We start from the raw sequence: 71,260 nt of genomic DNA, 5'->3' as shown, positions 1-71,260 counted from the left end.
GCCATCAAGAACACTATCCCCGATAATGTCACGGCTAACCTGGTGGCTGAACTTTGTGACTTTGTCCTTACCCATAACTATTTTACATTTGGGGACAATGTATACCTTCAGATCAGCGGCACTGCTATGGGTACCCGCATGGCCCCACAGTATGCCAACATTTTTATGGCTGATTTAGAACAACGCTTCCTCAGCTCTCGTCCCCTAACGCCCCTACTTTACTTGCGCTATATTGATGACATCTTCATCATCTGGACCCATGGAAAAGAAGCCCTTGAGGAATTCCACCATGATTTCAACAATTTCCATCCCACCATCAACCTCAGCCTAGTCCAGTCCACACAAGAGATCCACTTCCTGGACACTACAGTGCTAATAAACGATGGTCACATCAACACCACCCTATACCGGAAACCTACTGACCGCTATTCCTACCTACATGCCTCCAGCTTTCACCCTGACCACACCACACGATCCATCGTCTACAGCCAAGCTCTGCGATACAACCGCATTTGCTCCAACCCCTCAGACAGAGACAAACACCTACAAGATCTCTATCAAGCATTCTTACAACTACAATACCCACCTGCGGAAGTGAAGAAACAGATTGATAGAGCCAGAAGAGTTCCCAGAAGTCACCTACTACAGGACAGGCCTAACAAAGAAAATAACAGAACGCCACTAGCCGTCACCTTCAGCCCCCAACTAAAACCCCTCCAACGCATTATTAAGGATCTACAACCTATCCTGAAGGATGACCCAACACTCTCACAAATCTTGGGAGAAAGGCCAGTCCTTGCCTACAGACAGCCCCCCAACCTGAAGCGAATACTCACCAACAACCACATACCACACAACAGAACCACTAACCCAGGAACCTATCCTTGCAACAAAGCCCGTTGCCAACTGTGCCCACATATCTATTCAGGGAACACCATCACAGGGCCTAACAACATCAGCCACACTATGAGAGGCTCGTTCACCTGCACATCCACCAATGTGATATATGCCATCATGTGCCAGCAATGCCCCTCTGCCATGTACATTGGTCAAACTGGACAGTCTCTACGTAAAAGAATAAATGGACACAAATCAGATGTTAAGAATTATAACATTCATAAACCAGTTGGAGAACACTTCAATCTCTCTGGTCACACAATCACAGACATGAGGGTCGCTATCTTAAAGCAAAAAAACTTCAAATCCAGACTCCAGCGAGAAACTGCTGAATTGGAATTCATTTGCAAATTGGATACTATTAATTTGGGCTTGAATAGAGACTGGGAGTGGCTAAGTCATTATGCAAGGTAGCCTATCTCCCCTTGTTTTTTTCCTACAAACCCCCCCCCCCCCAAGACGTTCTGGTTAAACTTGGATTATTGCTGTGCACATTGTAAGATGAGCTATTGCCAGCAGGAGAGTGAGTTTGTGTGTGTGGTTTTTGGAGGGGTGTGTGTGTGGGGGGGGGGGGTGGCGGTGGTGAGAAAACCTGGATTAGTGCTGGAAATGACCCACCTTGATTATCATGCGCATTATAAAGAGAGGTTTCAAAGAGGGATGGGCTATTACCAGCAGGAGAGTGAGTTTGTATGTGTGTCTGGGGGGGGGGGAAGGGTGAGAAAACCTGGATTTGTGCTGGAAATGGCCCTCCTTGATGATCACTTTAGATAAGCTGTTACGAGCAGGACAGTGGGTGGGAGGAAGTTTTGTTTCATGGTCTCTGTGTGTATATAATGTCTTCTGCAGTTTCCACAATATGCTATGCATCCGATGAAGTGAGCTGTAGCTCACGAAAGCTCATGCTCAAATAAACTGGTTAGTCTCTAAGGTGCCACAAGTACTCCTTTTCTTTTTTCTTTTTTCTTTTTTCTTTTTATAATAAGTCAGTATGTGGTTTCTCGTACCTTGTTTCAAAGACAGTGGGCTAGATGGACCTCGGAGCTGATCTGGTCTGGCCAATCCTAAAACGGGAAAGTATCCTAAGATTAAAAGTACAGAATGACTCACCAAATCCCTCAGCTCCCCAGTACAGAGCGACTGGAGAACAGATAATGTGTGCAGCCCCAGCTGGTAATTGGAAATCTCTCGATGTCGACATTGCAGAGTTTTTTAAGTGCATTTCTTGACACTTTTTGTTGCTCTATACATGCTTTATAATGTCTGTCTGTCTCTGACTCTTCGATAAGCCCACAGTGCTCTATAGGCTACATTGCACCTCTTTGCCAACTGCTGCTCTGCATGGCTCAACACTGCTACTGAGGCAGGCTGCTCTGTTCTGATGGCTAAGCCCGACGGCAGGAAGCGCGGAATACAAGCGGCTCGATCCCGCTTCGGATCACAAAGCAGGGCAGAATTATCTCCGTGGTTATCAAATTAAAATCACTTGCAAGAACTGAATATCTGCAATTCTATGTTTACAGGTGGGACACATTTTAACAAGGGCTTTTAGATAATTTCACTCAAAATAAAGTATTTCTAGGAAAAGAGAGATCCCTAGAATTTAAAAATACCTTTTCGCTCCCTTTATTAAACCTCCACAGAGGCTTGAAATGAAAAAGCCTGGCAGTTTTGTCTCTTGCTATTTGCCAGATATTGGTTCGCTTCTTGTATTTCCAGCAGTGATCCTTTTCTTTTTCTCCGATTAAAAATGTTTTCACTCATCTAGCCCAAAGCACCAGCAGCATGACACCCAGCAGCCATTGCTCAGTGTATGTACATCGAGTAGGTCCAAGAAAAGTGGTCTCTGCTTATAAGAACCGTTCTGCAAATGGTACAACAGAGGGGCAGTTGTTCTGAAGTCTCGCCCGTGTTCATCTGGTATAGATTACAGCTGTGAAGCGGCACAGGCCAGGCTGCCTGCATACATGTGAGAAAAGTATCCTCAGTACAAAGGAGATCCAAAGTGTAGCCAAGTGAGCATGCCTTTTAGGTAACCGGATCATGAGCCCAGCCCTGCTGAGGTTTTTGTTGAATTGTGTGTAATGCCATTCTGTTAACTTAGGGCCTATGGTAAATAAATATACTAATCGCGCTTCTCTGGGTGCTAACTGCAGGCTCACCCAATACTAAATTTTATGCCTCATCTACATTACTCGCTCAGATTATATAAAGACGAGGTGCCATTCACAATGGGCTTGATCCTGCAAAGTGCTCCTGAATGCTGCGATCTGATCCAGCGAAGCCTGTTAAGGACACATTGTCTTTGAGCATATGAGTCATCCCATTGGCTTTAATGGGCACTGCTGGGGGCTCAGCCTGTTTGAAAATCAGGCCAATTATCTAGGTTTCAGCAACAAACATGAGGTATCGTTTTTTAAATCTTGGCCTTGGTTTCTGGGGAAGCACAATGCTCTGTCAAGATCTGATTTCCTTTTAAGTCACTGATATGCATTTACTGCTAACCCCGTCTTAACAAAGTATGGATTTTTTAAACTGGGAATGCTCTTCGGGCTTTTTTAGAGACTCAGTGACAGGTGAGAGTAAACACTAACACAATGCAGAACAAAGCCATGTCCTTCTGCAGGGGCATGCTGCATGCGTTCTGCCGGGGGTGCGGAAAACACTCTAGAGGGATGCACCATGAAGGGATGTACTGCACAGGCTCTGAAGGGATGCTCTGCGTGCACTCTGAAAGGACATGGGCTACCAGGGTGCTCCTTTCTTCTACTTCTTTTTAGATCTTGCCCAAGTGTTCACAGGGGAATTCCACCTCCAGGCCAGATTGACAATCCTCTGTGCAATCCCCTTCCTAGGTCTTTTCCGCTCACTGGATATGCTGGGACAATGAAACCTCCCTTCTGTTGTGAAGATGCCCCAAGACAAGGGGAGACTGTCTGGGCTTGGGGTTCACATTGTGACTTCTTCTGGTTGGGGAACGGGCAGAGAGCAGCAGTTGTACTGAAGGCGGCTTTGTTACCTCCAGGTTTTTAGTCTGATGGTTTCTAAGTTACACAACGTGCTCCCCACCATGAGTCTCCACTGGCTCCTGTCATGGATGGATTGGCTTCCATTAATCTGGAATCAGGGAGATACCAAGCATTATTCGCTTAGCCAGGCAACTGGCAAATGCCTTTTGCCTGAATGAGAAATTCAAGTTCTTTTTTTTAAAAAAGGTATTTATTTGTTTGTGGTCTCAGTGGTCTCCAGTTGTGTTTGTTTTAGTCTGGAGCTAAATGAGTTGCTGTTAGGATATCTACAGCCCACACATACCCACAAACCACCAGCACTGTAAATCTGGATGCATCCAACTATGCAATGTTTTAAGGCCAAATTCTGCTCTGTTTCACAAGTACGACCCCTTGCACATCAACGGAGTTGCTCCAAATGATCTGAGAGCAGAATTTGCCCCATTGTGTGTGAAGGCAATGGGACAACTCATGTGACATCAAGCGATTGCTTTACCTTAATTTTGCGTTGGCAGGGTCCAGGTAACCAGATCACTAACCTAAGGGCCACACCTTCCAAGCAGTGAAGAGAGAATTCATGAGTTTAAAAAGAATGGAAACTAGGGGAAAGAAGGAAGAGCAGCGTCTCAGGAAAAGACAGGAGAGCAGCAAAATCCATTTTCATTTATTCTGCTATTTTGTGGTTGCCAGAATCAAAAACAGCAAGAATAAGGCAAATTCAAAATTCAAATTCAGTTTATAGGTATTAGAATACATTGGATTCACCTCTCTCTCTCTTTGAAAACTTCTGCTCCTGCTTTTAGGTGGATATTTTTTGGACCCAAGGCAAGTAAACTGATGGAAACAAAGGATTAACATGGAAGCCCTACTCCTCAGTAAGCACCAGAGAGAGATTTCTCAATGGAAAAAGTACATGAGAGGGTTTCTAGCCAAGAAAGTGATCGTTTGTTGTGTGGTCTTCAGAGAGAGCCTCAAAATAGCAAAACAACATAATTAAAAAGCACAGCATGCCTGTTACCTCTAATGATCCCCCTGTCCCATTAGAGAAGGCATTCTACATTGGGGTGGGGGTTGTGCCACTCTCCACTCCTTCATTACAATACTGTATTCAGATATTTTCTGCAAAAGGCCAGCAGTTAGAAAAAGAGAGGTTGTACATTGCCATGGTGCTGCCCTTTGTCTTTGCTGTAAATAGATCTGCAATGAGTAAAGAACATAGGACAATATTTTCCAGAGTGACTAGTGATTTCAGGTGCCTCAATCTGGGGAGGAAGGAGATGAGATGCCTTAAAGGGGCCACATTTTCAGAGCGCCTGCTCCCTAAAAATCAGGCCTTTAAGATGTCTCGAGCTGGGCCCCCAAAAATTGAAGCCCCAGATTCTTCTCCTGCAGTAACCACTCTGCTATCTTCTGCAAAGAGAAGGAAAACTGGTTATTACGAGCCAGTGTTTCCCACAAAGAAATAGGGCCTCAGTTCCATCCTGGAGGAATTATTTGCCTTTCGGTTGTGAGGGAAATGTGCCTTTATTCACATTTCACTGATGGAGTTTGAGGGACCAACCCATGCTGGGAAAGAATTCATCCTCTTCGTTCCAGGTTTTTCCACACTGAGCTATTCATGCACATCAGCAGCTGGGGGAAGCTCTCCTGCAGTGGAAGGCAGGAGATGGGCATTTTCTACTGTCCTTATTAGTTTGATCAGTAAATAGAATTAGAGCTGTACTGGCAAAGGAAAGCTCCGTGAGCCAACACAGGACCACGTAGGCAGTGAGGAAGGATTGTCCAGTGTTAGTGAGCTGCACTGTGTCTCTTGCAAATCTCTCCTTGATGGGCCAGAAGATTTTTCATGCAGTCACCTCACTACTCTATTCTTGCCTTTAATACTGGGTCATTTTCATCTGATTCCCAGTTCCCACCCCACCGACTTGCCGAGGCCTTTCACCAAACGCTCTTGCTTTGTCTTTCTCTCTCCGAGTCTGTTCCCTTTTCCTCTCAGTTTTGCGGTTCAGCATTTTTTGAAAGGATTGTAAATGGAACTTCATCTGTGCACTCGAACCGACGCACTTCCCACAAAGACAAAACATTCGAAACAACTCAAACATATTAAAGCTAACTTTGTTTTTAGTCCAACTCCTGAAAATTAAATTTGGTGGTGGTATAAACAGGATATAAAGTGCTGCAAAAAAAGGGCTTGGAGAGGAATATTTTTCTCCCTCTCTCGCCCTGAAAGAGAGGAAGCAACCTGTGGGGATCACATCACATGGCATTCCTATACAATATTAAAAACCCAACAGCTAATCAAAACCAGATCCGCTTCCCTTTGCTCCATTCTTTTTAAATATTGTATGAGAAAATTGACATCCATTCAGTTTCATCTAAGTGCCACTAGCAAGCTGATCAGAACGTTGTGCATTGTGGGAAAATAACAGGCCAATGAGAATGTTTCCTCAGGATCAGATGTTTTGTTTAATTTTCACATGGATGGATAAAGATGGGGGGAGAAATGATGGGGGTGAGGGGCGAAGGGATATCGCTTGAAAACAGGAGACAGAATGTGGGATGGGAAAGAGACAGGACTGTGAAATGAAACCTCTGAAAACACTGCAGCCAGAACAGCTCTGATGGGAGCTAAAGCCTGCTATCCTAAAAGGGGATGCATGATTTAAAGCTGCTTGATTCAGCAGTACCATTCAATGGCCCTTGACAACTGCTTCCATTAAAGGAGGCTTGCAAAGGTTTCTTTTAAAAAAACTCTTATCATCATATTGCTTTTTCATGAAACCTTTATTGTCTGATTGTTTCATTTCTTAATTGGATGTATTTCTGTAATTAGAAAAAATCTTTTTGTGAGGCCCCAAAACAAAACGCGATAAAATAAAACAGAGTGAGTGAAACCAGACTGACGAGTCTGTTTTTAACACACACTCTGAGAAGTTTAGATAAGCTATTACCAACAGGAGAGTGGGTTTGTTGGGGAGGGTGGGGAGAAAACCTGGATTTGTGCTGGAAATGGCCCACCTTGATTATCATACACATTGTAAGGAGAGTGATCACTTTAGATAAGCTATTACCAGCAGGAGAGTGGGGTGGGAGGAGAGAAAACCTTTTGTAGTGGTAAACACCCATTTTTTCATTGTTTGTGTGTATAAAAACATCTTCTGTATTTTCCACAGTATGCATCCGATGAAGTGAGCTGTATGTAGCTCAAGAAAGCGTATGCTCAAATAAATTGGTTAGTCTCTAAGGTGCCACAAGTCCTCCTGTTCTTTTTGCGAATACAGACTAACACGGGTATTACTCTGAACTCTGAGAAGATTGTCTGCTCCTTTAATTATGGCCGGAGTCTGAGCGGAACTAGGGTGTTCTTTGTTCCCTGGGCCTGAGAGAGCAAGTTCATAAACTCCCAAACCCTAGAGTGGGAACAGCTGGACAATGCAGCTAACAGAGCATAAACCATTGTGGAGATATTATTTATGAAGGACAATTACTCACATTTCTAATAGCACCTTTCATCAGAGGATCTCAAAGCACATTCACAAACATTCAGTAACTGAATCTATCAGCTTGTGGTAGTTCAGGAATAGCAGTGGCACCTGGAGAGTGGGATGCAGCTGCTCTTTAGCCCCTTTGGAACAGTGGGAGGCAGGAAGCGAAGAAGGTGATCACATCTGGACGAGAAAGTCATGACTTCAGACAGCATTTGGTAAAACTGCCAGGGAGAGCTCCACGCCTCTACTAGAAATGAGTTCTTTAATGACCACAATTCATTAATATTCATGCTCTGTATTATAGTTGTATCTAGAGGCCCCCAGATCAAAACCCCATTATGCAAAGCACGGCACAGACCTAATCAAGATCAGGGGCCCCATTGTGCTGGGCACAGACCCCCTTGTGTCGTCACTTTGGCTAGGCTCCTTGCTCCCATCTCCTGATCCTCACCATGGTGTCTGGGCTCTGCACTCCCCACTCCTTTGTGGTGGCTGGAGCTTCTGATTCAAGAGTCCCCCCGAGGTTAATTTAAATCATAAACCTGAGTGTTCAACTTCAGCTTCTATTTATGCTTCAGTTTCACTAGGACTTAAAGGCACCTAGGTGCCCAATACAACTACTTCTTTTCATTAGAGCTGATGGAAAATGTTTGAATGTAGAATTTTTCTGATGACACCAGGAACACATTCTTTGCAACCAATGTTTCTGTTTTTCAACCACCTCTAACTTGACTGACTTTTACAGCTTGCCTGGCATTTTGGCAGAATGACCGACGCCACAGTGGGGGATCAGGAGAAGAAAATAAAAACAACCTTTAATTACAAATAAAAACACATCACATGCAAACAAAGGAATGCACAGTCGTCAACTAATCACACAGTCGTTGCGTCATTTGAGTAAAATCCCCTGATTTCTGGACCACCAGCCTTAGCCCATTTGTGGTAGGACTTCAGTTTTCTGTCTCGGTTTTATGGCACCTCCAGCACACAATGCCGGATAAAATCATGTTGATGAATTGGTTCGATCCTGACTTGAGAGCCCCTAACACCTAAGAGGGTCAATGATGTAATTAAAGGTTTGAACCAAAAGTCACCTTTCTCCAAAGGGACTGGATGGCAAGCTGCTTAGCTCCACCGCGCGGTGAAAAGGGAGCCAATGGGAATGATTCTCATTTGCACAAAGGCCATTTTATACCTCTGCCAGAGTGGTGAGAATCAGTCTGGAGTGTAAATGAGAATCGGGCCCTGTATGTTTACAACCAGGAGATTCTGTTACACACTCTCACAGAGAAGTTTGCCCACATGGCTCTGTCTTGGCTGGTTTGTAGAGGAGCCCCCAGGGGCTGACGCTCGTTAAGACCATGATCCCACAAAGACTTACCCGTGTGCTTAACTTTAGGCACCTGTATGTCAGCAAGGGCCACTCACATAGGCGGAGTTACACATGTGTGAATCTTTGCGTGACTGGGGCCTTGCCTGGTAGGACACTAATCCACCATCTGGTGATAGTCGTTGGTGTTTGTTATAATCCAAGGTTTTATATCTCTAGATATTAGTAAGTAAGATCTGTGCGGCTGCTGAATCATTGAATATTTCACGCCGTGAACAGCAAATTCCTCAGAGGAACTGAGGAATTTGCTGTTCACAGTGTGAACTATTCAATGATTCAACAGCCGCATGATGCTAGCCTACTAATAAAAACCACCAGGTCCTCCTGAGGTCCATTACTTGTTGGGGGCAGGGAAGAGGAGGGACAGAGTGAGCCAGAGCTGAGAGTGAGGCTGCGTTTGGGTCCCACGTTTCACGCTGGTGGCACTCGCAGCCTCTCTTTGGGGTGGGGCTTACGTGAGCTGTGGGGCCGCCCTGGCTGCCGCGGAGAAGATTGAAATCTCCAGGTGCCGTGCAGCAGCGCGGCCCCAGCACGTGGGCTGCTGGCAACTTCATGTAGGCGGCCCCATGGCTGGTGAGGGTTAATATGCCCATTTTAAAGGTAGAGAAAGTGAGATGAGATGCAGCTAACTGATTTTAGGCCACCCCAGGAATCAGAGGCAGAGCTGGGGCTTGGAGATGAGCCCACCCCAGGATCATAGAATAGAATCATCGAATATCAGGGTTGGAAGGGACCTCAGGAGGTCATCGAGTCCAACCCCCTGCTCAAAGCAGGGCCAATCCCCCCAATTTTTGCCCCAGATCCCTAAATGGCCCCCTCAAGGATTGAACTCACAACCCTGGGTTTAGCAGGCCAATGCTCAAACCTCCCTCGCAGCCACGCCGCTGCGCTGCCAGGGCTCTGGCCCGCTGCTCCTGCGGGGCAGTGCCGTGGTGTGGCTGGCTCCGGCATGGGAAGGGAGCGGGGAGTCCCCTGGGGCAGTCAGGGGACAGGGAGCAGTTGGATGGGGCAGAGGTTCTGGGCAGGGCGGTCAGGGAATGGGGAGCAGGGGAGGTTGGATGGGGGTGAGGTCCCGGGGGGGCAGTTAGGGGGTGGGGGTGTGGATAGGGGGTGGGGCAGTCAGGGGACAGGGAGCAGGAGTAGTTGGATAGGGCCTGGGAGTCCCAAGGGGCCTGTCGGAAGTCAGGGAGTGGACAGGGATCAGGGTAGTCAGGCGACAGGGAGAAGAGGAGGATGGATAGGGGGTGAGGTAGCTTCCCTTTAGAGCAGGGGCGGGCAAACTTTTTGGCCCGAGGGCCACATCGGGGTTGCAAAACTGTATGGAGGGCCAGGTAGGGAAGGCTGTGCCTTCCCAAACAGCCTGGTCCCCACCCCCTATCCGTCCCCTCCCACTTCCCGCCCCCTGACTGCCCATCTCAGACCCCCCGACCCATCCAACCCCCCTCCCCCCCGCTCCTTGTCCCCTGACCATCTCCTCCCGGGACCCCCCGGCCCTAACCGCCCCCCAGGACCTCACCCCCTATCCAACCTCCCCTGCTCCCTGTCCCCTGACTGCCCCGACCCCTATCCACATCCTGCCCCCTAACCACCCCCTGGGACCTCACCCCCTATCCATCCTCCTCTTCTCCCTGTCGCCTGACTGCCCTGATCCCTGTCCACTCCCTGACTTCCAACAGGCCCCTTGGGACTCCCAGGCCCTATCCAACTACTCCTGCTCCCTGTCCCCTGACTGCCCCACCCCCTATCCACACCCCCACCCCCTAACTGCCCCCCCGGGACCTCACCCCCATCCAACCTCCCCTGCTCCCCATTCCCTGACCGCCCTGCCCAGAACCTCTGCCCCATCCAACTGCTCCCTGTCCCCTGACTGCCCTAGGGGACTCCCCGCTCCCTTCCCATGCCGGAGCCAGCCACACCACGGCACTGCCCCGCAGGAGCAGCGGGCCAGAGCCCTGGCAGCACAGCGGTGTGGCTGCGAGGGAGGTTTGAGCATTGGCCTGCTAAACCCAGGGTTGTGAGTTCAATCCTTGAGGGGGCCATTTAGGGATCTGGGGCAAAAATTGGGGGGATGCTACTCTCATGCATCTCTCATCGCTGGCCCTCCGTCCTGCAACCTCCAAAGCGACCGGCGGCAGGTTTTGCTAGCATGGTGTACCCTGCCAGGGAAGATTTCCCGGGAAAGCTTTCTTGTTAGGGTTGCAATTGTGAAAACGTGTGAGCCAAGCCCCAAGATGCTGAGCGGGGTGTTCAGAAGCAGCCTGCCCCGGCAGGGTAGCTCTACTAAGCCCTGTGGTCCCAGCCATTCCTGTCATTTAAAATGAAAAATAAATCAGTCAAATAAAGAAAAGTCCTGTGATTTGGCAGGTTGTTTGAACTGGCTCCTTCCAGTTCCTGCCATTAGAGTTATTACCAGTTATTTTTTTATTAGAGCAAGCATCTTCCCCTCACAATTTCCACTTTTTATTTTTTGCCAGATTTTCTCCACTGCTTTACCAAGAATCTTACTCAGACACTTCAAAGAGCTGATGTCCGACTGGTGAAGATCTGTTCCCCAGCTATGGTCTGCTTAGCACTCACAAGCTAGGAAGGGCAAAATCCAATTAGCGCTTAGGCAGGAGATCTCCAAGGTGAATAGGGCCCTAGATGGAGAGGAGAGGCTGAGAAACCAAAGATCTCTTGTGGTCCTAGTAGAACAGATAGGATAGCTGGCGAGATAGACGCACCAGCAGTGACTTATTTGTTTGTGAAGGGCAGAATTTATTGGGGAAGGGAACTGATTGGAAGGCAGAATCTATTGATTTGATTGGGGGCCAAGTTGATTATTCAGGGAGAGGTGGAATGGAATTTTGGGAGGTGGGGCAGACTTCCCCATAGGAAACCTACATGATGTACTAGCCCCCAGCACACCAAGCTGAAAAACCAAAGTTCCTTCTGAGAACTACAGCCCATGAGCTATCTTGTGGTGTGTGTGTCATCCTGATCAGGCTATTAGGAAAATACGATTTGCGATGGGTAAGCAGACAGATAAGGATGACCCTCAAAGGCCTATTCCCTAGGGGACATGTCCATTTCCCTCAAATCTAGAACCTACAAGATGCAACAGATTGTAGTTCCCGTCATCTGGCAGTTGCTGCAGATTACTGGACTAGGACAGGCCGCCGTTGGGTACCACACAGCTGAGCTGGTGTTGTATGGTCTCAGGGGTGGATTGTTTTCTGACTTCCATAAAAATTGGAACTGAAAAAACAACAAATGGAAAAAACCCAACCAAGCAAAGTCAGGGCTAGGGGAAGGAGATATGATGGGAGTGATTTTATTGTCAGTCTGTCTTTCTGTTTTACCAGTGCACCAGAGTCGCGGCTGTGCAAATGGAAACAGGGAGACAACATCATAGTACTCAACCTTCGCAGTAGAACTGGAGCTTCCCAGTGAAAGCAACACATGCAGGAGAGAACTGGGCAGCCCCCTGCAGAGGCTCCAGATGTGGAGACATGAACTTTTAATTAATAATAAAATGCAATGAATGAAAAAAGGCCCTGTCCGCTTGAGCTGGCTGGAAAGGGTTTGCATGACTGGGCCCTCGTCGAGTTAGAAAGGAACAATATGTTTTCAGGTCCTTAAGACATTAAATCAAAGCCCATGTTGTGAGCACCAGCATACCCCGTCGTGAAGGGACATGTGTCCAATTAAAAGTCGAGCAATAAAAAAGAAGTTTTGCCAGTTGCCGCGTCTGCGGAGTCCCTCCATTTTAGAAGGCTGGCCCGGTGTGGTCGTTCTGTCTGGCAATGGATCATTGCTTCGGTGTATGGACCCTGGGACACATTTTCTGAGGTGTGGCCCCCCCCTTCCGGCGATTCCTCACCAGTGTTTGCATCACGTGTGCATGTAACTACCCACACAAATCAGGCTGACATAGGTGCACATTTGATGGGAGCAAAGGGGCTGGTGGGCCTCACCTCAGTTGAAAATATAGGCCTATAGGCCTATAGGTCTTGTAAGTGTGCAGTCTGTTCACAGCTCACGCAATATGGTCCATCCATTGGCTTTGTGCTTCATAACAGGCATCGGGGTGGAGGGTGGCCTAACAGATACTGTTGACATGGGCCTGTTTTCTGCATTTTGGCCTCCACTTGTGCATGCTCTACAGGGGGCAAATACTAGTGCATGCAGGGGCGAAGTTCTGCTACCTGGAGACAGGTGTTTTGTGGGAGAGAATTCCATCCCCTGCACCTGCGGTGTTAGAATCTTCTAAGTGCACATGCAGGCATTGGCAGAATGAAATGTGTGCAAATTGCACATATGGAAGCTGGGTTTAAGCCACAAAAGAAATCAGGGGCTTTGAGATCCGTGGAGGAAAAGTGCCTGGTGCCAAAAATAAGGTTCTGTCTAGAGGTAAAATAGATGTAAAACTATTAGGGGGAAACAAATGATCCGGATATAAAATAACTGTTGCAATTGGTCCCTTGTTGGGTTGGTCTCAGCTGTGATATCAAGGACTGCATGGAAATGCAGGCTCACCTAGCCTTCACTCATAGGCATCATCCTGCTAGCCTGCTTAGGAAGTTAAGTGTGCAGCACCTAGCAGGTTTGAGCCCTCAGGCCCTGACCTGCCAGTGATCTGTGTGGGCAAACCCTTTGGACCATGCATAGCCTTCCTGCCTGGGGTGGGATTGTGTGTGGGTGAAAAGGCCTTCACTGGTGGGTCACATTGCAGAACTGGGGGCTTAGGCTCACACCCAGGCTCATTCACTACAACAGCCCTAGAGGCTAGCCTGAGCCCCCAGCTCTGCAAAGCACTTCAGCAGGTGTCAGTGGAGTTAGGCACATGCTTCAGCCCTTGGCTGGAAAGGGGCCTCATCAGGAGCTCTGGATCGGGGGCTAACTTTGAAATAGGCTTGGAAGGATTAGCTTGGTATTGGTCCATGCCAGTAAATGTGGATTCACTGTACACACAAACTGATGTAAAAATATTACTGGTCTATAACACTAGAAACGTACAGATAGGCTGTGTGAGACTAACACCTCTTGAGAACTTCTTCTAAGGATATTGACTGTGTATATTTTGGCACACCATGTTGACAACTGGTGTTTTAATGGTTACAAAGCTTTAACTTTTTGAATCTCAACGTCTACTGGCATTAAATCTTTTCTGACCTCCCTTTTTGTCTGACCCTCCTCCAAAATTTCCTGTGACTGAAAATTTAAATCAATACAAATAAAATGCTTACAAATAAACACAGGTCTTAGCCATTGAAATGATTAAAAAAAAACCCAATGTCTCCCAAGCCTTCTTTGAAACAAGTTGAGAGAGCCACCCCAGGAAATGCACATCCATTTCTTCAACCAACGTGCTTAAGCATCTTCTTGTTCTTCATATGGCTGATGTAAATGTAGAGCAACAACTGTAATTTTACATTTACATGGTTAAGCTTGATAATTGCGTCTGGAGTAGCAGAGCGTATTGCTGTGAAGTCTCCTTCGTATTGGTGAATCGGGCATTGAGATGCTATATTTTCCATGGTCTGTTCTGGGTGAACAGTCGCTCTCTGGAGAGTCTTTAATTTTCCATTTGTGCAGCAAGTATCGACATCTGCCTTGGTTTGTGTGGATACGGTTTAGGGTTGCCCATGAGCTTCATGGGAGATGGTAGAAAGGATCTTCTGCATCGGGTCTTTCGCGAGGTGTTTATTTGTGACTTCTTGTGAACTCCATTCGGCTTTCCAAGCTTCATCAGGGTTGAAGTTGCGTTGTTGAAGGTTAAATGCATGGGTCCAAAAGGGCTTATGCAACTTCAAGCGGTGGTGAGGGATGTTGTTATGGTCCTGGTGGATGGGAAGACGTTCATTTTCCACTATCCACTGGAATTCCTGAAGGGTTGCAGCATTGCGGCCAATGGATGGGGGAGCAATGTACGACAGCACTGGCAGCCAAGGTGTTGGGGTCAACTTGAGGGTTCCAGTGATGCATAAGAATAAGGCCATGGGTTTAGAATGGTAGGAAAGCTGACGGATTTCATGATCTTTAAGCTATATCGACTCATACCATGTGTATTCACTATACTGAAAACTGGTTAGCTATATTATAAGCCTTTCCAGTAGACCCTAGGTGTTGTAACGTATGGTTCACATCTTCATGTTTATAAAATACATTTGGCCAAAGATCTTACATATAGCTGGCCAGTGAGTACATATTCTTTTTCCTTATGACTTGCTGTACAAAACCTGGGTAAGCTGTTTAGCTTCTGGTCAGGGAGTTCAACTTGACAGGAGATTACAAAGCACGAGCTGTATTGGTTGGGCAGGCTGGATAATACCATATTTACAGCAGGGATCTGTAACGGACTGTGTTTACTGTTAATGCAGCCATTCAGCCACCCGATTTCAAATGTATCTATATGGTAGGGGAATGCATACAAGGAAATAAACATCCTCTGTGGATCCGGAAAGTGCTGGCTGCAGAATGAAACGTGATCTTTGTAAGTAGTTTTTTTGCTGGGGACTTGCTCTTTTGTCTGGCCATTATTGTTCTGTTACTTTTTCACACACATGACCCCGAAGAGGACAGTGGAAATGATTTGGTGGAACAGCCTGAATCCATTCTTGCTGGGTGCAAAGATCCACTCCATGACCAACACTAGTGGTAAGCGTTGGGTGTCAGCAGGTAATGGATTCGCAAGCGGCTGGACACAAAATTGTCTTCTCTTGTCTCACAGGGCTAGAGGACTCACTAAGGCTAGGAGAATCAGATGGCTCAAAAGGCTTGGTAATGGGATGAGGGACTTTCCTCTCCACATTACTGGTTCAACTCCAATCCAGGTTGATAGGGACAAAAGGTCATAACAGACTGATGGACGTCCTGGGCCCGTTTGACTAATTTGGTGAGTCTCAATCCATTACCCAGTGGTGTCCATCTCACAAGTGCCCCCGTTCCAATTGGCAACTAGAAGTGGCACTTCCAGACCAGGGCTGAGGTATGGCATCAGGCCATAGGACTCTGCCTGCGCCCTCTGCCTTCTATTCTGGGGTGGAGAGAGGATTCCACTCCCCATGGCTCTGAGCACGGCCCCTTTCTCACAGGAACAGTTCATACTCATGAGCTTCCTCCCGTTGGATCCACAGGGTTTATTCACTTGCAGGATCGCACCATCGACCCACATTGAACTACGTGAACAGGACTAGAACTCCTGGGTCTGCGGATTCATGTGGAGTCAGGAGCTGACACTGGTCTGGATCTGTCAATTGATGCGCGCATCAGTCCTCCCAAACAGTTTCTTTCCTTAGTAAAAATGATTAATTCCACATGCTATGGTGAGTCTGGGTATACTGGATTCTGAAGAGACTAAGGGAATTCTGGCTACAAAAATACCCTCGATTCACTGAGATCAATAATAAACACACGAGGTGCATGGCAAGAAAACCCAGAGACAGCTCATGGCTACAGATGGACGGCAAGAGAGGAGAGAGAGAGGTTCAGTCCGGGGTGCATTAGCACCCAGCGGGGAGCCCATTCAGAGGCAAGTAACCTGCCGTGTGCAGCTTAGAGCCCTAGCGTATCTTTCTTTCATTGGAGATGGATGAGTCATTGGAGACCACGCACTCTGGACCAAGTTCTGTCTGGCCCCTGAGCAGGTGAAAGAGCCTTCCCTCCCCATCTCCCACAGAGCACACCTACCCAAGGGGCAGCCGGAGCATAGTGACAGGGAGCTGGGGAATGCTGGGTAGGAAGTGCTAGCCCGGCTGACAGCGCTAGTGACTCCAGGGGGTGGGGGTCTGGGAGGGTCAGGGGGTCCAGTGGTTAGGGCACATCCTTCCTGTGTGACCTGGGGCATGTCACTGAGGCACTGTGCCTCAGTTCTCCAGCAGTGAAGTGGGAATAATAGCAGTTCTCTACTTCACAGGTATTTGTGAGGACAAATAAAAGTTAAAAGAGGATTAAAAACATTGTGAGGTGTTCAGATATTTTGGTTAGGGGGCCACAGAAGTACCTAAGCCAGACAGACCATGGCCTGCCCCAATGCCACACATCAGCAGGGGTGCATTGGCTGCCCCTTGTGTGAAGAAGAACACAAGCTCCGTCCCAGTACCCAGGAGACGTGCTTTGCATTTCCAAGAGCCTTCCAACCTGCCACTGTCTTGCACATCCTTTTACCCAGCATGCTTAGCTCTTGCCAGGGCTTGCAAAGCTGCCTTCTCGCAGCAAATATTCTGCTCCAGTTCGAGCATTTATACTTGTGTCCCACGGCAACAAAGTTCAAAGCGTAGCATCTTTGCCAGTCTGTCGTCTTCATTTCAGAACTGGCTCTTAATCTAGCCAGAGAAGTGGCTCAGGGGCTTGGAAAAGCTGTGTATTTTTTCTTGGAAAAATGGGGGGGTTTTGCAATTGTTTTGGCTGTGGCATTTCGGATTTTCAAAGAACACGCAGCAGGGCTGGCTGTCATCTTTCCCATTAAGGGTGATAGAGATACTTGGAAATTTGGAACATACTCAGCGTTTCAAAAGAAAGTCTGCCAGGGCTTCCAGGGACCACAGCTCTGGGATAGCCCTGCCATGTGGTCTGCCCCAAAGCCAGGGACCCCAGGGCTTCCAGATTCCTGGGCTGGCTTGTTCCCAGCGCTGCCCAGCGCCCGTAGCCTGGGATGGTAGGGCATGTTGGATGTGGGGCCAAAGCACACAGCGCTGCAGAGATTCCAGGCAGTTTTACAGCCCAGGGTCTGCTGTAATCCCCAAGGGCTGTCTCAGTTATTCCAGGAGCCTCCTCAGGTCAGGATCAGGGGTGTGCAAAGTTGGTTCAAATCCACCTTGGCTTCCCCTCTCCCCAGGCTGCACGTCACCCATGAACTATATCAATTGACACCATTTCTGACTCCTAAATTTAGATTTTGTAAAACCAATTGATTTCCAAGCCCTAAAGGCTGAGTGGAATGTTTATGCTGATTTTCCTACATAATTTCTAATGGAAAATGTTGTTTGTAAACAAATTAGCCATTCCCCAGCTAAACTGGCAACCCAAGTTAGTCAGCGCCTCGAACTGGATCTTGAAAGTGGCTGTCAGCACAGGGTGAAATGGAGGATTTTTCGCTGTCTGGAGGAATGTAAATTAACTCAAATGAGCAGTGAAAAGAAACTAGAAATCGAGTGGGCAATACAGGTTAAAAAAATACACACATGTTGTAAGACCCTAATCCTGCAAACCTTTCCACACACGCTGAAGCATGTGTCCTGCTAAAGCCCATGGGATGATCACATGCAGAAGTGTTTGCAGGGTCAGGATGTACGCGGTTGTTACGTGGGCTGTGTTCCTGGAGACTTTGGAATGAATAAAAATGCCTAAATACTATGAAATGGGCACCGAAAGTTCATTGACATCACAGCAGCTCCCCTGAGCCAGGGCCAGGTCATTGCAAGAAGATCTGAGCTACTGCCTGAAGGTGTTTTTTAAATTTTCTTTTGGCGGTGGGGAGCTACTGAAAGATAAACACATACTTTCCTTTCCACAAAGGTACGTGGCCTGGCCTCGACTCAGCTTTGCTAGGGGCATCAATCTCTCTTCTGCCAGACTTTCTGTCAATGGGAAGAGATAACCACTGACCTCATTCTGCCGCGCTCCCTGGGGAGCTGCCAGCACTGGCCATGGGGGTGAGGTTCTCCTGGTTCTGATTAGGATGACGGAGGTGTGATCCCTCCCATGATTCCCAGCCACATGGGCCAGATTCCAGGAAGGGGGGAGAGATTCCTCATCTCTCGGAGGCTTCATTCAGAGCTCTCTCTCTTATCACCTAATCCCACTGGCAGCTGGGTCTGAAACACTCACAGACAAGTACAGAGCAGAAAGGACCTGGCTTTCCTTTGTCTGCTCCCATCCCCATTTTTGCTGGCGCTTGCTCTGATCCAAGGTGCAGAAGCACCAGTCCTGGGTGCCAATGGGAGCTGCCTCAGAACCCACCCCGTCTTGTTCTGTCCCGTTTCCCTCCCACCTTCCCAGCCTCATGCTCATGGACACAGCCCTGCTTCTGTCTCCCCAGCAGCCAGGCCTCTGAGGAGTGAGCAAAGGATGGGGGAGTTTATCTCGTCTGGCGGAGATAAAAAAGGAAGCTCTGCTAATGGGAGAGCAGCTTTTGTGGCACAAAGATGGTGCCCTGGCCAGAGCCTGAGGCCTCCAGCCTGTATCTACCCTCCTGCAGGGGAGGTGATCAGGAAATGGGGATGGGAGGCTGCTCCCCAGTCCTCGCCTCCTTCTCAGTGCGGTTTCTCACAGCCCCTCATAATGCCATTGGATGGACAAGGGGCTGGATTGCATCAAGTCCAGTCTAGGAACAGGGTCTGGTCTGGGTGGGATTAACACGGGCTATGAGCACACCCTGCCCCTGTTTGGGATGGCAGCAGGTTTCAGAGTTAGGATGAACAGGGCAGGCCACAGCCCTTGGAGTGATTATTTCAGGCTGGCTGCAGATTCAGGCAGGCAACAGTTCCACTCCGGTCACAGTTCCAAGCTTTGCTTGGCCTCCAGAAGGGCTGGTAACTTTTTCCTTTTGAAGTGAAAGGTGAGATTCTGATCTCACCATGGGACTTCAGGAGCTGGGGGCTCTGGGACTCTGCCTTAGTCTGGTGCTGGATATGGCCTAACATGCCTGACTGCAGCTGGCCCCACATATTTTGCTGAGATTCTGTCTGCCTAGCTACCGTATTTATCTGACCCCATTACGTCTGAGAGCCTCACAAGTGTTAACTGATTTTCAAACATCCCATGCAGCACGGCTGGGCTGTTTTCTCCATTTGACAGTTGGGAACTGAGGCCCAGAGAGAGTAAGTGACTTACCCAAGTCACACAGGAAGTCTGTAGCTGAGGAGGAAACTGAACTCAGGTCTCTCAAGGCCTAGGTTAGCCCCCACCTCCCAACCACTAGGCCATCCTTCCTTCCCCTTCTATGCTCTCTGGAGAGCACCTTGACCCCGGGGCTCAATGCCCGAGCCAGCTCCAGCCCCTGAAGTCTCTCTCCCCAATGGCAATGGAAGTGGGGTCTCTTTGCCGGCATGCAGCTTTGCACAGGTGGCGTTGTATGCCAAGCAGATTGAACATGGTCCAGTGCCACCCAGACGTGGAGTCCTGGCCTCCGGGAGCTGCTGCCCTGTGTTCTATTTTGACAGCTATAAGAAACTTGGAAGATGCTGTCTACATGTGTCAACAATAACCAGTGAGCTAGTGCCAAGGGTGGTTTCTGTCCTGGCCACCTATAGGAGTCAGGCCTCTGCTGGCTGCAATCATGGCAAGTAGCGGCTGTAAAATAAAAGCATTATTTATATTATTTCCATTGTATAAAGTCATGCTACTTAATACATTCTACCTCAAAGGGACGAAAGTAACGAGATAAAATAAACCCTGGGAATTTGCTCAGTTTGCAGGAAGGAGGAATGCCAGTTCAACACCAAACCTTCCTTCCCATCTCCCTTTCCCTCTCTTCTCCCCACCTGTTCCTCTTCTCCTCCCCTACCTCCTTTCCTCTGTCACTGCTCAATACATATTTCATTTTTCATATTTGCTTCTGTTCTGGCATCAAAACTCCCCCGCGATCCTGCAGAACTTCGACAGCCGGGCTCACAGCACAGCTGGATCCAGCCAGCACTCTGGGTGAGGGAGAACGAAAATTCCAAACGGAGCTCTTGGGGCCACAGGATTTCCTTTTAAGACATTCAGGTTCTGTCCATGCTCAATATCCAGCGACATCTTTGGGCCACATCCAGGAAGTGGGGTCCCACAAGCATCAGAAACTTGGCTCTGCCTTCTTGGTGGGGAGCAAAGTAGAGGCAAGCCCCTCCTGAAAGCTCTGATTTAAGCTTCTTGCCTCGCCTCATCTTCTGTGTGAAGAGAGAAGCCAAAGCTGGGCTACTGGAAGCAAAGGAGCTGCACTGGTCTGTTTGGCTGGGCGATGGAATGATAGTTACAGTGTCAGTTTCACCACATCCTTTCTGACCCGGGAGGGTGTCCGTACCCAGATACAGAAAAGCTGCCTGGCTTCTGCTGTAGCTTGTTTTGCAAAATCATGTGAGATGGGGAGGGGCGGGCATCCCTTCCAGCCGAAAGAATCCGTTGCAATGAGAGGAATTAATCTGTGCCTACGTCTGAAGCCCAGGTGTGGCTGCAAATAGGATCTGCTTCTGATTACCCTCGAATTCCGCTGAGCCACAGCCAGGGGGCTGGATCAGCGTCTTCTAAGCTGCTCACGTCAATGGCAGACAACTCGGGCTGCTCTTGCTTGAGAAGGGGAGGTGGGGACTTGCTCCAATTTACGGTGCTGTGAGCCACACCCGTGGAGTTAACCCAACAGCGCAGCCCTTTCCTGGGGTTTCTTCCTCTCAGGCACTTCTGCTGGGTTCCAGACCCTCGCTGGAGATCCAGTCATCAAACCCAAGCAGAGCTTGCCCTGTCTCGGGGGAGGACGAGACTAGTTCCATCCAGAGTCGCCCCAGCGGTGCGGGAAGGAGGCTGTTTATAGCCTGACCCCTTTCCCAGCATGTCCAACTGGGAAGGCTCACAGATCCCAGCCACCCTGGGTCTGCACTTGCCCGGGTTCCCTCTGGCTGGCTGAGGGAGGGGAGAACCGGGCCTCACCCACATTTCAAAGTGCCAGTCCCACACCCCAGACAGGGTTAGCAGCCTGGGTTCTGCCACCGGGACCACTTCCTCTCTCTCTCAGCCCTGGGTCTCCGCAGAGAAACCCCTGCCATGGGGTAGCATGGCCCTGGAGACCACCCTCGTCGGTGTTAAAGGGCCAGTGTACCCCATTAGACACTGGCTCGGAGGTTCAAGCCAGATTAAAAACAGCAAAAATCCCTGAATGGAGAGGGCAATTTCAGTGCCCTGGTGCAAAGTACTCTGGGTAATATTATGCAAATAAAATGAATGGGCAGCGGTGTGAGGCTTCAGGTTTGGGCCGAGGGAGCGTGGGTGGGTCAGACGTGAAGCGTCAGCCAGGACCGGACTTTTCCTCAGTGTTGCTCTTTTTCAGCAGAAGCCTGACTGTCCCGACGCTGGCTCTTGGACGGGGGAGCCCAGTGCCTCCCTAGGAGTGGCTCACAGTTGCCTTATTCCAGGTCTGCCCACGCCAGAGAATGGTGCCAGGGTGGGGGCTTCCGGCTGGGAGCACTGCTTTTTCTGAATAGGATGTACCGTCCAGGGCTTGTGGGGTGAAGATCCTGACCCCACAGTGGGTTCTTGTTCCTGTCTCTCTGCCCTGTTTAAAGTGTATAAAGGAAGCAGCTGAACTGTTATAGGGCTCAAGTCAGGAGTAACTGGCTGAAATTCGTTAACTTGTGTTACATAGGAGGTCAGCCTAGATTATTACAGTGAGACCTTCTAGCCTTAAAAATCTATGACTCTGTGAATGGCGGCTAAGGACAAATGCGATGTTTTGGAAGCATGGACTCAACAGAGACGATTATACTGAGCTGGGACAATTGCCAGGGACATATGGACTATTCTGAGGCTATTGTATCTACTTCCAAAATGTTCTGTTTATTCTTATGGGCTGGCCAGTGACTGTGTTCCTGGCTCAATAGGGCAGCTAAACGATGTTTCTGCAGGAACTGACGTCACGGGGGAGGGTAATTAATGCAAATCCCTAATGCAGGGAACAAGTCTGGGGAAGTTACAGCCCTTGGGGAAATAACATGGATTGGTCTGACCTGGTTCAAGAGGCCTGGCAGGCAAGGAACAAAACACTGTATATAGAGACAGCCCTGATCTCTCACTCGCTCCAGGAGCTGACATGAAACCATGACCAGGAGAGACAGGTGCTGTGTGAAGGCCCTGAAGTGGTTTAGTCCTATCAGGGCTCTGTGTGGAAGAAGGGGAAGTGCCTGGCACGCTGGACGTGCATATAAGCCGCGGATTGTTTTCATTATGTTTTCTCTGCTCTGCTTTTGTTTCGAATAACTAGAACCTTGCTGCGTGAGAACTGGCTGCTTGCTGTCTTTGCCTGAGAACAGGACTGCAGGTGCTGAACTCAAGTCAGACCTGCTAAGATAGTCCCAGCAAACTGCAGGAGTATACAGTCCAGGCATGGAGGGAGAGAATCTTGGGTCTCCTCTCAGAAAAAGGGGATGGCTAGGGGCCTGCGTGAGAGGGGACGTCACCTCAGGAACTGGGACTAACAGTAGATGGAGTTCACTTAACCAGACTAAGGACTTGATTCTCCTCTCACTTGCATCAGAGGAATTCATTGGCTCAGCTCCCCAGCAGCAGTGAGGAGGCAAGACAAAGTGGCTCACCGTCTACTCAAATAAGCTTTCATGACACAAAGCTCAGTGTCACGAAGGAAGGTGGCACTCTTTGAAGAAGCCAAAGTTGCCATGCTATTCGATGAATCAGCTGCAGGGCTGAGAAGCGGAGGGAGAGAGCTCCAGTATTTCCTTTGAAATGTGGTGTATCCACACACACTTGCTAGAGAAACTGCTTTTGAAACACTGGTATGCGAGCTGCTGTGAATTTCCATTCTTGTGGGGAATGGGCTGCTACCATCCCACCATCTGGGGTTGTTATGATGAAAGAAGAATGCCGACTATTTTTCATCCTTATCCACGGCCATCCATTCAAATCCTTCACTGATCGAACCCATATTCATTGTTTTGGATGCTCTTGAGTTTCTCCTTTTGGAAATCTCTCTTCCAATGTTTACTCCAACACAAATACGTCCATAAAAATGTCAAGCATATCTAGGGTGAAACTGTCTGTTTTATTCTTGGTGGAGCCATCAGAATTTCTCCTTCTTCTTTTCTTCCATCATTACATTCATCCCTCTGTTTTCAACAAGCTCCAAAAATCTCTTTCTCTCATTTCACTGCACTGTCCTAAGCCAAATACCCCACTGGATGCATTTCTTCTCTGTTTTCTAACCAAGTTTGGCACTGAACAATTCCATAATAATATCAAATGGTCCTTCCTTTTGAACAGATCCTGAAATCTTTTGATTTATTATTAATTATTATTATTATTATTGTTGCTGGTTTTTAAAATTATTTTCTCTGGAGTCTGGATCTTGATTGTACCTTAACCAATAAATTTGGACTTTGACAAAAAATAATGGACTCCCCTCCCGCCCAGTGACATATGTTAGACAGGACTGTTGTTCGGGTGTCTTCGACCATTAATTATTTTGGAGGGCCACAAACCTCTTCCAAAAATTTAAGTGAAAAAATGGCAGTGTTCCTTTCCCTTCTGAGCTGCTGTGATGAGGAGAGATGATGGAATTACTCACTGGGAATAATACTCAGGTATATTTAGCCCTTTGTTCTGTTTGCAAATCACTCCTGAACTTCTTCAGTGCAATCCTTACTCATGCCTATTTGCCGGATGGTTTATGCAAACACATTTCAGCCTATGGAATGTTCATGAACAGGTCACTTGGTATATGAGGTGTGTGACTGTTTGCCTATGTCACATGGTGTCATTTGCATTCCCTGGCAGGAGATCTAAAACTTTTGAAACAGAAGAACCAAAACTGAGTGACCGCTTCAATAGCAAATCACAAATCGTTCATTCCCAGTACAAGTTTTCAGGGGAGTAGTCACACACACTGTCAGTATTCATCAACATTTTCACCAGTACTTAGAACCCACCTGAATACTCACTAGTAACCAGTGCTCTACATCACCCATAGCAGCAAACTTAACTCTCTGCTTTTATTTGCAAAGCTCTCCTTGTACTATTCGACCAGCTCAAGTGAGGAGATGAATGACTTGCTGAGTGTTATTACCCGAGGGTAGAATGCTAATGAAACCCAGCTGATCAGGGGGCTTTCCTGAAGTGGACCATCTTCTGTGAGTAAGTGGCTAGGACTTGGGCCACAATCTTTGTGTCCGATGAGTGACATTGGCTTACAGTAAGAACATGAGGAAGATGGTCTTGTGGGTTGAAACACAGGACTGGAGTTCTGGGTTCCGTTCCTGGCTCTACCATAGGTAATAATCCTGCCTTTTATTTAGTTTATTTCAATTGTGAACTTTGGGGCGGAGACTATGTGTTTGTACCGCACCTAGCACAATCGGGCCCTGATCTCAGTCACAGATAACACCGTAGCTCAGGATCATTGCTAAAGAATTCCCTCTATTTCCACTAAACACCAAATGTTTCTGTGTGAGAAGCAAGCAGCTGGCCATCAAAGAGAAGATAATGGAAGCTGATGGTATTCATTCTGTAATGTGTGTTCCTTACTATATAGGGAAATCTTGCCAACAAATTGAGTGCAGGACATAGATTCTGCTCTAGGGCTTCTACTCATCTTAGAAAACAGCACATGTCTGATAATTGAAAAAACCCAGCTCTGAGACTCATGAAATTTCATCTCACCCTATTAATAGATCTGACTTTGGGGTTGTTTTTCAGGAATTTGTTGTCAGTTTCAATTAAAGATACAAAAGACATAGATCTGGGGAAAAGTCTGTGAAGATAAAGTCTGGGGTTTTGGAGGAGGATTTTTCTGAGCTTAAGTATGTCAGTTGTATGTTATGTACCAAATAACTTTATGGCCCGTCAGAGAAGCACTGCTTCAGTGTCTCACAAATGGTTTGATTTAGAAGGGGGCTTCATCTCAGTACTAGCCAGGCACGAGGGAAGTTTTAATAAGGGAGACGCAGCTTGCCTGAGATTTAATTCACTTGGGCCAATGTTGGGACAATGGGCAGGGAGGGGGCACCTCTATGCCCCCTTCCTGTTGTTTTATGGCCAGTCCCCAGGACAGCACATTAGATTTCCATTTACTCAAACTGTTTCCATTAGGAGCCGAGGAAACGAAACTACAAATGTGACCGATACTAATGTGAGAATCAGCTCCTCAGAAGCTGCTGCTTAAAGACCTGAGATGATGAGATGATGTGAGCGTCAGCAGGATGGTACTAAAATGAATGACTGGTGCTGGGATTACTCTACTGACTGTAATGGGTTTACATCAGCGACAAATTGTCCCATTGTGTGCATCAGACATCACACACATGTACTGGCTCGACTGTCTGCAACAGCTCTTTGGAGGATAATCATATTTCTGTTGCCCCTAGCACCCACCTTAATCAGCTTCTACAGACAGAGGGTTAGGCGTACAGTTTTGTGTGCAAACTGCATGTACAATTTGTGTGTACACCAACCAGCATTGCTCACACCACTTGGGTTACTCCTTGCACAAATGGCCAATTTACCGTGGAATTGCCTGAGGTGTGAATGCTGTCATGGCAGTGGGATGGTACGCACCAGATAGGCATGCAATTTTGCATTCATTTTACACACAAAACTGCGGGAGCATTTTGTGCATGCAACTGCACAACTAAACATCATGGAAATCTGGCCAAAAGTGCATCCTGATATCCATCCCACACTTGAGCATGACCCAAAGGTGGATCAAAATAAGCTCGGTTTAGCATTCTCAGCCTTTCCCTCTCGGGTGATGAACTCTCTGAATGACGCTAGAAAGGAAGGTTTATTCATACCAGTACTCCACACGCACAGACGGGGACAAAGACATGGACACGTCATACAAGCAAATCTTCAAAAACCTCAATAACAAGTTTGCATTTTCCAGGAGCCGCAACCCTGAATACTGAAAAGAGTAAAACTTTTCTTTAACGAACATGCTCAGTAACTTCCTCCCCCAGCACTAGATGAGACACTAGACCCTTCCGAAGTGACCTGCTGCAGTACAATTGGGCGCCAGAGGGCCTCTTGGGCAGCCCAGGGTCACCTAGTCTTCATTCATTCATTGAGCAGGTTCTGAGCAGTTGCAGAGACACTGACCCATTTTGCACCAAGCTCTTCATCAACTCACACTTTAAACATTCCCTATCCTAGATCCCCGCCACCTCCAGATAAAGAGGGTGCATGCTGGGCAGTTGCCATGGTGACAGCTGATGTCACCTCCAGAAAGTTTTCCATGTTTCAGAGACCAGCCCTAGCAGCTCCTCTCATTACCGCACTGTATAACTCTGGTCCCTCTGTCCTGCAGGGGGGGCAAAGGGACAATTATGCGGGGCACCATCTAAAAAGTATTTGTTCTTAACAAGTAGAGCAAGTGTTTTTCTGCCCTGATCTGGGTTATCATTCTTACCATCACACAGTAGCCTCTCTCCTTAACACTAACCAGCTGTCTGACCTACTGTACTTTGTGCTTAACCTGGAGAGCAACTGAGAGCTCTTCTTTTGCCTGTCTAGGGCTAGATTTTCAGCAGGCCTTCTTAACTGTACCCGTGAATTTGCACGAGTACATCCATTTCACATGTACACCACATGCAGTCACGCAAGCAAAATGGGGCTCTGCACCCACGGGTCCCCATTGGTTTTTGTGTGTTGTGTGCATATAAATTAGATGAGCTCAGAAAGATACAACTAAGCTGGCTGAATAGTTGGCCATGAAGGTCTCTTTGTTTTGATGTTTCAATAAATCTGGAGGGTACCGAATCTAGACAGCTGTGGGGTTGGGGCATGCCATATGTCTGGAAAGGATTTTCCACAGCATAGCAAAAGCAACATCAGCAGACATACATTTCCAGCAGCAGCTGTGTATTGAGGCATAACCCCCACGAACATGCATACTCACAACCGTCTCTGCTCACTCAGCTCCATCCGGTGAACGCAGACACGCATTGTCACACACTCACACGTGGAACGTCCCGCTTCACCCTCACACATATACACAGAGAAGCTGACACACTCATGGAATGATCTGCTCCTTCCCTAACACGTACACATACACACTGGGAGATGCTCACACTCTGAGTGCCCTCTCTCGCAACACACACACACATTCTCAAGCGATCTGGGAATTGAAACACTTTAAGGCATTACTTTCAGCTTGTTTGTTTATGGAAAGAAAATCGGAGCCAGCTGCTGAAAACCTGCGTTTCATGGGTAATTTTTCAATTTATTTCACACTGGCATTAAAAAAAAAAATCCCAACCATTATTACTTTTGCTTTCCGATGGCAAGGGCCGCAGGTTCTTAAATGGTCTCTTTGTCATCTGAATCTTTAACTCTTTGGGAAAGGATTTGTTTGTGTCTGATGAGCGAGGTAGGGCTGGGGCAGAGGGAATGACTGTAAGGGGAGGGCAGTTGTAGGAAGGGGGGAGCAGGGGAGAAAACCAAGAGAAGGAACGAAGACAGGAGAGCGGGAGATTCTGCCCTCACACACATCCCGTGGATTTCATTGGCAGCTGACTGCATGTGTCCGGAGGGTGAAATTTTGCCCAGAGACAGTGGAATGGATGGGAAGAAAGGCAGGAATTAAAGTGGATGGACATCTTAGTCTGCTTATTCAAAGCCCCTGATCATGCTGGGATTCCTTTTAAATCAGCTTCGTTAGAGCAGCGAGCCCAGTGATGAGCCGGAAACCCCTGCCTGCAAACTAAGAGCTCTCCGAACTCACCAGTCTAAAGGGAGCGTAACCAGAGTGACAGGCTAACTTGTGTGCCAGCGGGCCACACGCTAGCACATTCGAGAGAGAGGAGCAGCCATTGTGGCTCAGGCTGGAGCCTGGGCTCTGAAGCCCACCCCTCACCGCAGTGTTCAGAGCCCAGCCTCCAGCCTGAGATGCCAGGTCAACACAGTGTCTGCAGAGCTATGTGACCACCCGAGCGCAAGCCCCACCGACACCAGGCTGTGAAGCCTGGCTGGGAGACTCGTGCCTGGCTGCAGTGTAGACACACCCCTAGATGCCGGGCGCCTAGCCGCTTGGGGTCACTGAGCCACGGAGCTGATCCCCCCTGCGCTTGCAGAGGGGGCCAGGTGTGGACCCGGGTCTGTTTCCAAATCGTCCTAGTTGTCGCATTTCCCACCCTTTACGTTTTCGTCGTGCAGTGAAGGCAGGCAGGGCTCGCTCTCCAGCACCAAACTGGCACTGCTGGAGAAGGGAGTGAGTCCCTGTTGCTCCGGCACAGGCTGCAGAGAACTGAAGCTAATAACTGCTATTGGCAACAAGCACCTGGCTTAGCCTTTGAAGAGCCTTGTTTTCTGGAGCAACACCCAGCCCCGCATCTTGAACAGGGACTGGGGTGGGGGCACTTCCTTACAGATTCCTTGCAACACTGAAAGCTACTTCTTTAAAGCCAGTGGTCCGCCCATAGGTGATGGGGAGGGGGGGATAGAACAACCCTTTGCCTGGCCAGAGAGCCCCAGATTAGTATTTATGGTTTGTATTGTGGCCCCACCTGGCAGTAGCACCTGTCAGCGGTAAGCACTCGCATAGAAGGAAGTGATGGTTCCTATCCTCAGTTGCTTACAGCGTGAGCTGAAGCATGGATTTCGCCGGATGCCTGCATCCAGAACAATGCTCCTCCTGAGTTACGGGCCACACACAAAAGGGCTCCCCTAGGGCAAGGTTAGGATGAACTCTTCTCTCACCCCCCTGATACAGAGCAGTGCAAAGGAGAGGAAATCAGGCCGACAGAATCACACCCAGCTGACCTGAGAGTCCATAGGGGCTGCAGGGGCGAGGGGCGGGGCAGGTTTGTCTGGGGACTTGAAGCTGGAGTGGTGCATTTGGGAGAGTTTTAACATTTGCGAGCTGGAAGCATTGCCATCATAATTCCAGCTTGAGAGTCAATGCTTGTGCATCAAATAGACCCAGAATATTCTTTCCCATGGACTGTCCATTCCTGTCTGTTCCAATGAAGAATTAACCTGCTCCAGATGCCCTGTGCTTCCCTTGCAGGATATGAGTAACTTCCATTAAACTCATTGTATTCAGTGAGGGAGTGGACAAGGCCAACATCTCCTTCCATTGACTGGAAGCCAATATAAAGGGCAAAGTGTGTCTGTATCTAGGCTCCAAGCCAGCAGCCTCCTCCTGAGCACCGGCTGGAAAGGACATCGCTACTGAGAAAAAGAGACGTGGGGCACAGGACGCCAGTCTGTATAGAGACGCAGGCCCAGGATCTCTGTTCCTAGTATTCCGATGCCCGTGTGGCTCTGGAGACAGCTGTGAGCTGTCGGGGAATGCTGGGTATACTGGCGTGCAAACCAGCTGCATGGCGCACAACCCACTTTGCATCTCGAGTTCTCCTGTGCAACCACAGCCAGAGCCCACATTCAGGCTGCTAGTTCTGCATACACATATGAGGAAATGAAGTGGAGAAGTGTCCCCCAGGCCCATGCTGTTCACGCCCCACAGCCCTTCCGCAGCATGGGCTGGGGCATCCGCAGCGGTGGAACACTGGCTCCTTTACATGTCTGATAACCCTGCCTGCGCGGGACACAGCCGCCCTTTTCTTCTCAGAATTGCTGCTGCCTACTGCAGAGGAGTTGCCCCCCGGTGCCCTCTCCAGTGGAGACTCTGCTATTGTTCTTTCTTGTTTCATTGTTTTCCCTTAATCTGATACAAAAGGAAGTGAGACTGGAGGATTTGCTTTGTTCTTTGTGTATGGGGGGCACCCGGGGCAGGATTTGAGATCAGGAGCTTGGTCACTGAGCAGTTAGAGAGCATGTGACCTAAACCAGCCAAATTCCAGGTGGAATTTGGGGACGCAGAACATGGCTGCTCATGCTGGAATTTTGCCAGGCCCGGAGGTTAACACTCTTACTCCTCTGTAGAGTACCATGGGTTCTTTAGTCCTCACAAGGGTACATCTCTTGCAAAAGAGGCACCTTCAGCCATTCAGCGCTGCTAGCCATATACTGGAGCACTGGGTCTGGACTAAATCATGGTCCCAGTTGAATCACCAGTCCCGCTTCCCAAAGCATGCATGGTAGATATTCCCCAGTGCTCTCCCCTCGAAGGACTAGACAAGCCCAAATCCGCTTAGTTCGAAAGAACTGACAGGATGACAGCATAAGGTGGCATAACCATAGATTCTCCATCAGCCATCAGGAAAAGCATAAGAGGCTACATCGGTTTATGTAGGTGCTGGACTTTGTTCTTTCAGGAAGTATCAGAGGATTTTTAGCATATGGGCCAATGTATTTTAAAGTGTAACAGGAGCTAAAAGCCTACGTCAATGTGAGCGCAGAATGGAAATGTATTTAAGGACTTATCCCAACTTATCCCTTTTGAGAGATGGTTGTATTTTCCCCTCTGATGGGGGATTCTTGGTCCTTCTCAATCTATTCTGAATTTTCCGTGTGTCTGGTTTTTTAGGTTTCACAGAATTGTGGAGGACTGGCCCAAAGAAAAATTAGAGCATCTTGAAACAGAACCCGCTAGGGTAAGAAATGAGACAGTGGATGGCAAGCTCAGTTAGTCCACTGACTCACACACCGTGCTGGATGGGATGGACTTACTCAATGAAGAGAGGCGTTTTCCTATTTGTTGAATTTCATTCATGGCTGCAGTTGAGTTCCACTTTCTCTTTCCCAAGAGCCATGGGGACTGCTGCTATTAAACATCCTGGCTCCAGTTTCAGGCTGGCTTCAACTCTCTTGCTCTGTAACACAACATTACCCTTTCCTGAATCACTTTGAAGACTGACCGGAAAATGCCAGACAATTTCAAGACCCAGGCTTCTTTGGGCCACCTGAAGAACAGAGAATGGGGAAGTGCAGCAAGCCCCAGCCACTGCCCTTTTGGGTTTGGGTTCTGTGGTGATAGTTTGGCCAAGAGTGTCCCCATTCCTGGGAAGTCACATGGCTATCCTTACGAAAACCTTGCTAGTCATGAATTCCTCCTGAGGGACTTGCTGGCTTGGACATCTGGAAGGGTCGCAATAAATGTCACATCAGTGGCAATCACAGGAAAGAACTTTATGTTGCATTCAAATTAGCTGTTTCATTATTTTGGGGAAGCTTTACAGGCAGAATCCTGCAACTTTTCACCTATTCCTACATGATTAACTATTGATGTCATTGAATGGACCATTGATGTCATTGAATGGACTTCAGGGAGGATGACTCACATGAGCAACAATTACAGGCTCAGGCCTTAAATGCCAAGCAAAAATAATTTTAAGACAAGAGACTATTGCAACTGAACTTCCAATAGGTTTGGCTAACATCTTCCTCACTAGTCGCTCTCTCATGTATTTTAAAATGGCTTCTCTCTTGTCAACGTCAGAGAGAGAAGTTGCCGCTTTGCGCCTCAGTTTGCCCAAGCTTTGAAATGGGTAAAATGCTCCTGACTTATCTCCTGGGGTGTTGTGCAACTTTGCAAAATGCTTTGAGATCTTTAGGTACCGGGTGCTAGAGGAGTGCAAAATATTCTCCAACATGCCATTCCCATTCACCCCATTGTCTGCAGATGGAAAAACTATAAGAGATGAGCACAAAACAAAGCTCTGAAGCTGAACACCCAAGACATTTGTGGGGCACAGAACCCACATCTGGATCCCAGTTTTGCACTCAGTCACGGCATATGGTACTGCATGTAGATCCAGCATCGGCGGGTTTCTTGTAGGGATTATTAACTGTTACCTCTCTTGTATTTCCTTGTTTTGCAAAGTTTGAATGGACACATTCTCTTCCATTTCAAAATCCTATAAACTTTTTAATTTTAAAAAAGAAAGAAATGTGTTTGTACTGGATGTAATGGACATGAGCTTATTACCTCATTAACTCACCAGGCAACCAGCCGGTGTAAGTGCCCCGTGATGAAGCGGAGAAACTGCCTGCCAGCATGGCAGGGGTTGAAGAGAGCCTCTGGGCCCAGCTAGCCCTGCCCCCATTATACCTGCAGCCAGGCCGGGAGGGGGTAAAAAAGGAGAGAGTGGGACCCAGATTGGGCTGACTGCTGAAGAGGCAGAAGCTGAAAAGAAGTGTCATTAGCTTGCTAGCCAAGCCAGTCACCAGGGAGCACGTTCTGTCTCCCAGTCAAGGGAGACTGCGGAGAAGCCACCAGTAACTGGGTGACTGTGGCCCAGAGACATTGTGGGCTTCAGCTGCACCAAACTCATGGCTACCCCGCCTGAAGGCGCCTGGGACTGTGGCCAGGCACCACCCACAATCCATGAGAGGGCGCCACAAGAAGCCACCCAGAGAATTAGACAATAGGGGCCCTACTCCAAACTGAAGGGGCTCTGGTAGGAAGTATCCCAGGGCCGTGGCTTTAGACTCCCTGCTCCAAGTGCCCCCTGTTCAGGGGTCAACTCACACAGGGCCCTGGGCTGGGACTTGGTAGAGTGGGAGGGCACAGGTCTCCCTACCCCCTGCCTGAAAGACTGAGGCACCTTGGCCAGGGAAACAAGGGGCCGGAAGTCAGGTTCGTCAACCACTAAGCCACCTGGCCCTCCAAGTACCCTGTTACATGCCCATCCTACCTTAACCACACCCACTGCCCTAGGCGTGCGAAGTGACCAGGGTGCTGGATTCCATAGCAGCCAGTTCGAAGCTTTTAACGGCATCCTGTCACATACCTCCCCCTTCTATGTTTCCCAGCTCAGCTTGGGGTCCCCCTTTCCACTAAAGCTCAGTGTTCTCCCTGACAGAGCACTACCTTACTTATGGAGGCAGTGATCCCTCGCTGCCCCATGTCCTTTTGTCTGCCTTTCTGCAGGCCATTCTCCATCCACAGACGAAGTACTCCTTAGGTGGGGGTCTACCCCCACAACTCGGTTTTGTCCCACATGTCATCACACCATGATGGCTCAGGATCTACCTCATCCCTTGTAGAGCCCGCTGGGGTTTCCTCCCCAATCAACCCCTCACATGCTGACGGTCTCTGATCCCCTTTAGCAGTGAGGCCTTTGAGGTCACTCCCTCCTCCTGGCCCCCTTACTGGAGTATGTGGTGTTCACCTCCTGCCCTTCCTTTGGGTTGCCCTTGTGTGAGTGACCCCTGCTCCTTCACCCCCTTTTCCAGTTTCTCTTCTGCCCCAGTATTCTCCACCTGGGGCCCCCTTTCTTGGCTTGTTGTTTTCTGTTTAGGGTTTTCTGTTATCTACCCTTGTGGGCTCTGGGTCCCATGCTTAATCCCAACCCCTCTTTTTCTCACCCCCCACTGAGGTTCCTTCCCCCTGGCCCCAGGCCTTTCTTCTCCTTAAAAGGAATTGGTTCCAATCGGTCCCCAAGACTACAGGATGGGGAAAGGTTTCCACTACTCTGACCCTTTGGCATCGGAGCATCCCATGTACCTCCAATGGGACTATTGTCACTGGATAATTTTTTTTTCTCCCTGTGTACACACTCCATGCACATGGTTTCCCACTCCTGAAATCACTGCAGTTCTAGCAGTCTGCTCTGCAAGAGTGAACAATCAGCCACCAAATCAATAACCCTCACCTCTGGCCTTTTTCCCACCCTTACAGGGATTGTTTTTGCATCCTTCCCAGACATCTCCATCACCACAATCCAGCTGCAATATTCCCCCAGTCTGCATTCCGTATACAGGCAGTCCCGCTTAATGTGGCCTTTCCCCCAACCCTGGTAGCAGGTAATATCTGGTTGATCAAAGTGGCCTATTTTGCCTCTTGTGTCCTCCCAGGCCTTCCTGTTTGAGGGATCCCATCTTCCCCCCACCCCCATTCCCCCATTGTGTGGGACAAGCTGCTTTCCTGGGAAAACCCGCCTCCAACACACTCCTCAGCCAACTTTACCACTCCCTCCACCATTGCTGGCTGACGTCTCCTCACCTGGACTTTAAAGGTGTCTGGGAGGATCTGCATAACTTGTTCTAATATCATGGCATCCATGATCTCTTCCACATGCTCCCCACTTGGTCTTAACCATCGGTTGGCTCAGTCCTTCAACTTCTGCACAAATACTCTGGGCCTGACCCCCTAAGTCTACCTGACTGCCCTAAATTTCTCTCTGTACCTCTCAGCCAACAAGCCTACACGGTCTAATATTGGCCTGCTCGTCACTCAATGTAAGTGGCTTGTGCTTCTCTCACCAGACAAAGGGCTAGCCATAATCCTGCATCCCCGCCCACACAAGCAGCAATTCTCTCAAAAGTCAATAGAAATGTGTCAGGACCAGCCCCGGGGCCCATTTTACAGAGCCCCAGCCCTCCTGACTTCCATTCCCCCCGGCAGGACTTGTCACATTTTGTATTAACTGCTGCACCTCGTGTGCTCCTTCATGAATTCCTGAAACACCAGCTGTTGCTCCACCTGCCATCCCAGCAGAACTTGTTGCTCGGCCTGCTGGTTTTGCTGGAATGCCAGAAGTGTCCTCTGCATCTCCTTCTGTTGCTCTACCAGCCGCCGCATCAGCTCCTCAGTCTTCTCCAACTTGGCCTCCCACATGCCGTCTCTCAAGCCTTTCTGGCTCCCAGACAAGCCCCCACTTGTGAACAAGCTTCCACTTCCTCTCCAGGAAAACCCTGGCTTCGAAGCCCTCTTGGTGAACTCAGCAGCACACAGATCCACCAAGGTAACTTCACCACATGTGCTTATTGATTGTCTCCTTAAGCTCTAGCTACAATACAACCCTATAGCAGCAGTTCTGAGGAGCTCCCTCCTGCTGCCTGAATTAGCCTTTTACATTGCCTGCTTCCCTTCCTGGGTTCTCCAGTTGGTGAGCTAATTACCTCGTTAACTCATCAGGCTACCTGCAAGTGTAAGTGTTCCGGTCTTCCTTACTCACATCCAGTGCCCTGGGTGTCCTAAGTGACCAGGGTGCTGACTTCTCTAGAGACCAATTTGAGCCTGTTAACAGCACTCTGTCACTGTCCCCAGCACAGCAAGGCCATAGTAAAAGCGACCCAGACATCAGTCCTAATGGTTAGCTCACACAGCCGTCCCACCAATCTGGCTGTCAGCATTTAAACCACCGTTGCTGTCTAAACAATACAGCCAAACAGTGTGCAAGGCCCAGAGCAAGCGGGACTGGCTGTGAAAGGGTTATGTGCTGGCAAACTCCCAGTTCAGAGAGAAGGCTCAAAGAGACAAGGCTCAGGTTCTACAGCTCTCAGAGAAACATTTATTAGCAGCCTGGAAAACGAGGCTCAGCAACAGCTCTAAAGAGGACTGGGGGCAGATCCTCTGGGGGTGTAAATTGGCCCAGCTTCATTGCAGTTAGTGGAGTGACAGAGGTTTACTCCAGCTCCAGATCTGGCTTGTAGATATTGTACCCTCCAGCCTTTGTCCCCAAGACACAGCAGATTTGTCATATGGTGTGTGGTTTAATAAATTAAAGTGATTAATTTTCCCCTTCCTAGAAGAAAGGCTGGAGAGACCAAAGCTAAGTCTGACTAATTCACATGGGCTGTCCCGCCTTGTGAGGGGAGCACCAGGATTCAGGAAAGGGGATGAAACAAAGCTTGCCAGCACAGCCAGGGTTAATTTCCTTGACTCCACCCAGAGTTTCTGAGCAGTGGACTCTGCGTTGAACCTGAATTCTCAGGCCTGGCAGGGGTACAAGTGCCGTGCAGAAGCAGAGTGGGTCAGTTCCCAGCTGAGGTGGAGCCTGGAGCGTTTCTGAGTGGTAAACTCCAGCCAATTTGTTTGCAAGTTGGTTTGTTGCTGTGGGATATTTTGGAGGGGTGTGAGGGTGGGGGGTTGGGATCTGCATATAAAGGACAAGCTCCCTGGACCGGCCATCACTTCTGTGGCACCATGATCCCAGCAGTGGACTGAGCACCACCCGGGTCTTCGATGCCCCATTCATGCCACCTTCAAGCTTTTCTGAGTGACTGCTTGAGCCACTTGTGGGATGCTGTGAGCTCTGCTTCTGCAAGAGCCATTTTGTCTCCCTCGGCCGCCCTCGCTCGGTCTGTATCCGACAGGAGGCACCCCAGCTGCTTGGATGCTCTGATTCTTTTCCTGCCCTAATTTACTCCTGCCCAGATGCAGTGGATACTTTTCATGTTGCTGTTATTCATCAACTCCATGGAAATGCTCATGCAGAACAGAAGGAAGAAACAAGGTACAGTCCATGCTGCAGTTCGCCTTTCTAGCTTGATAGCAACAGGCAGAGCTGTGCTCGGGGAGGGCAGCCTGGGCTCGGAGAGAGCCTGAGCAGCTGGAAGAATTGGCAGGTGGGGCAAAAAAAATAATCAGCATTGCAACTTTATTGCTCTAGGATGATCAGGGGGCATTTTAGTGGTACCTGGAGCTGAGCCAGCTGGTTAAGTTATAGGGGACGGGGCACTGAGCAATGCAAAATGAGAGGCCGGGGATAATTCACAACAGCAGACACAGACTTTGCCCTTTGATCCCTTGGTGCCCCCTCATCGTTAGCTGGTTCTCGTCTGGACTTCCCTGCTGCGCAGCGCTGCTGTGGGGCTAGCTCGGGCGGGGTTTGTAAAAGTGCCCGGAAGAGGCAAAGCAGAGCGGGAGTGTGCTGTGTATTATCGAGGGGGTCATTTGGGGGAAGGGGGGATGGATAATTTAGCTGGCTGTCACCTGGAGAGCGTGTCCAAGGTATCGGAGGGCAAAGCAATGGGTTTGAACTGGCCGGTTTTCATGGTGATTCAAAGTTTTGTGCAGAACCTCGTATCAAGAGTGGGGGAGCAACACCTAGCACTGCAGGTGGCCAGGCGAATGGCCGTGCCATTGCAGAGCACTGAAATCCTGCGTACAGAAGCTTGGCTACCCAGCCTCTCCAGTGTCAATATTGCTGTTTGGGTGGGGAGGGTGGGAAGGTCAGGGCCAGGGCGCCTCATTAAACAGATTCAAACATTTTGGTCCAAATTCATCCTGGGTGTCATCTCTGAGTCAACTGCACCAGGGATAGGTTTGGCTCTTTGAGGTAAGTGCTACTTTGGTGAACTCCCCTAGTCCATTCCGTTAGCTGGGATTGATTGGGTGAAACAGATGTTTTCAGCCTGGCTTTGTGAGCCGACTGCCATCTGAAGGCTCTGGCTTTGCCATTCCCAGCTGGTGTGACACATAGATCCCCCCATGAAAGAACAGACCTGCTCAGAGAGACCATTCCTGCCGCAACTCTCTGCACCACCTGGCTGAGGAGTGGCCTCCTTTGGCATCTCCCTTCTGCCACCGCTGTACACCAGAGATGTCTAGCACTTCCATATGGTCAGAGCCAATGCCCAACACTGGGTGAAGATCATATTGTGTCTGGCTCGAAGCAGGGCAGGAAGCACCTCTCACCTGCACACGGGTAGCAAACTAAGGCCGTCAGACAGATCAGTCTGAATTCTGCAGCCATCAGGGCTGCGCCTGTTTTTATAGCTTGCCCTGTGTCCTGAGCAACTCACTTTTGTAATCAGAATCGGCTGGAGAAGTGACTAGTGTTAAAGGGAAGAGGGCTACTCAGTTGTCTCCTGGGAGTAGAATCAAGGTTCTCTGGTTTTATTGTATGTTTTTGTAAGAGGTGTTGAGTTGACGGGCAGCTGTTCATTACGTGCTGTCCAAGACATATCCGTTACAAAGCCCTGTGATCGCACACGGCATGTGCCAACCATGCTGGAGGCATGTGCCAAAGTTCTTCACGTTCTGAAGATTCAATACAAAAGGCCAGATCCTCAGCTGGTGTCAATCCATGGGGTGCCATGGAAATCAATTTACATCAGCTGAGGATCTGGCCCACTGACTCTGTGGTGTAGATAAACAAACGGCGTCAGTTCATCTCGTATTTAAAATATTACACAACTGACGAACACAACACCATGCCTAAGACAAATCAAGCAAAGTTCCCTGCACTGCTCATGGGAGAAACATAGGGAGTCCAAAGCTTTTGCTGCAGGGTCCAGTGATTGGCACTGGCTGCTCTCATCCTGGCACGGGGGGATAGGGATCCTGGAGTCTGGTCCATTCTCAGGCTCTCCTATTGCCATTTTCTTTCATCCTTCAGCTGGTGTTGCATGAAGTGCGTTCTGAGAGCCAGCTAGTACCTCTGGGATAGTGTCTGGCTGCAGAGGCTAACCAGATGCCAAACGTTTCCTCTGAGAGCAGCCATGAGGCAGGCAAGCACGTCTCTGGGATTCGGCATGAAGTCTGTTACTGGGGGCTTGTGAGGAGCCAGCCTGTAAAGAGAATTTGCTTTAATCAAGAGGCGCAAAATATGGGGCCAGATTTTGACCTCAGTTACACTAGTGTAAGTCTGGAGTAACCCCCTTAAATTCTACAGAGAAACTTTAAATGTATACCAGCATAACTGAGGTTAGAATCCGGCTCATTGTCTGTGATTGTGGGAGGGGTGTTTTTTGTAATGCTGAAAGGAGTCTGGACTCCTGGGTTCTGTTCTGACTCTGCCACTGACTATCTGCCAGACTGTGGGCAAGTCACCTACCCTCCTCTGGGCCTGATTCAGATGTCACTTACATGGGTGTAAATCAGGAATTACTCTCTAGATGTGAATGGAGGTCCGGCAATGCCAAGCCACTGCAAGGAAAATCAGAACCGTGGCTCAGCAAACCCAGGTGCCTTGGCTCCAGCCAACTTAGAAATAGCAAGACCTGACATAGTGAAACATCAGGGAGTGAAAGAAATATTTAAAAATAATTACTGATGATTTAGATGCCTGCAACTGCTCATGGGTCCAGGGTCCCCCTTATGGTTTCAGGGATTTGACCTCCAAACAGTTCTCAGTTATTATCCACACTAAATTTAAACCTTCACAGATCCATCAGAGAAGGATAGCTCCAGCCAGCAGCTGCCCAGTGGTCCAGCAAAGGGAATTTGGGGAACAGCCCAAAAGGAAATATCCTGGGGGACAAGGGGAGTTCTATACCCATGGTGCCCAATTTCTCCTTTGAAGGCACATTGGCTATTTATAGCTCAATTTCAAGCTGCCACATGGCCCAGATATGTTCTGTATTCAGGTTCCAGTAGATCACAGTGGTTGGTACAAATGATTCTGGGTGGCATACATTGAGCCGTGACTAGATTCTGAGGAACAGCTGCCCAAGACCAGAGCAGCAGGGCTATCGAGGGTCAGGACTGAAGTCCATTGGCAGAGTAGCGTAGCGTGGGCAAACCTTACGCACTGCTTCCCTTACACGAGGCCAGAATTCTCAACCTCAAACACTAAGGGCCCAATCCAGAGCCTTTTGTGGCCAATGAAAAGACTTCCATTGAGCTCAGCGGGCTTCAGATCAGGCTTTACCTGCACACCCCATGTTGTGTCTCATAGACTCCTAGACTGCCCACTCCTGTCACAGACCCCTGACCTCTGGCTGAGTCACTGAAGGCCTCAAATCATGGTTTAAAGACTTCAAGTTACAGAGAATCCACCATATACACTAGTTTAAATCTGCAAGTGACCCCTGCCCCATGCTGCAGAGGAAGGCGAAAACCCCCCAGGGTCTCTGCCAATCTGACCTGGGGAAAATTCCTTCCTGACCCAAAATATGGCCATCAGTTGGACCCTGAGCATGTGGGTAAGACCCACCATTCAGACACCTGGGAAAGAATTCTCTGTAGTAACTCGGAGCCCTCCCCATCTCGTGTCCCATCTCCAGCCGTTGGTGATATTTGCTGCTAGCAGTCGCAGTTCGGCTGGGTGCCACTGTAGGCATCTCATCACACCATCCCCTCCATAAACTTACCAGGCTCAGTCTTGAAGCCAGCTAGGTTTTTTGCTCCCCCCACTCCCCTGGGAAGGCTGTTCCAGAACTTCTCTCCTCTCGTGGTAAATGGATCAAGTTTCCTTTCCATCCCTCCCTCTGTGATCTTTACGGGTGAGAAAGTGAGTCATCAGCTAGGTGTGGCTCTTGCTCCGTTGTATCATTGGCTCCCTCTGCTTGAGGGAGTCACTGAGATCCTTTCTGCTCTTCTTCCCTAGGGGCTCTTTTGCTGGACAGTTCCCCAGTAGCACAGAGCCGAGCAGAGAAGGTTCAGCAGCATGACCCTGGCTGCTGGATGTTAAAACAGAGTCTGAAGTGTCTGTGGGAACAGGCCAGCCCCAGCTGATGGGATCTGATTGGGACCTGACCGAGAGCGAAGAGCAAAGAAAGACTTTTAGGCTTGTACAAATTGGTGCATTAGCCATGCAAAACCTCTCTTTGCTCTCTCAGCCAGCTCATGTACCAAACAGGGCTCTGCCCCAGCAAAGCACATACGCTCCTGCTTAGCTTTTGGCATGTGAGTCATCTCACTGAAGCATGTGCTTAAGTGATGTGCTGGATGGGAGCCAGAATCCCCGATGCACTGACAGTCTCTGAGTCAATCAGACCAAAGACCTCACGTGCATAACTAAGTGCTACCTTGGGATTCTCGCATCCCTTTTTCTCCTAGCATCATCATCATCATCATCATCAACAGAGCTATGGCTCACCTGCAAAATGTGGATCTGACCCTAGACTTCACGCACCCCAAGGTCTGAGGGATCTGGGGCCTGGGGCCGTCATGGTGGGAGTTGTGAACTCCATGCACAGCTTGGAAGTGCTTGTGTCTGGGGGGTTGGATTGGGACCATCTCTAGTGACTCCATACCCACCCATATACAAGGGAGGTGAGAGGCTTGCAACATAAAATCAATGCTTAAAATAACGTTTCTAATTACAGTTGCTCCTTTTGGCATCAGTTATTTGTTTGCTGTCCTTACTCCCGCTCTCTCCTTTTCCACAAAACGAATCCTGTTTCACATGCTCTCATGCTGGTGGTTTCTATGTCTAAGAACATATAAGAACATATGTCTAAGAACCAGTGGCCCATCTACCCCAGTATCCTGTCTTCTAACAGTGGCGAATGCCAGATGCTTCAGAGGGAATGAACAGAACAGGGAATCATCCAGTGATCCATCCCCTGTTGCCCATTCCCAGCTCCTGGCAGACAGAGGCTAGGGCACCATCCCTGCCCATCCTGGCTAATAGCCATTGATGGACCTATCCTCCATGAATTTATCTAGTTCTTTCTTGAATTTTTTCTAAGGCTTCCTCCCATCGTTATATGCGTGGTTCCCATTCATGTTGTCAGGGCTGGTGCATACATCCCCCTCCCCACCTCAGTGCTTGGAAGGGACAGTTCTAACCATTGCATCTCACTTGTTCTGTTCTCTGTTGAAGTTACCAGCCTGGGCCTTGAATTTGCTGCTCCATTCCCTTCCCTCTCCCAAAAATTTACACTCCCCTCTCCTCAACTCTGGAGGTTTGGGTGAAATGGAACCTGAGTCTGAACCACCCTTGGTTCAAGGGACAACTGTGTGAAACCCACACCTTACCGATGGGGGCTGCAAAATCAAAACACAGTTTCCTCAGCCCATCCCTGCTGGGAACCAAGGGATGGGCCCAACCCCGCAGCCCTGGCTTCGGCACAGCTCCTTCTGCAGTCTATGAGCAAGGGCTGCATGGTCAACACACTCCAAAACTTTCCCCACGTCTACAGATTCTCACGAGGTTGGAGTCTGCACGAATCAGGTGTCCAGTGTAAATCAGGAGTAATTCCACTGAAGTCAGCAGAGTTATGCTGGTGTAAATGAGCCCAGGATCAGCACCAACACTAATGTTTTGTTGCTCTTCATGTGACTTTAAGGGACACGGCAAAACTCACCAAGCAGAGTGGGCTGGTGCCTGAAAGGCAGAGGGCTCGCAACCAGGGACGTTACTCCAAGGCGCTTCCCTTCCACGCTGAGCACAGCTCGAACTCAGGAAAGGAAACCATGTTGTGATTTCTCCATGGCTGGGTCTACGCCACAAGTTAGGGATGTGATTGGCCCCCCTTGTGTTGCTCTCACGGAACCAGCGTGAGTATAAATAGCCCTGACAGAGGCAGTGGAGACAAGGCTGAGCTGGGCCGAGCACAAACCCACTGGTTTCAGGCTGGTTTGTACACGGCACAGCTGGGCCCTGCCTCCATGACACTCCCCATGCTGCTGCTACACGGCTCTTTATACTCGTGCTAGGCCAATGAGAGCTAGTGTGAGCGTGTGTACACAAGCCGGGCATGAGCCCCTGAGACAAGGATGGCCCTGCACTCCTGTCTTCTCCTAGAAATGGCTTTGATACCCGCAGTCTGTAACACCACGGGATACTGTATTTGTGCTTTATCAACCATCATCCTCGTACAGCCCCGGGCAGTAGTTTTACAGTGTTATACAACCATAAAAGAGGGGAGAGATTGCTCCATGCAGAGATCTACCTGTACCCTGGCATGCCTCCGCTTGGCTCAGCTCTCCTCTCCTGGCACTTCCTTCCTGTGCTCCTTTTCCATTCTGGCAGTTAACGGGCTAATTATCCCCTTAGCTCTGCCCCGCTCAGGCTGAACTAGTAATTAGCCACCCCTCCCTTCAATCAGGCCCTCTCTGGGGGAACTAATTGGATTTACAATTACCAGTGCTGGCTCAGCTTCTGGTTCTCAGCACTCTGTCACAAGCCCATAGCTCATAGTGGAGACGTAGTCTCTTTCAGCTGGTGCCATCCCAAGCTAGGCCAAGAACTCCAAACTTCTTTCAGCTGCTCCGCTCCCAGCTCCCAAACAAATTGTCAAAAGAGAATGCAAAAAATATCATAAAAACCGAAAAGCGCAATAGACACTCGTAAATCCCTCGGCATTTCAGTGAAGTCCCTCCAGCTGCAGCTAGGAACACGAATGTTGCAGGCATTTAGCAAATATGTAATGCCGACCATAACAGCTTAATGGGTCCAAGGTGCATTATTAACTGAAGGGGAAAGCCAAGCCATATCGAATCCTCGTGGCCACAAATGAACCTCCTCCCAGCACAGCGTGGTGCCAGTTTGAGTCCCTGGGATCTGAAAAGGGGGCTGGGGAGAGATGGCAGCCGTGGCACATGCCTCCATGTAAAAGAACCAAGCATAGGAGCCAGGACAGATGCTGCTTTGGGCAGTCAGCTGGAACGTGGCACCGGGGCCCTCGCCCCCAAGGAAGCTGCCGGGTTCTCCTGGGGGCTGCTTCCCTCGCTGTCAGGCAGCGCATGGGGGTCTTTGTGCTGAAGGCAGCTACTGAGGTTTCACCTCCCTCCTCCTCTCACTGAGCAATGGGAATTGCTACATTGTTATCTGTACCTGGGGTTTCTCTATTGTCTTCAGAAGCTTCTCCCAGACCCCCACTCCCTCCAAATGCTGTCCCACTGGGTGCGTGTGAGCAATGGCCCCCTCACAGCGAGATGCTGTGCTGTCCCTGCCTCCGTCTGGGCAGTGTCCCTGGCCTGAGGAGTGTGGGGGGCTGGGGGCCAGCAAGCCTGACCACTGACACTCCAGGTGTGCCACGCGGCTGATGTCAGTGGAAGCTGGCAGGATTGGGGCCACAGACCCCTTCCCCCACCAGGGCCAATCCCATCCCCCTTATCCCAGCAGGGAGACCCGCAGTGGTACATCAGTTATCCCAGCTGTGTGGGCAAAGCAGGTTTCAATGTTAAAGGAGCTTAGGGCTGCTGGGCCGCTGCACCCGCCCCTGTTGACGTGGCTGGGACTGAGCTGGCCTCTAATGAATGAGAGGCCCTTGCAGCAGCTGTCGCCCTGTGGGTGCACAGCGTTCTCCCCGGTGGCGGTGGCTGGCCTGGCGGGGGCCGTTCTTCAAGTGGCACAAAGGGAAACCAAGAGGAAAGGAAACGGAAAATGAATCCTGTTCACATTACACCTCCAGCCGGGACTGGCCTTTTGATTTGGCAACCACCAGTCAAATCCAAGGAGAGCCGAAGCCTGGCTCCAGCTGGAGGCAGGTGGAATGTGCAAGAACCCAGACTCGAAGCACGTTCGCTCTTTGCTCTCTCCTGGCAGGGAGCTGGAGCAGGAGGGCTGCGTCGCGCCAGAGCAATGGCCCAGTCAGGAAGAGGGGCTCGGTTTCCCTCTGCTTTTCCTCTCTCTACACGTTCACAGATGCCAGCCATAATGTAGGAACTGGTTGGGCTCCATTCAGAAGGTGGTGTCCCCCTCTTCAGTCTGGAGAACCCAGGGAGCTAGACCAGCCAGCCTTCCCCAGCCCCACTCTGACTTGCCTCTTTGTCTCAGCCCCCACTGCCCTCCCGGACCTGAGACCTCCATGCAATGCTGCCGCTGCTCCATGCATGAAGCCAGCCAGAGAACCGCACCTTCGTTCCAGCCCCTTACCCCCAACCTGCACTATCCCCCTGCGAGTCCGGCCCTGGCTCACCATGTGTTCTACAGACCTCTCCCACCTCCTGCTCTTCCAGCCCTGAGAGCCTGAGAGTGGACGTGGCTCCTTGGAAAAGGCGGGCGGCAGCTGGTATGGAAGGGGCAGCGGGGCAGCCCAGCAGCATCCCTCGTTGCCCAAGCCCAGCTGCACTTCTGGCAGCGGTAGCGCCTGGCTCGTCTGTTTGCGCGGTGGGCTCTTTGGGGCAGGGGCTGAATACTCCCGGTGGTACCGTAGCTAGCGGGAGGGAACATGGTTAATGAAGGACATAACCCCCCCCACACACACACACACACCCATCTGCTTTTGCTTTCCTGATACACTGTCCACCTGGTGACTGCCACTCGCCTCGCATTTGGAGCTGCTGGGGGCAGGGGAACCTGCATGGTTCCCCTCTGTAGTGATGACTCTCCACTGAGGGCCTGATCCAGAGTCGGTGGGAGTCACTGATCTCAGTGGGGTTTGGATGCGGCCCTGCGTGAAGACGGACTGATGACGGGAAGCTCGTGGGCTGCCATATAACTGCTTTGGAGCAGATGCCAGTGCTGTTATTGTGAGCCGGATACTGCCCAGGAAATGGGACCAGGTCTGGAATGCCAGCTGGCTGCAGGGCGGGGGCATGTTGTAAAGGACAGTCACACTGGTGGGGCCGGGGGGGAGTAAGGCTAGAGATGGAAGCACCAAGGGTGTGCGGCTATTCGACTGTAAGTTCTTTGGGGTAGTGACTTTATCTTCCTGTAGTGCCCGGACACTGGGGCCTGCATCCTGACCGAGGATGCCAGCAGCTATGGAAAGCCGGGTAATAGATAATAATGGTGATAGGCTCAAGCTGCCAGCCCCACTCTGGGTGTGCAAACCCCACTACAAAATGGTTCTGGAGGAGGATTCCTTTCTTCCTTAACTGGGATGTGCTGTAACCCGCATTACAGACCGCTGGGAAACCCGTATCAAAGATCCACCCTTGGGAGACGCAGCCCCTGCCTTAAACAACCATCTCACTGCTTTTCAGGCTCTCCACAATGTTAAACCACAAGAGTCTGGTCCCAGGTAAAGCAGCATCCTCTCCCAGGAGACCTGCTGGGGCATTCTGGACCCCCGCCTTAATGCACAGACAGGACACATCCACAATTTGAGCACAATACTCTGCCCATTGCACAGAGTTGGGTATTGCTTAAGTAAAATCCCAGGCAACATGTAGCTCATAATAAGCAATTTGCAAACACCTAGAAGATAAGAAGGTGATAAATAACAGTCAGTATGGATTTGTCAAGAACAAATCGTGTCAAACCAACCTGATTTGGGTTTGTTTAGTCTGGAGAAGAGAAGACTGAGAGGGGACGTGATAACAGTTTTCAAGTAAAAGGTTGTTACAAGGAAGAGGGAGAAAAAGGCGAGGACAAGAAGCAATGGGCTTAAATTGCAGCAAGGGAGGTTTAGGTTGGACATTAGGAAAAACTTCTTAACTGCCAGGGTGGTTAAGCACTGGAATAAATTGCCTAGGGAGGTTGTGGAATCTCCATCATTGGGGATTTTTAAGAGCAGGTTGGACAAACACCTGTCAGGGATGGTCTGGATAATACTTAGTCCTGCCATGAGGGCAGGGGACTGGACTAGATGACCTCTTGAGGTCCCTTCCAGTTCTATGATTCTATGATTCTAATCAGCATCACATTTTGGTCTCACTTATGACTGGGGAAGCTAGCAGGCAGATCAATGTCTTGGGAACATGAAAAATCTGTGTTGATAACACATGTGCCTTTCAAATGCTTTATAGGAAGAAAGGGGCTTATGGGTGTGATGCTGATCCTGCTTACACTAGTAAATCAGGAGTAGCTCCTTGGACATCAGCAGCGTCCTGCCGGTGGACAGTGAGATCAGAATCCGGCTGCCTGTATTTTAACTGGTTACGTTTTGGTATCAAGTGTGGCTTCATCTTCTCTGAGATCTTTGTCAAATAACATCCCCTGGCACGTGGAGCAGAGCCCCCTTTTCACTGGTTCCTTGGCTCGCTTTACATGACTTTCACAGTCTGTTTCATTGGCTTTAAACTCTGTTTTGCTGGGACACATCGGAGCCCTGGGCTGGGCAACCGGGACAGCAGGAAGCTACGTTCTGTTTAAGAGCAGATCTCATTGTTAAAGTTGCTGATGACCTTTTCATGGTTCTTTACACTACGAAAACCTGTCTGCACATTCCGTACAATCTGTTGTAGCTCTATGCATGGTTACTGCATGCAAACACATGCAGCTGCAGCGCGGTTTAAGTGGCAGATGCAACGAAAGTGCCCAGAGAATCAAGGGCCTGATCCAAACCTCTTTGATGGGAAAGGGAAGTCTCCCAACGGACTTTGGATCAAGCCCCAGAGATATTAATCTAGAGACTCTCTCAGCCCCTGGGATTTTTATTTTGCCCTTTTAGCTTTTATTAAGCTTTGGCTCTGTGAAAAACCTGGCTTAATGCAATAAGAGCCATTACAGATTGAATCAGCGCTTGGAGGCACACCGACGCTTCTGGTGCAGTTACTGAAGAACAGAAGATTTCATTACAAATATTAAATGTCTCGCTCTTTATATGAGCAAATGCCCCCAAACCCTTCTCCGTGTGACTGGGCGCAGTCAGAGGCTCAGCTCGCCGTTTGTGTGTGCTTGTGCAGTGCCGTTAGACGATGAAGTAGGAGTGCATTTTTGTACCTGGACGGGGGCCTCCCTTTTAATATGTTTTAACTACCCCATTGCTGGTCGTTTCAGCAGAGCCATCCAGTGACTCTGGGATTGTGGTTTGGGGTTGTGGGTGGAGCTTGAGTAGAATAAACTCAGCTGTATCCCCATCCCAGTCTGGGTTCTATAGAAGATACTCAGGGGCCTTGGGATCATTTGTGTCCTAAAGAGCTTTACGGCCACAGGGATTTTAGCCAGGGGCTGCACGTTTTCACACCCAATTGTGCCCACATTTCGTTGCACCCACAAATATGGACACACACCCATTTTGCACATGTAAATCAGGCAGCTGGGTGGCCAGATAGCAATTTGTGCATGCAAGTTGGGGATCCACATGTGGCGAATGGATGCACGGTCCCTTTTGAGGTCCCAGTCGGTTCCATGAGACAAAGGGGGGCTGCAAAGTCAGAGGCAGGGGCTGACAAGGTGCCTGAGGCAGACAGCCTGAGTTCCTGAATGAGGCCGTTAAACTCGAGGCAGGTCGGGCCGAGGCTCTGAGAGCTGGCTGAGGCACGATGCGAAGGTAAAACCAAGCCGCTTGGATTCTGCTCTGGGGTGAGTAGGAGCCCACGTTCTGCTGGGAGCAGGAAATAAAGTTTTGGGGTCTGGGTACAAATTAGCCTCGCTCTGCTTGTGATGGATGCTTAAACTTGGAGTCTGTGGAGCTGCAGCAAATTGCACCCGCTGAGGATATGGTCCATTTGGGTTGTGTGTGTGTGTGTGTATATACACACATACAGGAGAACCTCACAGTTACAGACACCTTGGGAAGGGGAGTTGGCTGTAACTCTGAAATATTCCTAACTCTGGCTCCAGCAGTTCACACTCTGGGCCTGGGGCAGGTTCCAGACGCAGCTACGCAACTTCCTTGCAGGCAGCTTCTTGGCCGGCAGCGGGGAGGAGGGGTGGGGGGGCAGGTGGTAGAAACAGCAACCCCCCTCCCAGCTGGAGGAGGGGGGCAAAAACAGCACCCCTGGCTTCCAGGAAAGCAGCACAGACCCAGTGCTGCTCCTGCTCTGGCTGTCTTGGGCTGGCAGCGGAGGGTCACAGCTTCGCCTGCTAATCTCAGTGTCCCCACCTCTGTATGTGGCTGCCCAGCACATGGGGGTGGGGACAGGCAGCCCAGATGTGCCTACCTTTCAGACGCAATACAGGCTCAGTTCAGTGTTTGCTGGGGTTTGTTTTTTTTTTTTTTGGGGGGGGGGGGGTTCTTTTGTTTTTTGTCTCCACTGCTGCCTGATTGGTTACTTCCGGTTTCACGTGGTGTCCGGTTGACCGGTCAGTCAGTAACTCTGGTGTTCGTATCTGTGAGGTTCCACTGTATATATTTACTGGCCCGTTTTTCTCTTCAGACCGGCTTCGGCCTCTCTCGTGTTCATGTCAACGCCCTGGCCTGGGCTAAAGGTGATGGATTCACAGAGGGCAAACATCACCTCCAGGAACTCCAAGGCCTCTCCCCTTCCATTCCCTTCCCATTTAACAAGCTGTGACACCAGCTGCTGCTAGTGTTTCTCCAATGGGAGAATGTGATGTAATGGTTAGAGCAGAGGAAAAGGATTCAGGACTCCTGGGTTCTTTTCCTGCCTCTGCTTTGTGGTGTGAGATTGGTTATATTGTTTAACATCTCTGTACCTCAGCTTACTTATCTCCACCAGGGATGTATTACCACCTCGCTCTGAGGGGGCTCGTGAGGGTTAGCTAATATCTCTGTGGCGCTTTGAGGTCCTTGGGTGAATGGTGTTACGGAAAAGCAGATGTTATTGTAGTCAGAGCCGTCCCTTGGGTATGGAAAATCAGGGCAACTGCTCCAGGCTGTGCGCTTTGGGGGCCCCGTGCTTCAGTGTGCATGTGTCATGCGGGAGGCGCTAGGCCGGCTGGGGGGAAGGGGTAAGGGGTGCCTGGGGGGCCAGGCTGGCCCGGGGGTTGGGGTTAGGGGTGCCTGAGGGGCCAAGCTGGCCCAGGGAGTTAGCAGGGGTCCTGGCACCGGCAGCAGGGGTCAGGCCCGCACTCACCGGCGGGAAGTGCGTGTTCTATTTCTTTTTCTTGCTCACCCACCGCCGCCAGCATCCTAGCGCCGCCGGAACACGCCAGCACCAGGCTGACCCCATCCATTGCCCTTCTGCCCCGGACCCCTCCCTTTTCTGGGACTCCCCAGCACAGGGGGCCCCTCGCCCCTAACACAGGTGCCATCCTGTGACTTTCCATCACCTCTTGCCCCCCAGCACTGGTGTCCCCTCCCCACACCAGATTTCACCTGTATAAAAAATGTTCAGGGGGCCCATACAGGCTGACTTGTCCAGGGCGCACCCCACTAGGGACGGCCCTGACTGTAGTGTTGGGCAATATGACGATATCTGGCTCTGCCCTTTTTGTAACATTCCCTAAGCTTTCTTCCTTTCCTGTGACATTTAACAGGTTTCAGAGTAGCAGCCGTGTTAGTCTGTATTCACAAAAAGAACAGGAGGACTTGTGGCACCTTAGAGACTCACACATTTATTTGAGCATAAGCTTTCGTGAGCTTAACAGGCCTTGGCTACTTGTGTCAGGTCAGGCAATATTTTTAACCACTAACTGATCCTTGTTTTAACATGCTTTAGGATACGTGCAACTGTTATTTAATGGGCTAAAGATGCCTCCCACATGTACTGCATTACGGGCACTAATTAGACAAGGTTATTCATTCACAGAGGGACTAATCTAGCAATCTTTGCTAAGGCCACAATTCAGCTAAGTGCTTAAGAGGGACTTAAGCATGTGCTTAAATCCCTCTGAAGCCTTAAAGTTAAGTATGGGCTTAAATACTTTGCAGAATTAGGGCCTGAGTCTGTACTTAAGCAGCGCTCCTATCAAACCCAGAACTCACTGAACTCCATGGGAATTTGGCTGCCTATGGGCTAGGCAAGGACTGGAAGGTTTGGCCTGTGCTGTAAATTTCATTTGGTTATTTATCACCCTTCTCTACATGGAATGTCCTGGAAATCTTCCCTTTAGATTCCTGCCTGGCAAGTTTGCTGGGCCAGAATTTATGGAGCTTTACTCATGTGGTATGGGTACCCAAGCAGCACAGAAGTGGTCAGTAAAGTTCACAGTTAAGTACCTAACTTCTGTGTCTCAGGCCTTTGATTTTACAGAGCAGTTGGTGACTGGTCGCACAGAGCCACAGTTCCAAAGCGTTCTAGCAACAGTCCAGAGATGTAGGAAATGTCCCATAGTTGATGCCAGTGGTTTTGTCTGTATGTATTTGCGTGTGACCCTTCTGCACCGATGTGCATGTAAGTGAAGGATGAGACTGATCTCTATCTCAGCCCTTTTTGTAACAGAGGGGGCTCGCGAGGGTTAGTTAATATCGGTGTAGTGCTTTGAGATCTTTGGGTGAATGGAAAAGCAGACATTATTGTAGTACTGGCCAATGAAAAACAAACAGGAATGTTCAACGCACAAAGGGAGGGCTGAGAAATTAGTGATGAGTGATTCAGAGAAATCATTACAGGCAGACAGACGCCAGAAGCTAAGGAGACACGGAGCCCATCTCTTCTAGGACACTCATTCAGATACCGATCTGTGGGGTCCAAAAGTCATGCCCCGTTTCTCAGCCTGTGTGAAACCAAGGGGTGTCCTAATTCCCCCCCTTCCCCCCACCCATCAGGACAACAGACAGCCTTGGCAGAACTCAACAGAGGCCAAGCACTGGACGGAGACAGAGGCTGGGCACCTGTCCCAAGCAGAGGGCTGAGGCGGAGCGACAGGGCAGTGTGGGGCGGCTGGCTCTGCTGGGGCTGTGCCTGCCCTATGGATGGAGTATCACTGCAGGGAGCTGTGGGCCTGAAACATCCTTTTCCTGGTGTTCTGTCTGCCGCGTTCAGTCTCCAGGGCCCCAGCAGAGTGGCAAACGCATGCACGTAGGACGCCATCGCCCAGGGCCAGTGCTGGGGAGTGGGGCCTAGGAGTGAGAATTTTAAAGGGACAGAACAGAGGGGAGGAGGCCAGAAATGAGGGGTTCAGGGTGCAGGAGAGGGCTCCAGGCTGGGGCAAGGGGTTGGGGTGTGGGAGAGGGTGCCGGCTCTGGCTGGGGCTGTGGGGTCTGGGGTGGGGCTGGGGATGAAGGGTTTGGGTGCTGGAGGGGGCTCAGGGCTGGAGCAGGGGCTTGGGATGCAGGGGGGTGAGGGCTCCAGCTGGGGGCGTGGGCTCTCGGGTGGGGCCAGGGATGAGGGGTTTGGGGTGCAGGAGGGGGCTCAGGGCTGGGACAGGGGTGCAGGCTCCAGGATGGAGTTTGGGTGCGGGAGGGGACTCAGGACTGGGGCAGGGGGTAGGGGTGCGGGGTCCCGGCAGTGCTTACTGTGGCTCCCAGGAAGCGGCGGCCAGGTCCCTGTGGCCCCTTGGTCACGGTTTCCAGCCAATGGGCGCTGTGGAGCCGGCACTCAGGGTGCAGGCCATGTGCAGAGCCTCCCTGGCCGCCCATGAGCCTAGGCGCCGCAAGGACCTGGCGGCCGCTCCTGGGAGCCGTGCAGTGCTAGGACAGGCAGGGAGCCTGCCTTAGCCCCAGGCCCCACTGCGCCACCAACCAGACTTTTAACAGCCCAGTTGGCGGTGCTGACCGGAGCCAGCAGGGTCCCTTTTCGACTGGGCGTTTCGGTCAAAAACCAGACACCTGGCAACCCTATCCCCTGGGTTTAGGCTGCTTGGAGTAGCTGAGGAGAGGTTTGATTCCCCTCACTGCCTGCTGCAGGCATTCTTGTACCTTACTCTGATGCAGCTGGACGGGGCCATGGCTGGTGACAGGAGACTGCACTAGGTGGGTCTCTGCTCTGACCCAGCCTGGTAATGTCTACACTTCCATCCAACACCCACAGGAGCCTTCCTTGGCTGCAGTGGGCCCTGGATCCGATCCAGACAGCGCTGCAGAAACGAAGGTGCGAGATCACAAGCTTGGGGCCAGGTGTTCTGCCGTATCAAGGAGAACATGAAGGAGCCCGTAAACACATGGACTGTCCGTCTGAGCTTCTCTCAGGCCGGGGGCCTCTCTCCATCCCTTGAAGCTTCCCAATGTTCAGCTCCCACCGTCAGCAGTCTCACTCCTCCTCCAATCACACAGCATGCTCCTAGCTAGCTTCAGGAGGAGTCCCTAGCCCCAGCGTGGCGCTTGGGGATCACCTCCGTACTTAAGGTGCTTGCAACAGCTCTCTGCTTTATCCTGTGTCCAGTTCCAACGGGCTGTGCCTATAAGTTATAGCACCCCCCCGCCCCCCGCTGGACTCTGTCTGGGAAGCTCAGCCCTTAAAGACACAGCCCCTAATTCCACACCTGGCGGTCAGATGCTTTGGGGATGAGCGGCAGCTCAGAGCCCTAAGCTAGCTGCCCTCGGTTTCCAGCTAAGGAGGGCGGTGAGGCAGGATGCTGAGTGTGATGCCTTTTGGCTGAAGCGAGGGAGCAGTGTGCAGGGTTAGCCCAGACCCTTCATTGAAACCAGCTCCTAATCAGCCCTCCACCAGCCTATTATTTAGCTCTACTTTCTCCTTCCCTGGCTTCTCCTCGACATTCTCAAGCCTACGTTGCACATCAGCCATCCCTGCACTGGGATGGACTAGCACTAGCTGGAGCGATGGTCAGCCCATCCCAGCCTTGGGAGTTGGGGATCATGTAGGACAAGAAAGCCTGGGGCAGTTTGTTCCTTCCTAGTCCCCCTCCCCCTGCTCCCAGCTTGCACAATGTGCCAGCTGATGGCAACAGCCTCTCTTCTCTGCCTTTTTTCTCTTGCAGCGAGCGCTGGCTTGTTTGAGAACTGCACGGGCTGCATCATGTGCTCGGAGGACAACGGGTGCATTGCCTGCCAGCAGCGTCTCTTCCTGCTGATCTGGAGGGATGGAATCCGCCAGTACGGGGCATGCGTCCACGCCTGCCCACCTGGCTACTTCGGGGTGCGAGGCCAAGAGGTCAACAGATGCACAAGTATGTAGCTCTCCTACAAGCTGCCACGCTCACCTGCTGTCCAGAGGGGGGCGCTCAGCTCCCTCTTGCTTCGCCCTCCCATGCCGTACCCCACCTTATGACAAACAATGCGCTGGCCTTTCAGAAAGGGAAAAGTCCAGATTTCTCCTCTTTGTTTCCTGCCTAAGAACCCAGCCCCTCCAGTCAGCTTTACATTGCATGGGGAGCTGGGCTGTCTAGTGGTTAGAGCAGCAGGCTGAGCACTAAGACTCCTGGGTTCTATTCCTTGCTCCGTCACTGCTCTGCTGTGTGACTGGGGTAAGCCACCTCACCTTTCTGCATCACTAAAATGGGGGTGGGATTTTTCAATGTTGCCAATGGGCTTTGAGATCCCCAGGTGACTAGAGGTGCCCTGCTCTGTCGTCCCTGTTGCCCTAACACTCCTCTTGCCAACCAAGGGGCAGTTTCACTGACTGATGCCCCGTGCCTTCCTGCAGAGTGCAGGTCGCCGAGCTGTGAGAGCTGCTTCAGCAAAGATTTCTGCATGAAATGCAAAGAGAAGTTTTATTTGCACAAAGGGAAGTGTTTCAGCGCGTGCCCATCGAACACCACAGCCCAGCATAGCACCAGGGAGTGCCAGGGTAAGTCTCGGGTAATCTCTGCCCCTTCTCCTTTAGGACACCCCTCCCCTGGTTCCCTCTGCCCTTTCCCATCTGTCTGATTCCTGAACAATCCCCCACGGGTCTGGGATCCCCCAGCACCAGATACAGGATTTCAGTCCAGAGCAACATTTTTGCCAGTCTTGCATACACTCGGAGAATTCTAATAGATGGTTCCAGGCCTGATGCAAAACCCACAGAAATCAAAGGCAAGGTTCCTGTGGGCTTCAGTGAGCTTTGGATGAGGATTAGAGGGGAAGGGCATGTTTTCCCAAAGCCTCAGGCTGCAGTCTCTACAAGTCTGTCCACAGCATTTCTTATCCAAGCTCTGGCCCCTCCTTCAAGCTGTGCTCGCACGCATCTGGCTGCCTGGGGCTTTGTGCAAATAAATCTGAAATTCTGAGCCTGCGAAAACTTGGCCGGGCAAAGTGTGCCGGCAGGAGGCAAAAAGGCCACTTCTGAAAAGGCCGTTTTAGGTCCCCACTGCTGCTGTTGCGTCACTGGTCTTTCCTTCCCCTGCCAGAGATGTGTGAGATGGGACCCTGGAGCAAATGGAGCCCCTGCAGCAATGAGGGGAGAACATGCGGCTGCAAGTGGGGATCGAAGAGCAGGACGCGCGAAGTCGTCAGGAGCGCCAAAGAGGAGGCAGTGACCTGCCTGGCCCAGCTGGAATCCAGGAAATGTAGAATGAAGAAGCATTGCCCTGGAGGTGAGGAATGGAGTGTGGAAGGAGATAATGCCCAAGCAGGCTGGCCGAGGAGACTGGATTTAGTCCTTGTATTTAGAGCCATTTGGGGAAAATTCATGCTCAAACCTCCTTTATGTCCCTAAACCACCAAAGAAAAGGGTGCTGAGTTAATATGATTTCCCCATAACAGCACACCTTTCATGATCGGGAAGCCTTGATCTCATCTTTGAAATCAGCCTGGGCCCATGTCCATAATCCATCTGGCTATGAAGAAAATTGCACTCACACAAGCATCCACATGTGTGAAGCAATTCTGGAGCTGGCCTTGCAATCCAGCCGTTACACTCCCATTTCCTGGGGGGTTGTTCTGGCAGTCTAGTCAACTGCTATGCTATGAATGCCTGGCTGTGGCTTAAAGGTCAGCCTAGAACGGCAGAGCCAGGAAGTGTCTATAACCGATCAGACTTCGCACGGGGAGACTGTGTTAGAACCAGGAATTGAACACAGGTCCTGCCGGGGACTCCTGCCCAGCCCGCTGCAGCGAGCCGCCGAGCCCAGGCCGACAACCGCGGGCTCATGCTCGCTGTGCTAAAAATACCTGGGCAGCCCTACCCTTTGTCCTCAGGCCTGGGCCATAGCCGCAAGGCCTTCCTCTCTTGCTCTGTTCATCCATTTGCAAATCTCAGGGCTTGTGTTCAGGGTGTTCTGTTAAACATCAAAATAAAGACAACAGAATTACAAATTGCTGAGCTCAGCGACAACTGTCTCACTTGTGGGCATGTGGTTTAAGGCACTAATCCATATGGGTCAAATTGCGTGTGCAGGAAGAGCAGCTGGAGCCTGACAAATGAGCCCCTGGATTCTAGGCCAGACTCCACTACTGCTTCACGTGACTTTGGGCAAATCACAACGCTGCTGTCTGCCTCAGTTTCTCCATCTACTAAATACCTGGGTCAGGGAGGTAGAGTGAGAACATCAGTGTTTCGAGATCCTTGGATAAAAGGCTCTAGAGAGCTGCAAAGTATTACACTCATGCATATTTGCTAAATTAATATTGAGTATTATAAAGGTGATTTCTGATCCATGGCTTGCAAAATGACCCCTGCCAGGAGACTCGACCCACGGAGGTTTTCGCTAAATTGGGTTTTACTGCTCTAATGTTCCCTTGACAGGCCATGAAATCCATCCTGCGCCCTAATTCCAAACCTATCCAATTCCATTATCCAAACTGGGGAGCCTCCAGCTTCAAGGATAGCCTGCTGCTGAAACATAGACCCCTCTATTGCCACCATCTCCCTGTATCCAGTGATCACCATTCTCGAGTTTCCCAGACAAGAGCAGGGGATTCTCGGTTTAGGAATCAAATCTAAAATCCTTGCTGTGGATCTTTGCGCCCAATGGAAACCAGAAGGTTGCTGAGGTCATTCTTGGATGTGATTGGCCGGGCTGTGAGTGTTCTCAGGCATATTTGCTTCATAACTGGCTTGTAAGGAGTACTGGTCTGTCGCCCTTGGAATGAGATCCGAGTACCTGGCCCCAGAGTTTGAGTGATTTACGGCTCTGAGCCCTGACTCGCTAACATTGCTTCAAGTGACAAAAGCCGAAGGGGGAGACAGCAAACGAATGATCAGTCGATTGATCGATAGCTCGTAAAAGAAGTAGGGAAAGAATGCAAGGAAAGGGGGAAAAGAGAGGGAGATAGGAGTGATAGAGTGGGGAAAGGAGGAGTGAAGGGCTGAAGTAAAGAGAGATCTGGAGGCTGAGCATAGAGAAATTCTTCCTCCTCCTCCTCCTTCTTGGTCCTTTCAGCTTGTATTAGGAATAAAATAAATCACAAATACTTTCCCCTAATAATGATGCCTAGGAGCTGCGATCTTCCACTGGCTCGTCATTCCATCCAACTCACAGCATTGGGGAGCATAATGGGAGCCAGGTGGCAGGAATTTAGGGGAAATGTTGCTTTCTCCTCCTCTCCCGAGCTCTGAAAACTGGTGACAACGGGATGCCCCTGCTCCTGTACGCACTGCTCCTGAAGCTGGATGTTCCCCTAGCCCTGAGCCGGGGGGTGGGGGTGTGTGTGTGTGTGTGTCGCTTTGGCTGCTCCTCCCTGCCGTGTGTGCAATTGCATGTTTATTCATTACTGACCTTTCAAAACAATGTGCTGCTCTGTAACAACAACCCCTCCGTCTCCTATTGTGCTGAAAACCAGACCCAGGCAGGACAATCCATATGTCAGCTTGGAGGGAGCCTCTGTCAACAATCTTGACTCAGCCTTGGGCCTCCTTGCCACCATCCGTACAGTGCTGGCACACAGGATCCCAGGGGCTGGGATGCTGAAGAGGATCCTTGATGGGTCAACGTAGCTGTTGCTTCAGAGCAACCACGTCAGGCATGTTCCCAAGGCCTCCCCCAATCTCAGTCGTAGAAAGGCATCTGGCCTAAGGGGTTAACATGGACCCAAAAGAGGACAGAATAAAACTAGGGCCCTCCCCGACACCGGGGCAAGAGGCAAGGGCTAGTGAAAGGAAGATGTCGTGGCGGCATCAAATACCTCGGGTGACTTCTCTCCATTTCGTGGGAGGAGCAGTCTTCCCATCCAAGCCACAGGAGAATGGTACTGATAAGTCAAAGTTTCCTTTGATGGCTCAGTGTATCCCCCGTGGATCACAAAGCATGGAGCAGCCCTTTGAAGCTACCAGAGTAGAGCTGGGGGGGTTTTAAACATGAGGGCTCCTTTCAAACGGAGACATTGGAATGGGAATTCTGCCTCCCCACAGGGCAGTCGGTGGAGCATCAGATCTTTCCAAGGCCGTCAGTGAATCTGATTTACAGACGCTGTTCGGGGGAAGCTAGGAAAGGCTTTAGCTTGTCCTTCTGGGCCTTGACAGCTCCAAGTAACATCATTGGCTTGATTCCACGCTGGGAACTGACATGAAACAAAATGGAGAGTTTGGGCTGTGATCAAAGCTGCCGGAACACTGCCAGGGGTAACACGGAGAAGGGGAAAAGAAAACAGACACCCAGCAAGGAAATCAGATGTAGGGAGAGGAAAGGCAGAGAGCTGGGAACAATCCTGCACAGACCCTGGATCAGAAACCCCATGGGAACAAATGCCCAAGCAATGGGTCCGTCTTGTCAAAGCCCAAGCTTACACCTTGGTTCAGAGGGTGAACTCACTCTGGACACCAGGCCTTCAGCCCACCAAATTCCAGCTCTGGTGGGTGTTTCAGCAGTGCATAGGCCCCTAGCTAGTTTTCTGCCCAGAGGCATAGGTCAGCCGGACAGAGCAAGAAAGGTACGTGTCTGAAGAGACCAGCCAGGAGGGCTGTGTGTGTGTGTCACTGCCCATGCCTTGTGTTGCCATCCCTTTAGAGGTAGCGCTGTTCTCTCTCAATCAGTGGTGCACGGTGGGGCTAGGGGATGCTGGGCACCCTTCAGATGAAGCCTAAAGCCTGGCACCTGACCACTGGTGCCTATAAAGTTTCGGTGGCCCCTTTGCAAGATCAGGAGTGTCAACCCTGGTGTCATGACCAAATTCCCAAGGGGACATTTCCACTTCACCTCCAAAATGCAGCATTCTTCACTTCCTGTCCTAAACTGTCCCGCAGCGTGGCTGTTAAATCCCAGAGGCGCAGGGCTGACAAGAGGGGAGGAAAGAGAGGACAAGAGCACTAGGGTCCCCACAAAACCTCGGTAACTGGGGTGAAATGGGAGGGGTTGGGCCCCAGCCAACATGATGTGTTGGGGCCCCAGATTTCTCTCAATGGGCCTGTAGAAGTCGCTGCTTTTGCGTGATAATGAATGGGCCCCCACAGATAATTTTTATATATAGGCTTGTGGAGTTTGAAAAAGGCTTTACAATGACAGGCGATATATAGGGGCTTGATCCAAAGCCTATTGAAATCAATGGGACTCTTCCCTGTTCTTTTGGCTCAGGCCCTGGGTGGTCTGTCCTCTACAGGAATGCTTGTTCTGGATGAACATGCATTTGTGTGTGTAGAAACCTGTATTGTTTAGGGGTCTCTGACAATCCCCCCTTCCCCCGGTGTGAACTTCCCCTTTGTGGAACACGCCAGCAGAGAGAGGAGCTACTGCTGGAGCGGACAATCCAGGAGCCAACTCATTCGGGGCTTGGCCGCGTGGCTTGTACCACAAATGAGAAGAAAAATGCAGAACGAATCTTCTGCTACATGGGAAGCCCTGGCAGCCGGGCTCCTCACAGCAGAGCGGAACTGGGAGCAGCCGCGGCGAGGAGGAACACCAAGCAAACTCCATTCTCATGTGTTCCCAATTGCCCGGATTAGGGATCGCCCTGGGGTGGGTGTCAGTCAGTCGCTGTCACCGCCAGCGAAAGTTCCAGGGATGTGAGGAATCTGACAGGGCGCCAGGCTCCTCCTGGCATTTTATGTTTCTCCTCTTTAATATCCCTCCCTCCAGCTTTCCCGTGTTCCTGTTTGTTTCCTTCATTTCCTCTTTCCCGCCTCCACTGACCCTGGGTCTACACTGCCGGGGTGGGAAAAGGGCTCTTTTCCCTACTACGCTGGGGGCTGTTGTAGAGACCCCCCTCCCCAGGGGGGGACACACCCTTCTCTCCAGGCCCAGGATGGAGCCTGGTTTGATACCCTTCTCTCCCAATGTGGGGGAAATCCGCCGGGGCAGGGAGACCAGTACATTGACACAGAGGCTTGCTCGGCAGAGCTGAGAGGAACGTTTGACCTGGATCCAAAGCCTGCTGAAGCGGCTGGGCGGCTATCCACTGGCTCCAGGGAGCTTTGGATCTGGGGGTCTCTCGCCATTAATCACACAGCCCAAGTCTGCTCCTGAGTGCCCAGCCCCCTGCTAGAAAAAGGGTGGGGTCTCATCTGTGCTGCTCTCATGTTCCTCTCTACTGCAGAGATGGGTCTGAAGTGAGCCCCCCTATTCCCAAACAGAAAGGCCGAGGTGCTCAAATCCCAGAGGCAGTGCCCAAATCCCAGAGGTGGGCCCATCTCTGCTTTTATGCATCAGCTGCCCTCCCCCTTTTGTCCTTTTGCTTTTTCTTCCCTCTACCCTGGACACCCAAGAAACAGCTCTGGCCTGAGCTGAAGGTTCTGGGGCCACGTTTGGCTCCTTTCTACGTCCTGACCAGTCTGCTCTGCTGGGGGAACCCCTCTGACTTCCATGGAGGTTTTGGCCCCAAGAGCCTGGGTAGGAACTTTGCCAGCTAAGCTGCTGGACCTTGCTGCTCGTTGTTTGGGCTGAATGTGGGGCTGCAGCCTGTGCATACCCTGGCCATAAAGTAAGGGAGGGAGCGGAGAGGTGGGTAGCATGGTCAGAACTACAGCCCAAGGGGCACATCCAGTCCCCATTGAACTGAATGGGAACTCAAGGGTTCACCAGGTAGGGGATGGGATCTATCCTCCCATTGTACAGATGGGAACCGAGGCCCAGAGAGAGTAAGTGACCTGCCCACAGTCACCCAGGGAGTCTGGGGCAGAGCAGGGGTTTGAACCTAGGTCTCCTGAGTTCCAGCTCAGGCCATCCTTCCTTAGCTCAGTATAACACCCCGGGAGATGGCGATAATACTATTGACCCCCCTCCCTATTTCACAGCTGGGGAAACTGAGGTCTAAACAGAGCGATTAAATAACGACTCCAGGGGCACAAAGTGTTACACTTGGGAGGAGAACCCAGGAGTCCTGCTGGGCTGGATGGAGGGGTGGGGCTCCCAGTCTCCTTTTCCAATCACTAGCTCCTCTCCCCGCACAGGGAGTATCCCTTTCCAAACAAACTCTTTTCACCGCAGTGAGCTGAGAAGTAAAACCAGGTTTCGAAGGCGTTCCCGGCTCCCAAGCCAACGAGCGATCCTTTCTGTGTTTCAGAGAAGCCCAAGACCACAAAGAAAACGAAAAGGGAAAAGAAACAAAAGAAACAGAAGGGAGATTCGCTGGCGTGCACCTAACCTGCATCCTCACAGGTGGGACTTCGGGAGGCAGCACTGGGGGCAGCCCCATGGGAGCGCTGTGGGGCACAAAGGAGGTCTTCACCCTGAGGTCTCAGCAACATTTCCTTCTCGGCTTTCGTTTTTCCACCTTTTTCCAGCCAGAGAATATTGCACAATTCCCCACACCCATGCACACATGCACACACACCCACACATCCCTACATGCTTCTTCTGAGGCCGTTTCCGGCCTGTGAAACATTTCCTCTTCAGAAAATCTAATTTTCAGCCCGACGGCGAGAGCAAAGCTCTGTTTTCTCCCCTTCCCCTGATGCACCCTCACAGTCCAGCTCCTTCTCTGGTGCAACCAGAGCCAGCTGCCTTAGGGAGCCAGGTGACAGCGAGCGAGAAAACACCGCTGGCTGGGCCAGCATGGTGGGTTTGCACCCCCAGCTCAGCTACCTGCCCAGCGAGAAGAGTTACAGAACAGCACCGAGCGGGGCCTGCACCGCCAGGGGGAAGAGCTTTGAGTCCGGCACTGAACGGCCTCCTCCCCCTTTACGGATGGGGAATGTCTTGAGAGCAAAGAGGCAAGCTATCACTGCGCGGCTCCATCTCCCAGTGCGGCGACACAGCAAAAATGGCCAGCAGGACATTCGAAGGACACGGGGCTTCACCAGCTCTTCTGGAGCTGACTGGTGGGAGGTGCCCCTTTCCCTGGCAGGCGCATTCCCTGCCTCCAGACTGGATTGATGTGGCAGGTTCCCCCACCCACCCAATGGAACTGAAGCAGAATGCCGGCAATGGACCATAACCAGGAGGTGGGGAGCAGCATCTCTTGGAGAGCCCCCTCGCTGCTAGGTTACAGCGAGGCTCGCCATGCCTCCAACTCCCACCCAGCACCTTCAGCCCAATTACGTGGCCGTGCAGAGGTCTGAACTGCCCCCATGCCAAGCCTCCCAGCCTTCTCCCTCCAACAATTTCCCCGCCTGCTGCTCCCACAGACCCCTGCTCGGGGGTAAGTGGGGGGAGGAGGGTTACACATCGCGCTGGCTCTTTCCTGGGTGCCAGCTGTCTGTGTGAGAAATGAAAGCATCTGTGAACATAAAAGCAGGGGAGAGCCGAGAGACTGAAACAGGGGGACATTCCCCAGGCTGGAAATCTCAGCCTAGAGGAATGAGAATTGCACCAGACCTGACCATGCTCCATCTTCCTCCGCAGGGCTGTGATCCTGCCAGGTGGCAAGTGCCCTCAGCTGCCCTGTCACTGCAAATCTGGCACTCGGCACAGGATAGGACCAAACTCCAAATACAAAGCCCCAGCATCCAATCCCACAGGCCTTACTCGGGTACCACTCCCATTGCCTGCGTAAGGGCTGGGGGATTTCCTCCCCTAGACAAACCGGGGCAATAGAAGAATCCTGCTCCCCTGCAACACCCCAAACTGTACCTCAGTTTTAGAGTGGGATTCAAACTTGGTTGAAATACTGGACTGAGAGTCTGGAGAGTTGAAATTCTGTACGTAAATCTCTTGTCCTATTGCCATGCAGGAGAAGGAGGCAAGCATGAGTGACCACCAGAGATAAAAAGAACAGAGATAGAAAGAACTTCCTCATGAGCTACCCAGCCCACCCACTCTGGAGAGTTTATCCAAGTGCCAGAGAAGGATCTGAGCTTTTGGATTCTTCACTGCACCAAAGCCAAACTCTGCCCCTTAGGTGGCCAGTCCAGCCCTCGCTCTGGACATGCCCTGTGGGGATCTGTGGACTCTGCCATGTTGGTGTGCAGAAAGGGTTAGACAGTATCTGCAAAATTCCTCAAATATGTGTATCACTCTCACAGAGATGCGTGGCGTTACAAAACGCAATCAAGAAGACAGGCAGCTCGGCAGCTCTCGCTTTCCAGTTCCAGACCTCCTTGCACCCTTCGCCAATGAGAGGGTGAGAACTCAGGATGTTTCAAAGCAGACTTTCCTGAGAGTCCCGCCCATCAGAGTGGTGTAGGTACCAGATTAATTTCTGTTAGGGCAGAGTTCCAGACTCCCTAGGGTGGGAAGGGGACATTACATGGGGGCATTATAGCATTTCAGCTAAAAAAGAATTGTTCTATAGAATTACAGTGCCGCCCTACCAACAAGCTAGAGCTGGGACCAAACCAAAACTAGATCTAAGCCCCCCCCCCAAAAAAAACCAACCCTGGAAATGGTCAGCCCTGGCTCCAGATGGAGGTTTTGTACCTTAGTTCCTTCTCTATCCCACGCAGGGTGACTAGATAGCAAGTCTGAAAAATCGGGATGGGGGTGGGAGGTAATTGGCTCATATATAAGATATAGCCCCGAATATCAAGACTGTCCCTATAAAACTGGGACATCTGGTCACCCTCAGTCCTCGCACCGTAAACTTCTCCTAGCAGCACCAGATGCCTTCTAGCAGTCCAACTCATATCTGTGATTCTGGAAAATTAGGTTTTATTGTCTATATAAATAAATATATTATATAGATATATGAAATATAGAAATTTATTTCTAGAAAATCAATGTATTTAAAATGTCTCTCACTATATATATATTTTTTTCTTATGCTAGTTTAAAATAAGAATTTTGGTTTTAAATAAAAGTATTGTACATTGCAATTTGTGGTTCAAACTTTGATGATGACAGGGTTGTAATAGCCATGTGTTTAGGGCACTGGCAACACGCTAGTTTTTTGTCATACAAAAGGTTAGCTAACCAATGCCAACCCTTTCCTATGCCTCGTGTGTCATTTTTATTACTGACCACGAGGTGTCGCTGTCAAGTAAGGAATGGCTAGTACTATTTCCTGCTTACTTATAAATATAGATATTCTTGAGATTTAACAGTTACTTTCCCACGAGGATGCACCATTCAAAGGCATCAAGGAGTCTAATAACTTGGGTTTATGTATCACCCTGCATTGCCTCCGAAAGGGCAGCTGGTTGGTTTGTTTACTAGTAAATAAATATATTAAACCCTCCAGCGTGTGCGTCATGTCTTTGCTCACTGACACCGACCAGGACTTCGAGAATCCATTTTTATATTGCAGGTTGTTTGCTTCACATCATGGGTGCATGTTCCCCATTCCCTAAGGGGGCAGTGGGGCCAAGGGCAGTGGGCTGAGCAGAGATGGGGGGGCCACTCCTGGCTCTGCCACTAATGTGCTTGGCCAAATTACGCACAGTATCCCAACCCCAAACAAGCAAAATCATGAGAGTGGCTTCAAAATCAGGATTCTTTTTCAAAATACATTCTGGAACCTTTTCATTTGCCTTCTGGATTTTCAGCCTTAAATCTCAGGCCTTTTTCTGCAGCCACAAGGGCTAGACACTTCAACAAGGAAGGAAACGCAACCTGAGGGCCCCACACAGTCACCTGATTCTAGGAGTTGGGCTTTGAAGAAAAACAACAAATACAGTTTTTCCAAGGTGGATTCTCCATCACCAGCAATTGTTCAATCTAGTTTGGCCGGTTGTCAAAGAGATCTGCGCTAGGCATTTTTTTAGGGCAGGTCCCTGGCCTGTGTTGTAGAGAAGGTCAGACTAGACGACCACAGTGCTCCCTTTTGGCCTTGGAATCAACACATCGATCGCGGGACTTGCAATAAAATCATGAGAAGTGTGTTTAACTGAGCTAGGATGGTCCTATGCAAAACCCTATGAGACCCCTGGACAAAGAGGGCAACATACCATGTCGTCCTATAAGAACAGTGAATGTTTACATTGCGGTAGAGTCCCGGTTGGGGCCCTAATGTGCTAGGTGATGTACAAACATAGCCAGTGCCAGCCCCAAAGCACTTCCTATCAAAAAGGCAAGAGACGCAAGGGGAATGAAACAAGCCGCAGGGCAGAGGGCGGGATGGAAGGACGGCTGGCGAACAGAAACAATCGGCTGTTGTAACACAGTCCAGCTGTGTGCAGTCGATGGCGGTAAGGATCGCTACTGTAGTCATGACGATGATTGCAGCCCTGGTGGGGGGAAGAGACCAGAGTATCTGAGCAGCTGTCGCCCCCTTCCCGTCAGGACTGCCTGCAGAGAGAGGGATAGCTGGCGAGGCAAGCTCCCACCCCAAGCGCTAACCCCAGCAGCCAGTGCTGCTACAGGAACCCCTGGGAGGAAAGGGCCTTGCCTAGCTGTGGGATCGATCCCCCACCCGCATTGCTAGCCCCACATTAGGAGAAAGACACTAGACCCCTGTCACGAACAGCTGTGAAGCTCTGCCATTGCTACCATGGGGCCTACACTGGTTTGTGTCAGAGGATGGACTTAGCAGCTCTGGGTTTCCAACCCCCCAGCTCCAGCTGCCATGTTATTCCCACATTACCCTGCAGCCCGACAAGGCCTGCCCCTGCGACAGACAGGCCAGCTGCAGGACAAAGTGTGAAAACGTTTTCCTCCCCCACGTGACCCAATAGCTCCCAAACCAGGAGGCAAATGAAAAGAACCCAGCATTTATTTCTCCTCAAGCTCTTGACCTTTAAGCCTCTCTCATGAGGGGGCAGGGGGCTACCTCAAGATTTTTGAGCACTTGGGGTTGGCAGTCCCGCAGTGTCCCGTCTTGGCTGCCTCGCTGGGAGAGAGACATACCTAAAATGGAATAGCTCCAGAGAAGGGCATGGAAAACAGTGGTTTGGTGTATGAGACACACCAGACAAGGGTTGCAAAGGCCAGGGTTGCTAAGCCTGGCAAGGAGAAGAGGTAGAGGGCACTCAGGCTGATATATCTGAGCTGATGCTGGGCCTAGTGGAGCCTGATCGGTCCCCCATTTCTACAATGCCCCAGAACACAGGAACAAGCGAGCCCTCAATGAAAGTAATGGCCCAATAAAGGGAATCCTTTTTCACCCAGCGCACAGTTCACAGCTGCTGGAGGTCAGGGAAACCAATACTGTGTCTGGGTGGGTAATTTTATCAGCAATAAAAATCTCTGTAGTTAAAGGGCATGAAATCTCCTGCATCAAGGCACCAGCTGATCTCTGTGGTCCCATTGTGATCACGGATCACATTTGCCCCTCACTTAGCGACCTGAGCATGGCTAGTCACATCAGAGGCCATTTTCCCTTCCTCTGCAGCATCAGGTGAAAATGGCCAGTTCTAGAGATGGGCACAGATCGGCCCTTGGCACTGAACAGCCCCTGAACGCTGGGGAAATTCAGCGCCAGCCTCGCCTGACACATTGCTGCAGCAGGTTGAAGCAACCCTCTGATCCAAACCCTTTCTCCGCCCCCCCCCCACCCCAAACTTTCCAGAAGTTCAGCTCTGGATCAGAGGAATGGTGTGGGCCGAAACTGTCTTTACTTTCGGTGGCCAGTTCCCTGGGGATTCCCCCTCCATGCTCAGTGCAACTGGTTACTTTTAACTGTGGCCTGGTTTGTTGCTTGGGAGACAAGGTGGGGCAGGGAATATCTTTTATTGGACCAGCTGCCTTCGTGAGACAAGCTTTCGAGCCACAGAGCTCAGCCTAGTTTGTTGTTTCACGCTCTGTGCCGGGGTCAGGGCCTGTTCCCTTTTGTTCCCTTTGCAGCCACACAGACTCCTGTGCCAGGCCCCGGGCCCCAGCAGGCTGCAAAGCTCCAAGTAAAGCTAGTCAGGAATTTTCTGAAAGGGTCCGTTTCTACCAAGCACCTGATTCCAAAACATTCTAGAATTTTTTATTTTTTTTAATTGCTGCAAAGTCCCATTTTGACCATTTCAAAACGAAAAGTTGAGGTTTTTTGGCTGGACATGACTTTTCCTCTCAACACGTTCGTTAATTTTACACCCTCTTCCAGTGCCACTGTTCTATGACCTGCCAAAAGTCATTCATAGCACCTCCTGCTGGAGGAAAGCTGTGTTAGTGATGAGATTGCCATTCCCCTCCAGTTACAATTGTGGCTAAATCAAAAACTCTCACAGAGAGACTGCGACGCTGAGTTTACTAAGGACATTAAAATATGATCCTTGGTTGGAAGGTTCCACACATTAACGGCCTTAATTGCTGGTATGTGTGGGAGTTGGACACCCTATTTAGCAGCCTGCATTTGAAAACTGGGCTCTGAGGGCTAAATGCAGTTCTGGTGTAAGTGTGAATAACTTCATCTCAGGTAATACAGTGGGCGCTTTATCACCCCAGGGCTCTGATCCTGAGGGTCAGGTCCTAAGCTGGGGGGTATAGGTCAGTGTCGCTACACGGACTGCAGCTGTCTCGCCTGCATCAGCCAATATCCTGGGCACCACAATGGGGGCGGGTCTCAGGTGACCCAAGAAGGAAATAAACAGCGATAAAGGCAAGGTGCTTGTGTGAGGCTAAAGAAGACTGGCTGAAACTTCTCCCTCTGCCCCAGTCAGGGGCCCTGGCTTTTGGATGGTGTCTCTGATTTAAGAATATTCTTTATGCCTAAATGTTCCTTTCTGGTCTTTCCTGCCTGGGAAGTTTCAGTAAGGGAACTGGAGACATTCCCCCGCCTTGCTGCAAGGTGTTATCTGTTCCGCAGACTAACTTCAGCGCACAAGGAAGTACGGGGGAGGGTGCTCAGGTCTGACTAGCTACAGCCAGAGAAGTAGGAAGGTTTCACCATCAGCATCCAGGATGAATGGTCCCCACAGAGCAGTGGGAAAGGATTATGTTTGTTTTGCTTTTATGCTTCACGGAGCCCTTCCATCTCTCCTGAGCCAGCCTGCTAATCCAGCCTCTGGGTAGGAGAGCAGCAGCAGTGGTTAACCTAGAACAAGGATACACATAACTGCATTCAGTGGAACCGCTGGAAGGAATCCAGGAGCTCTGGGAAAGGAGTCACCCTTCTGGGCTTTCAACTAGACCTGCCAAAAGGTGCAGGGAATTCACACCACGCGGGCCAACGTTTACACCAGCTAGGAAGTTTCCAAGGCATCAAAAGGGAATGGACAACAGAAGGGTCGCTTGTAAGAGCAATCATAATGCTAATCCCCCTCGCCCTTTGTGCTTCACTCTCACCTTAGAATGGTTCAGACAGCCTTGCATTCTGGCCAGCAGGGCACTCGGACTACACTCAGTCACACGCACGTGCGAGTGTAACTGAAACCACCATATGGCCTGGTGTTGTTTGCTGGGATAGAGAATTCTAGACGTGTCGGGCTGGAAGGGACCTCAAAATGTCACTGAGTCCTTCCCCAGGATCAAGGCAGGACCAAGCATACCTAGACCATCCCCGACAGGAGACTGTCCAACCCCCAGTGACAGGGATTCCACAGCCTCCTTTGGAGACCTATTCCAGAGCTTCACTACCCTTAGAGTAAGAGGTTTTTTCCTAATATCTCCCCTACCACTCCCGTGCTGCAGATGATGTTGCCATACTTCAAGCTTGTAGAGTAATATGCAGATGAGGCTTTCTCCATATTACGCCCCTTTGCATTTTATCCCCGGTTCAGGTAGGAAAAGCCTGACAGCCAACAACCTCTGTGTGTGAGAGGTTTCAGAGTAGCAGCCGTGTTAGTCTGTATTCGCAAAAAGAAAAGGAGGACTTGTGGCACCTTAGAGACGAACGAATTTATTTGAGCATAAGCTTTCGTGAGCTCATCAAGCTCATTTCGTACAGCTCGATGAAGTGAGCTGTAGCTCACGAAAGCTTATGCTCAAATAAATTGGTTAGTCTCTAAGGTGCCACAAGTCCTCTTTTTCTTTTTGTGTGTGGGAGCGTGTTTGATGTGCAGCTTCTAAGCCATCCTGACTGTTCCTTGCGGGCCTAACCTCTGAGTGCAAATCTTTCCTCCAAAATCCCTTCTGCTACTATAACCCCACAGATTCCTTCAGGCTGTTTTCCATGCGCTTTCCTCGAGAATGTGTTGCAGAAAGCAAGAGAGTTTTCTCTTCCTACAGCTCCCAATGCAGAGCCGAGAGGAACAGTGAACCCAAATATCCCCCATGGGGCACGTGAATGAAGCTGGTGAGGATGCTCTGCTAGCCAGCTGGACCGTGCAAGGCCGACAGGATGGGTCAGGCAGTGTCTTGTCTTGACATATTTCTGGAAATATTCCTGGTAGCGTTCGAGCCTTGAACAACCCCTGCTGCTAACACAGGCCATGTAACAGGAAATCTTTGACTCCAGCATTTTTTTTCCCTTCTGTTGCAATCTCTGTTGACAGATTAGATGCCTAGGGCCAAGTCTGCTCCATTTCGCACACATCCTCGCTGGAGCCCCCGGGGAAGTTCAGGTGCAGTTGGGAGAAGAATTGAAGTCCGGGGGGGGTGATGATGCAGCATTTGGTTCATTGTGTCCAAACCGGAGCAACCGTTAAAAGCTTTTCCTGCCCTTGATCTTTCTAAGCCTCACCTCCCTTTTGGAGGCAGAGAATTTCCCCGTGAGCTGAGGGAGCAACTCTGGAACACGGAGTCATAGCCCGCACACTCTTAGCCTTGCAGGCTAATTGTCACAAGTAGAAAGTCAAATAAGCCAACACAACCAGCAAGTCAACAGAAAACTCCCCAGCTTGGGGGTCACCCAGCCTTGTGTACAGATCTTGACCTTCCCAAAGACATTCCCCCTGGGGCCTCTTTGCACCCTGCCCCTGACTAACTGCAGGGGAAGAAGGAAGCTCAAGTCAAGTTCATCCCTTGGTGACCTGTGACTAGGCACCTCATCACAGTCATCTCTAGAGCCACGGTCCTGCAAACAGCCAGGCATGTGAATAGTCTCACTGAAGTCAAATGTATGACATCAAGCCCAGGTGTTATTAGACCCTACGGACCTGCACGGCACCATTTTGAGACACATTTGCTCAAAATAACCCTGATCATTGCTGTGCTTCCTTCCACAAAATGCACCTGCCTTCACTTTTGTTGTCCCTGTCTGACCTTAGGAACGGTGGCAGCAGCCGGTGCAGGTCCCCATTCTGTTCTCCTCAAAGTTGATGGGAGTTTCTCTGTTGACTAAAATGGGAGCTGGAGGCAGCCCATCAGGTGTTTTGGGGTTCAGACCCTGTGACAGCCTGGATCTGCTGGGAGCTTTACAACTGGCATGTTTTGGATTACCACATCCATTGCTTGGCCTGCACATTGTTTAATTTGGGAATGGATGGTTTCATGCACATGTCAATTCTCTGCCTATTTTCAGCCAATAAAATCCATCGATGTCCACAGGTTTGCCAGAGCACCAGTTCTAATCACACCAAAGGATGCCATCGGTTCTGCTCTTGCCCTGCATGTGTCCCCAGCGTTATGCCTATTTCCAGGACAGAACTGAGCCATCGTTCCCCAGCAAATGGACCCTCACCTATTTCCTGTCCTGAGGCTGCATATATTTCCTGTGCACAGCAGATGGCTTCGGTGGCATTTAAAGGATCGTCTCTCTCGGTTTGTAGCCTGGGAAGCACTAAATGGCTGCAGGGCCTGATTAATAACTGAAGTGAAACTCTGTTGTAGAACACAGGCATAGCTCATAAGCCCAGCAGGTTCCAGGATGAATAATCCAACGCAACGGATGTCACAATTACTGAGCACATCAACCCAGCAGAGAAGCCAAATGGAGCCAAATTGGATTTTGCCTAAATGCAGCATCTTGAATTAGTAACATTTAGGGTGATCACATGTCCCAGTTTTATAGGGACAGACCTGATAGTTGGGGCTTTGCCTTACAAAGGCACCTCTTACCGCCCACCCCATCCCAATTTTTCACACTTGCTGTCTGGTCACCCTATTAACACTGGATATTTTGTTTCTCTGATTGAAACTAAGCTCTGAAAGAAGTTTATTGATGATGTGGGAGCCTGGGGTCGCTTTGGATAATATGCTCCAGTGCTTCCCAGTGGCAGATTGCAGAGACCTTCATGGTTAAGGTTAGAAGCCAAACAACAGCATCATGAGGTGGACGTTATCCACATGTGACAGATGGGGAAATAGGCGGGCGTGGGGGAAGGGGCTAGTTTTCACATTGCCCCCAGTTTGGAAGCAGAGGCACTGCTGCTGCCCGGTGCAGCCAGAGCTGCCAGTGGCGTGATACCCCTCAGACCTTGCGTGGCTGGGGCGCCCAGAGCCCTCAATGAGCAGCCTTCCCCTCACACCTGTGTCTGCTGGGCTTGGGATGAATCCGGCAACTGTTTGCATTGCTGAACATTTCGGGGGCCTCTGGATTTTATTTACTGGTCCATTCTGGCCCTTGTACAGCTTGCTCCATGTTTGCTGGGGGCAGAGACAGCCCCCTGCTTACACCCCATTCTGGGAGGGACACAGTCTCTGTTAGCTCTTCTTTTCAGCACGTCATTCTGAAAACACAGGCAGGAATGAGGCAAAACCAGTCGGCTTTAAGGCAGGGTGGGCGCTCTGCCCTCGGCTGCCCCCTGGAACGAGGTCGTTATAGTTTTATAAAAGACACAGACTCTCCCAAAAAATTAGTGACATGCATGCTCTGAAGCTGACTCTTGACAGCTTGTGAAACGGTTATTAAAAGATCTGGAGCCAGATCCTGGCCTCACTTACAGCAGGGTAGACAAGACCTGACTCCCCGGAGGTGTAAAACGAGTGGATGTAAGGTCAGAACCAGACCTGCTGTCCAGCCCAACCCGAGTCGGTATGGGACTGGGGGAGAATTCCAGCCCTCCGCTGCTTTGAGGAACACCCATGAAATGGAGGACGCTGTTATCCAGCGCCACCCCAGGCCAATCCCCCGCTAGGTACAAAAATGCATATGCCCCTCTGTGTCTCATTTGGGTGTGCAATTACCATGACGACCGCAGGCGCACCCTGGATGTTCATGGCCATTTA

General features: G+C 50.4%; 1 protein-coding gene across 1 annotated transcript; it reads left to right on the top strand.

Annotated features, from left to right (window-relative positions):
- The first annotated feature begins 36,392 nt into the window (after positions 1-36,392).
- Positions 36,393-61,299, top strand: RSPO4 (R-spondin 4). The gene is made up of 5 exons (XM_074969578.1): positions 36,393-36,544; positions 53,102-53,290; positions 53,767-53,910; positions 54,452-54,637; positions 60,477-61,299. The coding sequence occupies exons 1-5, from the start codon at positions 36,466-36,468 to the stop codon at positions 60,554-60,556; spliced, it is 678 nt and encodes a 225-aa protein (XP_074825679.1). The 5' UTR covers positions 36,393-36,465; the 3' UTR covers positions 60,557-61,299.
- Positions 61,300-71,260: the final 9,961 nt, after the last annotated feature.

This window comes from Natator depressus, chromosome 13 (genome assembly GCF_965152275.1).
Source record: "Natator depressus isolate rNatDep1 chromosome 13, rNatDep2.hap1, whole genome shotgun sequence".
In the NCBI taxonomy this organism is placed as follows: Eukaryota; Metazoa; Chordata; order Testudines; family Cheloniidae; genus Natator; species Natator depressus.
The sequence above is the reverse complement of the archived record's forward strand: the minus strand, read 5'-3'. Positions and strand labels throughout refer to the sequence as shown.

Excerpts from the sequence above, each read along its gene's own strand:
- RSPO4 (XM_074969578.1), top strand. The coding sequence starts at position 36,466 with ATGCAGTGGATACTTTTCATGTTGCTGTTATTCATCAACTCCATGGAA. Across the intron at positions 36,545-53,101 it reads GAACAGAAGGAAGAAACAAG|CGAGCGCTGGCTTGTTTGAG; the intron begins GTACAGTCCATG and ends TTTCTCTTGCAG. Across the intron at positions 53,291-53,766 it reads AGAGGTCAACAGATGCACAA|AGTGCAGGTCGCCGAGCTGT; the intron begins GTATGTAGCTCT and ends GCCTTCCTGCAG.